Raw genomic sequence first — 72,089 nt, forward strand, 5'->3', positions numbered from 1 at the left:
ATTATATAACATCGAATTGAATTTATCAACCAAAATATTACATACATTAATAATACTAAAAGAAATTATTACTAATTTACGCTATCATACATAAATAATTTAAAAGTTCAATAATACAATTTATCAATAAGAATAAAACAACTTTGAAGCCAATGTTATTACATTCAAATTACCATAAAAAGTAATAATGAAGAGCTACAAAACAAGAGGACTAATCTCATGTAAAATTTATATTTTTTATCCATTAAAAGATTCTAAAACTTTTAATATAACTAGATAAAATGAGTACAGTCTGATAACATAGGTCAACTTAATTGAATTGAATTGTTCATTAACTTGTAGTGATCTAAAATTGTGGCCTTATTTTTCAACATTAATTCTAATATATTAATTTAAAGAAAAATATTGAAAAACTTAGTTTTAATATTATGGATAACCAAATATTATACTAATTAAATTGTTCTAAATATCTACTAACTGTAACATCCCAAAAATACAGTATAAAACTATATAAGAGAATAATCACATATTAATAATATTACAGATCAGTCTTACAAAAGATAGGAAGTACAGTTATGGCCGAACGACCTTACAAAATAGCAGGGAGTTAAAACTGTACAATGGCTACAACTAGAACGAACGGTTTACAAAATAAACTTATACCGAACGTTCCTACAAAAGAATAGGCCAACAACTGACCAAACGGTCCTAAGGTTCAATCTTCACTTCCACCTCTTCTAGTGCTTCTTCCAGCAACTCTTCTCCTTCTGGTCACATCCACACTGATGATCATTGCAACAGGACAAACAACCGAACAGACAACACAGTCAAGACAATAAATAGGGTAAGCTTATGTAATTTAATTAATTCAATAAAACATACAATTTTCATGATTAAATCAAACAACAACCAAATCATAATTCATACATCATGGCATGCAAAGAACAACCACTTGACTCTGACTGTCTGGACTGTATGAATTCTGTGTAGCTACGACGTTTGTGCTTCCAGGTGATGTAGTAACTGGGATACCCTCAACAGCTGCCACCCGAGGTTAATCCGTTCCGTCCAAGTTAACCTTATGGACTAGGACCTCCTACCATTCTCATCATAGCACAAGTCTGAATGGAATAACACTCCTTAGAAACTAACATGACCGAGCGTTATTTACAAATTGATCTGATTCAATGAACTGACCCTTAAGAGTTCAAACCGAACGCCATGAAGCCTAGGCCGAGTACTAAGACTCTAGGCCGAACACCATTTAGAGACCGATATTGTTTGACACCAAATACTATTAACAAACCGAAGTACTATGAAGAAAACAAACGCTATTGAGTTTGACCGAACGCTCTTATTTTAAAAACGGTAATAATATCTTACTGAGACGAGATCAAGCGCTTGGTTTAAGACCGAGCACTGTAGAAACCGAACACTATTGAACGAGCGCTGGTCCAAGACCAAGCACTTATCAAGAACGAGCGCTACTAAGACCAAATGCTTGGTCCAAGACCGGGCACTACTAAACTTAAATAAAAATGAAGGAATATATATATATATATATATATATATATATATATATATATATATATATATATATACACACACACAATTACGCCACACTTATTTTTAATGAAAAATAACGATAACATCTATGACTTTACGTATTATAGAATACATTAACTAAACTGTTTAGGAAACATAAAGAAGAACTATACTTAGACCGAACGCTCATTTACACATATCTAATAATATAAAATGATCGTCATTAACTAAATTCTCTACAGAATAAGAACTTAGTTTTAGACGAACACTCAAAGGAAAACCGAACGGTCAATACTGACTCTCGGTTACAATTTACATAATTCTGCAGAGTATTACAGAATGACTCTCAGAAAATATCCCTACCCATTTCATGGCTTTCATTAATCATCAATACTTTTAAACAACATACAATATTTCATCATCAACCAAATCATCAAACACAATATCATTCCAGTTTCTCATCTTTTACATTCATATACTCATACAACCAATAATGCAGTAACAACCATACTTCATATTCATTCAACAATCAATCAACATGCAACCATTTAAAACAAGAATCTTAATCAAATTATATAAGCTTCCCTTACCTCTAATGTAGCCGAATGCTCAATGATGTAAGATATAGCTCACCACTATCAGAAATCTTAGAGTTCTACGGTCACGCTTTATGAAACTAAACCAAACAGAATACCAGAAATACTCAGAAGAAGATGATCCACTCATGCAACTAGAAATATGGGTTTGCATGTGAAAGAAAACGAACGTTCTAAGGATAAAGTAACTCACCGGCTTAGAACCACAACTTGATCGGTTTAAATGAAAGCCCTTGATGCTAGGAGAGTTCAAACGGTGCCTGAGGAATGATCGAAAGAAGAAAAGATGATAATTTCTTAGAGAGAAGGTGGAGGAGATCTAGAGAGAAGGAGGAGAAAAGTCAGGTTCAAAAGGTTGAAAAAGATGAGTGCATGCAGAAAAGTGGCACGAAATTTGAAAGTTTGATTTTTACTTCTATCGTCAAAACCGATCGTCCAATCTGCATCACACACCTGTCTTCTACTTTCTGAATTTCAGACACCCTTTAGCTTACACATATACTCCACTAAGTTGGGGTTTTTATGGGTCTGACATTAATTATTAGTATTTGTATAATCTATATAAGTATAAAATAATTAAATAAAATAAATACTTAACTATTATAATTATTTAGGAGGAGTCAGAAGAGGACACTAAAACTAACAACTATTTCTTACATGTGCACAGCAATGCAATAAGACTTGAAAGTGATAGGAGGATCACAATTCTTTGCAAGTCTATACTATGACATTAACTCTGAAAACCATTTGTCCCACAAATTCCTAAATCAACATATCATAGACTACACTATTTTTAATCTCTCATTTGGGAGACCATATTCAATTTTGAGTGATTAAAAAAAAAATTAAATCTGGGGATTAAAAAATAATGTCTCAAATTTCAAAGATTAAAAAGTATGTGTTAGGTTTATGTTTTGTCTTTTCACACCATACCAATTAAACAATCTAATAATGTGATATTAATTATTAATACGTAATTATGTAAATAAATATTAGCGATAAGCGATAGAGGACAAAGAATATTCGTTCATATTAGCTTTTGACTTAGGTTTCGTGTCCTAAATATTCTTAATTTGTCGTGTTAGCTTATTCAAATTTTGAAATTAATTGTAACTTTTCACGTAACACTTTTTTATATTTTCACATTATATTGCTAAAATTCTTTTAAAATTACCCTTCTGATAAACCTTAACATGTGGCATATCTTTATAGAATCTTCACACATGCAAATTTTGATATAATATTAGGGTGTTTATATAAGCTAAGAAAAGAAAACAAAAATACATCTTCCTCCAATATGAGCACATTTTTACATGCTAAAAGTTTGACCATGGAAAACATTTTTTTTATAATTTCTTTAGTGTGAATTATGCTAACATCAACACCATGATTAAACTATATTGTTCATATAATTTTCTAATGGCAACACACTATCCTTTCATTAAAGAAGGGCAATAGGTTAAAGTCAATATTTATGGAGTCAAGGAAAGCTTATTTGGTAACAATTAATTGAAGAGAAAAAACTTCTTTTGTTAGTTTTTTACACTATGTAAGTACATTATATTTATCAAAATGGTGCTATGCTATGTTTGCTGCAACAATACCAACAAAGGATCAATTTTTTTAATCATATTATAATGTTGAAAGAAGTTTTAATAGCATTCTTTTTAACACATATTTAACCATCAATTGGAATTTATAAAAAAATATACAGTCAGAAAGAAAATCATTAAATAAAATTGAGATCTAACATTAACAACAAATAGTTTGTAAATTTGGATCGGCGAAAATTTAAAATGATTAACTGAAATGTATACACTTTGTTAATTTCAATAATAGAAAAAATATATGCTAAAAAGAATGTTGTTAACCGTTTTTTTTTATAAATATAAAACATCCATCGATTTGTGAAAAAAGCCTTACCAACTATCCTTAGAAAAATCTCTAATTTCTTGGACTACATATGGGCCTTAGACAGTTTTTTTTCTTCTTTTTTTTATAGAATAATATTTCAACATCATGCAAGTGCAACACTTCATTTCCTATTGGTGCTTTGTTATAACAATTGGGCTGGATTTCTATCTACCTATATTCCAAGGAAAGAACTTTATATGATTTTTTTTTTCAAAAAAAAAAATACTGGCAAATATGCAAATGAAATCAGTGGAAGCTATTTTAACTTAAACAGTGACACTAAGTTTGCATTTAATAGTACATTTTTGCATGGAATTCAACTATAGAGTAGATAAATAAGCAAAATCAAATAATGAGACACAAACATTTTGAGGAACAAGCATTCTAGTTTCATAGACCAAAAAAAAAAACAGTCAATGTTGAAAGTTAAGTAAATGTAAAGCAAGCTTAACGAATTTAAAGAAAACACTGTTTACTTTGACATGGGTTGTCTAGTGTTGAAAAAATGAAATTTCCTTTTTGTAACCAACAGTGTGTTTTGTATGGAGAAGACTTTGAGCCTACTGATACTGTGGAACCAACAGCATTATATATCCTATCTCTAGTTTTCTATTATACTGCTTGCTTTTCAACCAACAAATAGTCTTAAAAAACGTTAGTTAGGTAAAGCAGACAGATGAACCTTTTTCACCATACTGTGATCTCTATTATTTATTAAAAAGGAAGGTTTGGCTTGTGTTCTTCTACATATAAACTTTAACTATTGCTGGCAGTAATTTTAGGAGTTAGATTTGTGGGAATGTATCCCAAATTTAACTTATATTGATAGATTCATTTGTTTCATCACAGCATTGATTTATGCCTTTCTTTTTAAGTAAGGAATACGACTAATGATAATATTCTAGCACTACTTTGACTCTTTAGTATGATAAGTATCATTGTTTACAAGTGAAGTTACCACAATGCAAATAACTTACACAATGATGGCATTGCAGTACTTGAGAGAAACACAGGACTTTCTAATACCCACACAAAACTATAATTCTTACTTTTATTTACTATTTGGTCAAGAGCACAATTTAGTTAAGCCTATTACATAGTTAGGTTTTGGATTTCATTTAAAGCAACTTGCTGATAAACTTATTTTCTATTCTTTACATGGATACAATTTTTTTATATAAAGTGAGAAAAATTATTCCAGATGTCGAATTCATAAGTACTCTCAAAATAAAATGATTCTACAACTTTGACCAAGGATTTGGATATTAGGTATATAAGATAAGAAAAAGAGAGAACAGATCATCAACAAATAATCATTTGGCTTCTCAACTTGGAGAAGAAAACCCATTTTTTTTTATAGAAAAAACCATGGATGTCCCTAAATTTAGCAAAATGTTCAGCACCTACTAAATGAGCTAACAAAACAAGTCACTAAAGATTTTTTGGTTTGGCTAAAAAAGGTGCTAAAACAGTGACCAAGGAAAACCAGCAAAATTTAACAATTTTAATAAAAAAAGCTGCAGTGTTGCCAAAAGTTGGCTCCCATTAATATTTAATTTTGACCACTCAATCAACTTCTTATTCATTTTTCCTTCTTTCGAAATTAAAAATTTGTCTACTTTCTGCACTGTACTCATGTGTGATGTCCGTTTACAGAGACAACACTTAAAGGGAAAGTTCTGTATATGGAATGCCAAGCTTGAAATAACAACGTTCAACAAAATGAGAAGCTAAGTTACACTAGTTCTTATACAAGTGCACTTTTATAAGCAAAAGTTCCCTTATTTGACTAGTTTTCTGTACATGCTATAATGATGCATAGCTCTGTTGCCAATCACTAGTTTGTTAATATATATATAAAAATATATATATATAGATGTATATGATTCCATTGTTGTGAAGGGTTTGATTAAAGTAGAAGGTTGTTTGAATGTTGAAATTGAGAAAGCATAAAATCTGAATAGGATTTGTGTATTTGGGGTTCTTGTTGTGTGGATGTTTGTCGTGTATGTTTTAGTTGTTTGGAAATATCTGTCTTTGTTCTCTGCTTCCAATGAGAAGATAATGAATACAAAATGAGGCATAATAACTCTTGTTCCCCAATTAATGGACCCAATAATATAATATGGTTTGGTCAGAAAAAAAGGTTTGGATGAGTAATAATTTGGTGCCCTTTGTTCAGGGTGTGATCCAAGGCTTTGTGGAGCTTCTTAAACAAGCACCCCAACATTGCAAGCAACTTCAGAAATACAATGAGAAAAACTGGTTGGTAGAGATGCCCAACCAGACCCACTCCCTTTCTCTTTCCCACTAACAAACACAGAAACAAGACAGACAACAAGGTCCCTTTGGTTTCATGTGTTTGTAAATTAAAGAGACACCACATGCCATCTTCTATTCTTATTTTTTCCAATCTTTTTTTTCCTCCATTTCTCTTCTTCAACTTTTCTGTAATATCATTTTTCTGTAGTTTCTTAAGAAGTAAACTTGATTTTACGAGACTTTTAACACATTCGAGATATCTATATTTCGAATCTAAAATTAGATATTAATAAATAATTCAATAATGATTCGATAACAAATGAAACAATAATATTATTAGAATAAATTTTAATATTTTTTATATTATAGTAAATAATAAATATTAAACCTAACTCAACCTATAAAAATGATTTATAAAATAAAATTTATATATTATAAATTGATACGAAACTTTCAAGCATCATTATTTTCTTATATATGTTGCACATATTGGATATTCATGAAAGCATAAATACTTATTTGGTTTTGTTATTTAAGAAAGTACAAATGATATACATATTGAGAGGGACAATTTTTATGTTCTCATTAAGTAATTATATCTCGAAGTTAACTTGTTCCTTTTAAATTGTTGTATTTAAGGAGTTAATATTTTCTTAAGCCATGTTAATGAGAAAGTTCATTTTTTTTTTTGTAAATAGCTGCATGTAGCTAGTGTGAATTGGACCCAGGTGAGATTTCCAATGTTCATTTTTATGTCTTAAATAGAGACAAGTGTGTGACACTTTGTAGTCATTTTTAAGAGATGCTTCCAGTGCTTGGGACAGTAAACCATCTTTATTTTAGGGAAGTGTGCACATGTTCATTAAAGTATTTTTTTTTAAAATGGTAGAATGTTGTTTGCATATTCACATTCTCAATACTCATCAATGAACATGTCTGCTGGTAATTTGAAGCAATGCAGCTTTTTTTAATTGAGTGCATGAAACATTTTTTATTTGATTAAACTATCATCTCAATTATTGAATTTTGTCGTATAACAAGATTTCTTCTTCACCACTAGAAAACTACATAGTACATATGTTTGCCAAATATAACAGCAAGTAGCAACATTTACCAAGAAATAAATACCTCAACAGATCTTTCCGCTATTTTGCAAGATGTGGTCGCAAACAAATTGCAAGAAACCTAAAAAGAAAACAACCCTTTTTAACATTTTTATAGATTTAATTTTTTGCAATAATATATCTAAGTGTTACAAAAGATTTTGTTTTATATGAAAATTAAAGAAAATGCCATGGCATGAGTTTGTGAACTAAGAAAGTGGATTGTATATTATAATGTATACCATTTGTTTCTTTACTTTGGAAATCCTTTGTCTCCATCACTTATTTTTTTTCTGTAAGAGTATGTAAACTACTTGGGTAATTCCAATAGGATTATTTAATTTATTGAAAAATGTTAAGAATCTAAATTAATTTCTTTCATTGGAAATATTTTTTATTTATGTTGAATATGATTATTCTAGGTGACAAGTGACAAACTTCTCTTTCTTAACATAACTACATATTTAAGACAAATTCAAAACTATCAATTAAATAAAAAGTACTTCTATCAATTACTTCACACATTTAATAACAATTAGTTTTCATCTAGGTAAATATAACCCATCAAAAGAAATGATTATATTGAATGCACTATAATTCTTACTAACCGTATATTTATTTCAACTTCATATTTTATTTAATAGTATTTAATATCTTTTGCATTAATATTGTACGACACAACCGTTCAATGTTTTAAAGTATTAAAATATTTAACTCTTTGATAAAATTCTATAAATATTCCCACATGCTTCGAGACAAATAACTATAAATGTAATTTTAAAGATCAGATCTAAAACTTAAATCTTGTTTATATATAAAAAGAATATCTAGCAGAATTTGATACATAAATTTCGCTATTTCAGACTATTAGAGAAATAATGTTGATTGGTTTTGGAAGGTAGTGCTTAAAAAAACAAAAGCTATCACTTTTGCAGTTGTATTTATTAATTCTTTTTGTTTACAGTTGTATTTATTATCATTACTAGTTAACTTTCGCAGTCACAAAAGAGGAAAATGTTTGTTTATTACTCTAAGCTTAATATATTTTAATTTTAATAGTAAGTAAAAGTTCATTGAAAACGAAAAAAGAGGAATAAATAAATTTATATATGAAATGGCGAAAACCCGAGCTTCCTGGCTCCTAAAAAACCGCATCCCCAGCCGTTACCGTACACCCTCACACACCCACCTTCACCTCACTCGCTACTCACTCGCTATTCACTCACACTCTCTTACTCTTCTTCTTCATCTCGTCTTCGTCACCTTCGTTTCAATCACACCTTCTTTTTCAAAATCACATTCTAGGGTTAGGGTTTCCGCATTATGATGTGAAACGCTAGCACGCCTCGTCCACCATCTCCTCCCAAACCCTCCCCTCCGCCGCGATCTCCGCTCCTCCTACCATGGGAAACTGCTGCAGATCCCCGGCCGCCGTGGCCCGCGAGGACGTCAAATCGAGCTTCTCCAACGCAGACCACCATGGCAAGCGCGGTTCCGGGGCTGAGGCTGTCAAACAGAAGGCGCCGATCACGGTCCTCGCTGGCGTGCCCAAGGAGAACATCGAGGACCGCTACCTCGTGGACCGCGAGCTCGGCCGCGGCGAGTTCGGCGTGACTTACCTCTGCATCGACCGTGACACGCGCGAGCTGCTCGCTTGCAAAAGCATCTCCAAGCGGAAGCTCAGGACGGCCGTCGACGTCGAGGACGTCCGCCGCGAGGTCGCCATCATGCGCCACCTTCCCGAGAGTCCCAGCATCGTGTCACTCCGCGAAGCCTGTGAGGACGACAATGCCGTTCACCTCGTCATGGAGCTCTGCGAGGGGGGTGAGCTCTTCGACCGGATTGTCGCCCGCGGCCACTACACCGAGCGAGCTGCTGCCGCTGTCACTAGGACGATTGTGGAGGTTGTGCAGCTCTGCCACAAGCACGGGGTCATCCATCGCGACCTGAAACCGGAGAATTTCTTGTTTGCAAACAAGAAGGAGAATTCGCCGCTCAAGGCTATTGACTTCGGGCTTTCCATATTCTTCAAGCCAGGTACGGCCGTGAGTGAATTTGGATTTCATTGACTGCATTGGGGAAGTTTGGTTTGGAATGGGAAGGTATGGTTGAGTTTGTACTTGATTGGTGGGGTTATTGTTTGGAAGACTATGTTGGTCTTTCAGCTGCCTGGGATGGTGTCTAGGCTTAATTTGGATTATTTACACTATAAACACTCATACGGGAAGAAAATAAAAGAAATTGAATTAAATTTGTCTCGTTAGGAAAACTTAAGCTCTTGGAGATGTTAAACCAGAGAGCTTCTATTTAAAGTAGTTAAGTATTATAAATTGTTTACAGCCTACTGGATAAAATCAATTTATTTGTTTTTCTATTACAATTTTTAAGTATATATAGAGAAGTTTATCCAACCAAGGACCTTGTTTAGTGTACTTGAAGTTGGTACGGTTAGGTTTTGTACTGTCTACACTACATTCTGCGCCTGCAGCACAAAAGGAAGTAAGGTGGTTGTTTAGTTGGTACGTTCGTTGACACCTAAATTTCCATGCTGTTTTTAACTCAAGCTCTGAACGGCTTCTATGTAATAAGGGTGCCTTGTTATTTATGTTTACTCTTACGGTGATTGGATTTAACAATGTGATTTTGATTGAAAGATGAGAGGGCGCATACTAAGTGGTCAATCTGTTGTATGATGTTGAAATTGTGGAGTCGGTTGCGGTAATGATAGATCAGCTAACGCTAAGCTTGGCAGTTGCTTTGCTTGTGTTGGATTAGACCATCACTTTTTCATTGTTAGTCCCATTTGTCAATCCTTTTATTTTCCCTTTCTTCTAAACTCTATTGCAACATGTGGGATGAAGTGTAAACTTTATTTCAACTATGCTGGGGGTTGCTACCCTTCATTTGGATAAGAAATAAGTACTCTAACACTAAGGTGGTATTTTTCTGTGGCTGTTGTATGGTTGTGTTCAAACAAAGTGCTTTTGGTTCTGTTTTGATGGTTTTGTTGAAATATATTAAGGTTACTGGTAGTAGGCTTGGGCTAGTACTTAGGACTACTAATTAGAGTAGGAGCTCTAGGTTATGTATCAGAGTACCACATTACTTACTTCCCATTCAGCGTTATTAGTTAGTTCTCTCTCTCTCTCTCTCTCTCTCTCTCTCGTTTCCTATCTCTTAACACGGTATTAGAGCAGTATCATTCTTTATGAATGAGGAGGTATTTTTTTGTTGTGTTGAGTTCACCGAACTAGGTTGTACTTGTACATTATCACATCTGTTTCTATGTTGGAATGTATTCTTGAGGAGTTGGCTATTGGTTGAATCTCTTTAGAAATCAGAGTAGAGTTACTTCTGTCAACTCACTGCTGCTGGAAAACTGGAGCATGGGTGATTGTTCTCTGCTTGTGGTGTTTATAGATTCATTAATAATTGATGGTTCTCTCGATGACCTCTGGGTGATATCTTAACATATCCTGAGCAGAAGTTTTGGTTTTCTGTTGACCGGAACCCATCCTGTAGGGTATTATTGTGATGTGACTGTGGCAATATCCCAAAACCTGAGCGCATGTGGACACTGGAGAATGTGTACTTTCGGACATACTTAATTTTGTCGTGTTTGTGTGTGGTGTGGTGGATGTGTGTAGATGGAGCTGCCTGACTAAGGTTGGAGACTGGCCTGGTGTACTGGCTGGTTATGAAAATGGTGATTGGCTGGAGCTCTGGCGAGTTCAATTAGTATTAATTTCAGATTCAATTTTACTTGTTGTTTTCTGTCTCGGATTTGGCTTTTCTTCTAGCTCTTTGGATATGCGTTGTGTCAATCAGTGTTTGAGGAGGAAAATTGTCATTGCTGACTGCATTTGGGTGGTCACTGGTGTCAATTTTGGCAAGGAAGAGTGGCAAGACCTTGGGACTTTCTATGCAATTATGTCTGACAGTGTGTGGTCAGTGTGTTGTTCTGCCTAGATTTGGCCTGTATTTGCTATATATGGTTGGTGAACTGCTGCTCTGGCCCCTTCTTGGCATGTTTGGTCTTTCTTTCTTTATTTGGTTATTTTGTCTATTCGGTATTTCTGTGATTTTCTTAAGCTGTTTGTCGTTGAACTATACTGGTTGAAGGATTGGAGTAATTTTATGTAGTCTAGCTTGTTAGGTGTATAGATTTTGAACTTTGAAGACTTTGCACCCTAAGAACCCTTTTTCCCTGGTTCTTTTATGCTACTGAAGACACTGGTTTGGAGATCAATTGGGAGGTTGCGATGCTGCTGATGAAAAGGCCTGAGGCTCTAGAAACCATCTCATTTTCTTGTTAGGTGTAGCATGGAGACGTTAGGAGCTTTTCTGCCAATTACACTGCCATGTTTTTGTGCTTTGATGGTGTTGTAGGGTTAGGAAGGGTAAAACAATGTTTGGCTTCAATTCTTTAAAACAATGTTATAAATAAATGAGTCTATCTCTTCTGATTGTCTTTTTATCTGCAACAAGAAATTTCTCTTCCCGTTGAAAGAGGTCCTCATCATCCCATTCTTCCTCCATTTCCTTTTTTTTTTTTTCAAAACAGAGGACTCTTTGCCTAATGTTTACCCTCATGGTTTTGTGCAAACACTATGGTGCCACATTGTAGCAGAGTATGGGTTTGTGTAGTGGTACACTGCTGCTTCCTTTACTCGTCTTTTTAGGTCCACCAACAAAGTTTAGGAGAGGGTCTTGTCCTATATTTTCACATTTCCAAAAAGAAGTGTAATTGACTTTTGAGTTCACTGTTTTGAATTTGTGATTATCTTCTGTATTTTGTTTAATTGTCTGTGAAAATGTTGCACGATTTCTCTCCATTCTATGGCTGTCTCATTTGACTTGTTAAAATAATGCTAATTTCTAAGATAATGTTTTTATGGCTAGTTTCTGAATAATTATTTTAAAGGATTTCTCTCCTTTAAATTGTAGACTTCAGAGGGTCAGGTGCGGTTTAATAATTGCTGTGTTGAAAGTCATGAATTTGTGCTTAAAAATACATTGGTATTATTTATAATATCAATTGTTGATATTTCTATAAATTATAAACATCACCAAAACCCCAACACATTTTTACAGCTTTTTTGCTTTAAATTTTTTTTCTAAGTAATGTTGTAAACAATTTTTGAAAGCAGGGGAATGAATTGAATCTAACTGCACTATTGTTTTAAGATTTTGACTGTTTCTTTCAGAAAAGATTGAAAACAGGGTACAAGAAGAAACTAACTTATCTTTCTTATTGTAATGGGGACATGTTGTAAATGAAATCGAAAAACAAACTTAACGCCCTTTAATGTTGGCTTACTTCCTTAGGAAACACGCTGCCTGTTTGTGAACAGCAGTATTATTGAGTATAGACATTAATGTTAGGGTTGACCATACACCATCTCTTGTTGGCAGTTTACCATCAGATGGCACATTTTATTGCTGTCTACTCATGTTTCAATGTTATATATATATATATATATATATATATATATATATATATATATATATATTTATCTATTTCTTTCTTTATGTGTGTGTATATATTATTTCATTCTTGCAGTATCTGACTTATTTTCCATAATGAATTGTGTGTAATATAAAAATTTCCAGGTGAGAGGTTCTCAGAAATTGTTGGAAGTCCATATTATATGGCTCCAGAAGTTCTCAAGCGGAATTATGGACCAGAAATAGATATATGGAGTGCAGGAGTAATTCTCTACATCTTACTGTGTGGTGTTCCCCCGTTTTGGGCTGGTATAAATCGTTATATTCTTACAATGCTCTTTATGCATGCCTTTTTTTATACATGCATTGGCATCTATAAACATTCATGTGTGTCCCATTTTCTGTGCTAATACTTGCATGCTTAGACTTTTTGTTCTTTTTCTTTTGGTTTGTGACACATACTATTTTTTTTTTCTGGCTTGGTTTTAATCTGCTAGTTGCCTTTTTCTTTTGGTTCAAGCATATTATTAGTTTTGGGCTTTTGAGCTTGGTTCTTTTTATTATTTCATTTGCTCGGAAAATGTCTTCTTATTTTCTTTCCTTGATGTTGATTCTATGCAGAATCTGAGCAAGGAGTTGCACAGGCCATTCTTCGGGGGCTTATAGATTTCAAAAGGGAACCTTGGCCAAGTATTTCTGAAAGTGCTAAAAGTCTTGTTAGGCAAATGTTAGAACCAGACCCTAAGCTTCGATTAACTGCTAAACAAGTGCTTGGTATGTTTATCTTCTTCCATGTTCATTTCATAGTACCACTAAGAGCCTTTTTAAGATCTCAATTAAATACCAAAAGTTTCAGCAAGTATGATTAATGAAATCAAGTGAATAAAATAAATGGGTAAAAACTATCTCCTTCTGGGTTTTAAATTTTTAATAACTGCTACATCTGTTCCTGTATATAAGAAAAACAAAATGAAGATATCTTTGTGGTCTTTCACAAGAAACATAGGACCATTTTTAAATGTATTAATGGCTAACTTTCATTTGTACCCTTAATTTACTGTAGAGTCAGTCTATTAATGAGATTTGCACTCATTTCTCATGAGAATGGATGTATTTATTGAGTTATTTAACAAAACAAGTCACACCCCTTGGTTGAAATTTTCTTTGGTAGATTATGAGTAGTATTATTAAATATATGGGTGTTTGAATTTATGACATTATTAATTAAAATAACTAACTTGACTATTTTATTGGCCTTGATGAATTACTATTTGTTTCTCATGTATGGACTAGTGGTAATATATAAGAAACAAATATCTAATCCATCAATATCAATAAAAGTGGTTAAGTTAGTCAATTTTCATTAATAATATCCTGGCTAAATTGTATTCCAAAAATACTTACAGGATAAACGGTTCAAGTTTATTTAATGACACTATTTATAGAGAGATGTTTTGTTTTTTTTTACAACCAATGGGTGTTGCTTGTCTTGCCAATAACCAAATAAATGCATTCACTCTCATGGGAAATGAATGCATATCTCATTAATTGATTCTACAATAAATCAAGGCTATAGAATGAAAATAGATATATTTGGAAGTGATATGTAGGACATATCAACTAATAGTCTAATTATGGGGTAGTGTTCTAAGTTCTGTGGATATATCAACTATCAAGAATATGGCAATGACATACATCTAAGTTAATATCGATTCAGTGCTATATTCTCTTTTGTCTCTTCTCCTCCCTTTATACCTCCCATAATTTAAACATGGTATTAGGATGGTATCATCCTTAGTGAACTGTCCTGTCACCGCCTGTTAGGTTCCTTTACTCAGGAACCGTAACAGGTGAACATCTTCTCACACACACTCAACAAAAAGAAACAATTGTATCAATATGAACTTTATTAATTCTGTAAAGTAAGAAAGAACAGAATAACAAGCAAGTATTTCCCCAAGGAAGCCTCCCTTCCTCCACTGGAAACGATCCAGTCTCTACCCAAAGGTAAGAAAATTATCTGATACCCCTCTCCACTTATTCGGTTTATTATTTATACCTTCTCTCTCTTCTAACAAACTATAACATACTACCCTCCTTACACGTGTAAGACACGTGTCTAACTTACTCTCTTTTTATCTTCCTTACGTAAACTTTAATGGTCTAACACCGCCACTGTCGAGGTCCCTAAAGTTTGGAGTTCTAATTTCATTTCATGATTCTTTCTTCAAGTGAATTGTCAATCCCCTTGCATTTCCACTCCCTTTTACTGTGTTTCTTCTAGCAAGTTCATCTAGCTTTGTGTTAGGATCCAATTGCAAGGTACAGACCCTGGAATTCCTTGTTTGAAGTATGAGATTCTGGAGTTCATCTTACAATAGCTATTTTTCTTTTCGTTGTGGTTCTCCCAAGGTTCCCATTCGTTGGTAGTTGGTTGTCAGATGTTTCAGCATATAGCTACTTGTAGAGAGTTTTGACTAGTGAAAGGTTTTGACCAATGAGAAAGTTGAGTGAGTGAAATGTTGTAGAGTCTGAGCCATCAAGATGTTGTCTCTTGAGGGCAGTGTTGTGATGTGTTATATTAGGTCCCTCATCAAGTTTTGAGATGCATTGTGGAATACTTTTTAACCACATGATTCTCTCCCCTTAACGACTAGTTTTAAGGCTGGTTTCCCAAACTGTTTGGTGCTACTTAATTGGTATCACTCCTGCTGCTTTCTTCAGCTTAGCCTCGCAATTTGCTTACGTGTTTCTGAGAGTTTATTTATTTTGGTCATCTGCTTCATTGATTTGTTCTACCATCAGGACATGTTTGGCATTGTAGGGAGGGACAACACACTCATACACATAGATCTCCACATTGGTAAGATATTGTCCGCTTTAGGCTAAGCCCTCACGGATTTGCTTTTGATACCACTCCAAAAGGTCTCTTACCAATGGAGGTATCTAACGTGTATATAAATCCATGTCCATCTCTTATTTTATCCGATGTGAGACTTTGTTTGTATCCAACATCCTTCCCTCAAACAAAGGATCCATGGTTGCCACTTCTCTTTGCTCTCTTTCACGATCCATGGTCAAACACTGAGCATCTCTTGCTCTCCACCTCTCATGATTCATCTGGCTATCTGCCACTGGCCACTTGCCATGGCTTCACCTGATCATGGAGGGACGTACTCGACTGAGTCTGATCACCAGACCTGAAGTATGGGCTTTGATACTTTTGGAGAATTAAGAGAAAGAAACTCTCTTTTTTCATATTATTATCTTCACACTAAACACATACTTATACAATAATGAAAAACAGTAATCAACAATAAACAGTAAACAGTAGGCTCCTACAGAGCCTATATCTAAAAACATATTACATTTCAACACTCCCCCTCAAGCTGGAGCATATAAGTCATATGCCCCAAGCTTGGAACATATGAATTGAATTCTAGGCCCCCTTAGAGATTTGGTCAACATGTCTCCGAGTTGTTCATTAGAATTGACAAATTCAGTAACAAGTTCCTTTGACAACAACTTCTCTCTAATAAAATGACAGTCAATTTCTATGTGTTTCGTCCTCTCATGAAACACAGGATTGGAGGAAATGTGTAGAGCTGCTTGATTGTCACAGTACAGTTTCATTTGCTCATTTTCACAAAACTTCAATTCTTGAAGAAGTTGTTTAATCCACACAAGTTCACATGTAGTCAGAGCCATAGATCGGTATTCAGCTTCAGCACTAGATCGAGCAACAACGTTTTGTTTCTTACTTTTCCAAGATACAAGGTTCCCACCAAGTAAAACACAATATCCTGTAGTAGATCTTCGATCAATTGGACTACCAGCCCAATCTGCATCGCAATATCCTTCGATCCGAGTGTTTCCCTTGTTCTCATACAATAGTCCCTGTCCTGGACTTCCTTTTATGTATCTGAGAATGCGAAGTACTGCATTCCAATGATCAACATGTGGATTTTGCATAAATTGACTCACAACTCCAACTGGATAAGAAAGATCAGGTCTTGTTATGGTAAGATAAATGAGTTTTCCAACTAGTCTTCTATATCTCTCTAGGTCTGAGAAAGGTTCACCCTGATCTGTCATTAACTTTTGATTTGGGTCCATGGGATTGTCAATGGGCTTGCAATTTGTCAGACCTGTTTCCTCTAAAATGTCAAGAGCATATTTCCTTTGTGAAATGATGACACCTTCTTTTGACTGTGCCACTTCAATACCAAGAAAATATTTTAGACGACCCAGATCTTTAGTTTGAAAGTGATTGAACAGATGATTCTTTAACTGATTAATTCTAGTGATGTCATTCCCTGTAATAACAATATCATCAACATACACCATGAGATAAACACATTTGTCAGGAGAATAGTGACCATAAAACACTGAATGATCCGCCTCACAACGTTTCAGTCCAAATTTTTGCACCACCTGACTAAATTTACCAAACCAAGCTCGAGGTGATTGCTTTAAGCCATAAAGGGAACGACGCAACTTACAAACTAATCCAGACTCCCCCTGAGCAACAAATCCAGGAGGTTGCTCCATGTATATCTCCTCTTCCAGATCACCATGAAGGAAGGCATTTTTAATGTCTAACTGATAAAGAGGCCAATGACGAATGGCAGCCATAGCAAGAAAAATACGAACGGTACTGGTTTTAGCCACAGGAGAAAAAGTATCACAATAGTCTTGGCCATAAACTTGAGTATAGCCCTTAGCTACCAGTCGAGCTTTAAGGCGATCAATTTTACCAGTAGGACCAACTTTAACAGTATAAATCCATCTACAACCAACAGGCTTCTTATCAGGAGGAAGAGGGACAAGATCCCAAGTGCCATTGTGTTCAAGTGCCTTCATCTCATCAACCATGGCTTGTCGCCATCCAGAATGAACAAGTGCCTCATGAATATTATTAGGAACCTTAGTCGATGATAATGAGGAAACAAAGGAGAAATATGTAGGAGACAAGTTATGATAACTCACAAAATTATAAATAGGATATGGATTGCGAGTAGAACGAATACCTTTACGAAGGGCAATGGGCCAGTTATCATCTGAATCAGTAGAAGGTGAGGATGATGAAGGATCCATGGTCTGAGGATCTGATGCAGAAGGATCTGAGTCTCGAGGATCGTTAGTGTTAGGAGTTCGAGATTGGGTTCGACGTTGATATGTGATAAGAGGTGGAGGAACAATGTTATTTGGATTTTGATTTTGAGGTACAGAATCAGGAATAATTAGAGGATCACATGTTGGTAAAGGAAACATTTGTTGAACAGAGGAACGATCCTCCATGGAGGAAGAAAAAAAAGGTGTATCCTCAAAGAATGTGACATCAGCTGACATATAATATCTCTTTGTGGAGGGAGAATAACATCTATACCCTTTCTGAAGACGAGAGTATCCTAAGAAAACACACTTGATAGCTTTTGCTGAGAGCTTATCAAGACCTGGAGAAACATTATGAACAAAACACATACACCCAAATACACGTGGGGAAACATGGTATAAAGTGTCGTTGGGAAAAATGACAGAGTGAGGAATTTTATTATTAAGAGAGGAAGAAGGCATCCTATTAATAAGAAAACAGGCAGTGAGGACTGCATCGCCCCAATGATGTACAGGAACATTAGTATTCAACATTAAGGAACGTGCAGTTTCAATGAGATGTCTATTCTTTCTTTCTGCAATGCCATTTTGTTGTGGAGTGTGAGGACAGGTTGACTGGTGTAAAATTCCTTGGGAAGATAAGAATGAAGAAAATGCTAGAGAGAAGTATTCCTTAGCATTATCACTTCGAAGAATTTTAATTGTCTTCCCAAATTGGTTCTTAATTTCAATAAAAAAGGACTTGAATATGGACAAAAGTTCAGATCTCTCTTTCATTAAATAAACCCAAGTACATCGAGAGAATTCATCAATAAAGGTTACAAAATAATTAAAACCAAATGAAGTAACACGACTTGGTCCCCAAATATCTGAATGAATTATTGAAAAAGGAAAATCACACTGTGTCTCAGATCTTTTAGGATAGGAAGATCTAACATGTTTTCCTAATTGACAAGATTCACAATCTAAGACTTGGATGTTTTTGAGACTTGGAACCATCATCTTCAACTTGAACAAACTTGGATGGCCTAGACGATCATGCAGAAGTTTGGGGGATGAAGTGGTAAAGCAGGAAACTGAGGAATGAGGTTTTAAAAAATAAAGTCCTTGAGACTCATGTCCTTCTCCAATCAGACGACCTGTCCCATGTTCCTGTATAACAAAAGAATTGGCTGTAAAGGTTATGGAACAATTTAAGGTACGAGTCAACTGACTCAAAGAGATTAAATTGTATGGACAATTGGGAACATATAACACAGAATTTAAACTTAGTGAAGGAGATAAGGAAACTGTTCCAATTCCCTGAGATTTCACTTTTGATCCATTGGCAACGGTAATGAGATGAGGAATTCTTGGAGAAGACAATGAAGAAAATGAAGGAATGTTACCAGAGATATGGTCTGAGGCACCTGAGTCCAGAATCCATGGATTATGACCTTCCACAGATTGAGATAAGTTGGCTGTAGGCACACTAGTCATGACAGAGGATTGGCCAGGATTAGACGGTTTTCCAGACTTGTAACGTAAAAATTCTTCATATTCTTCATTTGAAATTCTGGATTCTAGATCACTAGATTTAGACACATGAGCAACTTTGTCTGGATATCCATGTAGAACATAACATTTGTCTCGAGTATGGCCTAGTTTCTTACAGTATGTGCATTGAGGAGGAGGACGTATGCTACGACCACCACGTCCTCGGTTGCTTCTGCCTCCTCCTCTTCCTTGTGGCACTCCTCTTCCTTGTGGCATTATCATAGCTGATGTTCCAATAACATCGATTGAATTCTCATCTTTCACCAATGGAGGTACTCGAAGAAGTCGAGTAACCAAACCATCCATTGAAGGGATTTGATCACCAGCTAAAACTTGATCACGTACATGATCATAATCGGAGTGTAAGCTTCTCAGAATTAGGACCATGTAAAACTTGTCAAGCTTTTTATTGATCTCTTCTAATGAATCAGCTATAAAGAAGTTCTTTAATTCTTCTACAGTAGCCCGAGCCTTTGCTATATGAGAAACCATGTCATGGTTGACTTGTTTTAGAGAAGCTACTCTTTGGGTTGCATCAAAAAGACGTTGTACATCATTAGCAAAAATATCTTCTGCCCTTTTCCAGAATGATGAACATGTTTTATAGGGTCTCAAGATATCTAAAACCTCTTGCTCCACTGACTGCCATAAAATTGCGCATAACTGAAAATCCAATTTTTGCCATTGAGATTTTTCTTCATCTGGAACCATAGAGATATCTTGTTCTAGATGATCATGGTGTCCTTGACCAAGAAACCATAATTCCACAGCAGAAGACCAAGATAAATAATTTTTCCAGTTGAGTATTGGCGTGTGAGAGAGAAGGGTTTCAGAAAGAGAGAGAGAGGGTTTGGGATTGGGAAGCCGAGGGATTGACGCTCAGGAGAGTGAGGCGAGCGGAACCCTCGATGCGCGGTGAAATTCCGACCAGCGTAGGGCGGCGCGTGAACAGTACGCGCGCGAGATCTGGCGGGCTGCGGCGGCGCGTGACGGCGCGTGAGGGCGATGCAGGGACGGCGACCACCAGGGTTGGGTCGCGCTCACGGAGGCGCACAAAACCCCTAAATTTTCCTGAGAAAATGGGGTACCGGCGGCGGCGGCGGCGGCGGCGACGGCGGCGACTGGTGGTTGATGGCGTCTACAGAAGAGAGCCCCGGTGCTTGGCTCTTGATACCATTTTGGAGAATTAAGAGAAAGAAACTCTCTTTTTTCATATTATTATCTTCACACTAAACACATACTTATACAATAATGAAAAACAGTAATCAACAATAAACAGTAAACAGTAGGCTCCTACAGAGCCTATATCTAAAAACATATTACATTTCAACAGATACCATTTGTAGGGAGGGACAACACACACACACACACATAGATCTCCACACATTGGTAAGATATTGTCCGCTTTGGACCAAGCCCTCACGGATTTGCTTTTTGGTACCACTCCAAAAGGCCTCCAAGGTATCTTATGTGTAGGGAGGGACTTTGTTTGTACCCAACAGGCATCTTAGATAATATCAACTCAATCTTTGTTAATATCTTAACCCCATAATTTCAACATAAACATTACTTATGTTGATGACTTTTCAGGACAGATAATAAATTTCATCTATTTTTTCTTGCCTTGCACAGAGCATCCCTGGCTCCAAAATGCCAAGAAGGCTCCTAATGTTCCACTTGGAGATGTTGTCAAGTCAAGGCTTAAGCAATTTTCAATGATGAACAGATTCAAAAGAAAAGCCCTTAGGGTTAGTTCGCTGCATCTTTGGTGGTAACTTAAGCTATTGCTTGTATAGCATGTCGGATCTAAGATTGTACATTTGAAAACAGGTCATTGCTGATTTCTTATCCAATGAAGAAGTTGAAGACATCAAAGATATGTTCAAGAAGATGGATAATGATAATGATGGCATTGTTTCCATAGAAGAACTGAAAGCTGGATTTCGAAACTTTGGGTCTCAACTTGCTGAGTCTGAAATTCAGTTGCTTATTGAAGCTGTAAGTATGGCTAATTTCCCCTTGTTCCTCTAAACTATTGTGACTGAACACTAATGTTGTTACTTGTTACTTGCTACAATCATAAATTGGCCGACAAAAGTTGATATTGTCGATTTGCAAATATAAATTGAAATGCATGGGGCACAATTGTGATATATTTTCCATTATAATTTTGTTTGGGTTTGTTCAGTTACATTTTGAAGGTACTAAGTAAAAAATTTAGGTTTACATTGCTCTTTGTTTTGTGTTTTAATCATTGTATGTTGACAAACAGGTAGGTAGTAAGGGAACACTAGACTACGGAGAATTTGTTGCTGTTTCCCTTCATTTAAAAAGGATGGCTAATGACGATCATCTTCGTAAGGCCTTCTCCTATTTTGACAAAGATGGGAATGGATATATTGAACCGGATGAGCTACGGAATGCTTTGATGGAAGATGGAGCAGATGATTGTACAGATGTCGCAAATGACATTTTCCAAGAAGTAGACACGGATAAGGTGATATTCGGGAGTTATTTCTTTAGATATAGTCTTGATTAGGGAATTGTCGCCTCAAATTCTTGAACAATTGCAGGATGGACGTATCAGCTACGATGAATTTTTTGCTATGATGAAAACTGGAACGGATTGGAGAAAAGCATCAAGGCATTATTCACGTGGGAGATTCAATAGCTTGAGCTTAAAGTTGATGAAAGACGGTTCTTTAAACTTAGGAAATGAGTAGTTGTCTGAGTGTTTGCCTATATTCGATCTGGCTTTCCAAATAGTGTAATATTCCTCCTACAATATGGACTTGGCTTCTTTGTGATGATTATTTGGTTCCACTTTTAGAAGGGTTCCTTTCAACTTGGTGCTGTGAGAGTTACGAAGGATTGGGTACGCCAATCATACACGCACTTTGTTACTTGTGTAAAACATGGTGCCTTGGAGCCACTGGTGTGACATGTATGATTCCACTCGTTTTAACCACTCCTGCCTTCTCTTCTGGGTGTGACAATGTTGAATCAAAAACTGTTTAGTGCAGTCAGAATATGTTTATCAAAGTGCGAATATCTTGTACTTCCAATTCTGGACTCTGTTTTGGTCATTCTATCCCTCCTACCACTGCCCGATAATGGCCAATGGCCAAAAAACATTTGTTTTCTCCAATCTGATTACTCCGGAATGCTGACAACATTTATTTTTTCTTGTCTCGTAGCATGACCTGTAAGATATTCTCATCCTGGAACTGTGCAGACATGGAACCGTTGCTGTTGATTTGTGGGTAGACTTCTTACGTGACTGAGTGCTAGAAAGTACAAGTGGCAGGTTTTGTTGTATCGTTAGACCTGCTCTGTGAATGCATTAAAACAATTAGAGCAAAAATGGTGGGAAGCATGTTTTACCATTGCATTTCCAACACTACTCTGTCTTGAAGATCTTTCCAGAGTTTAGGGCTTTTAGGCTATCCTTCATTAGGAGAGGCTTATCTAAAGATTTCAGTCTTTTCAACCTATGGATCTTCAGCTATTTGATCCATACCAACGATAACCTCTGTAATGGGCCTAAAAGATATTTAACTTTAATATCACAATATTGTATTTCATATCCACATTTTTGTTTTTTCTTCCCCTTTGCACTTCGCTTTAAACCCCGTCTTTCCAATTTTTAATTTATTTTGAATTAAATGAGTTAACTAACAAATTCTAATAAATTAATTAACTTACGACATTTTAGAAGCATCATTCATTTACCTTCTCCATAAACAATAATATTTTATTTTCTTGATTTTCTTACATTTGAATTTCAATTTTCTATTTGCTTAAATACAGTTTTATCTAAACTCTAATCACATGTTACTGTTAATGTATTTATAATGTATATATATCATAATTAATAATGCGAATTTTGTATCCGTTTTTTTATACTCATCATTCTTTTACTTTGAGAAAATTACAAGTGCTTTTATTGTATAATTATAATATTAAAAATCTAATAAAAGATTTATAATTGATTGTTATGTAATATAAGTTTTAATACTTATTATAATAATTACAACTATTTTATTATAGCAAACACATGCCAATAATACAGCTGTGCTTTATTATATTTTTCTTCAAGTAATTTATTCCTATCATATAATATGGTAAGAGCTGGAAACAGGCTCGGTGTTTTTCCTTTTTTTATTCTCACCTTTTGGCATTACAAGGAAAACAGAAAGAACATTAGCACAAGAACTATCTAGCAAAAAAATTGGCATGTTTCGTTAAACATGACTAAATAACCATATTTATACTAAACTATGGACAGTTTGCTTTTGCTTATTCTTTTAAAGGTGTTTTTTTATTCTATAAACAGATTTTTTTATTCTATAAACAGATTTTTAATTTCTTAATACGCGTATTTGTCTTACTTGTTTATTTAAAAAATAGAAGGTTTTAAACTTACTTCAATAAGCAAATTTTATCTACTTTTAAATAAATTATCTTTTTAAAAATTATTTATTTTAAATTTAGAGAAACTAATTTTATATCAGCATCTCCCTTGTTTTTGCAAGAACAGAAACATATTTAAGAAACGACGTTGTTACACTGACATTCACAAATGTTTAGAATAGTACAGATACATACATAAAAACATTGTCGTATTTCTTTAATGGACCTTTATCTATGAGAATTGATTGTGCATTTCTAGTATCTTATAATATTAGTAATTAAATGGTTTGTAATATTATTGTGATTGGGTCAATATACTTAATAGTTGTCACACTGTTGAGATCATCTCAAGGGGTACACTTACCCTTAGGCTTGAGAGGATGTAGTCCTTTAAGACCATTAAGTTATGGGATGTTTCACCCTGGTTATACCCTTAAGTTCCATATTTGCTCTCGTGATTAATGAGCTTGGTGAAAACTAAATGCTTTCAATGAAATGGTTCACCAAATTATTTAATGAGTTGAGCGCGTAGAAGTTTATATATTTTCTTGTCTTGCACCCCATTCATTTATCTGATATCTCTTTCATTTTCTCCTTTCTCGTGTGTGGTTCTTTAGAGATATTTAAGAGAGATTGTTCGTTGGAAAAGTGTGGTGGAGGTTTTGCTGTATATTGGTGGTTGGCATTCGAGTCGGGTAGTGATTTTTTTTATGTTTCTCGCATCAAACACGTACATGAATCCATTACAAAGTTCTCAGGTTTTAATCGAATTTTAAAATTTGATGAAAACTCACTTGGAAATTAAACTTTGATCCAATATTAAAATTCAATTTGCTCTTTATTGGATGTTAAATTTTGATTTGTCCTTCATTGAATTTAGATATTTGATGGAGGAAAAATCGAATTTCAACATTTGATGAAGAGGAAATCAGATTTTAATATTCGAAGATAAAAAATCATGTATCAGATATAAAATTCCAAAAACCTGTATATAAGAAATCTAAATTTTTCTTAATCGAATTTTAAAATTCAATAAAGAGATAATTGGATTTCATTTCAAATTTCCATTTGCGATATGAATTTAACTTGATATCCGACAATTTAGCCTTGTTTTCATTTTGGCTTTCTGCTTTACTTCAGTTTTCATTGTTTTAATTTTTTTTAAAGTATTAATATACTATAATTCCAATGTAATTAATTATAATTCTTATTACTACCAATATTATCATAATAACTATTATCATTTATTATAATTGTAATCAGCATTTGTCTTCATATTAGTCATTTATATTGATATATTGAAATTGTATTTTTGGAGGTGGTTGCGATTTTGATTTATGCTGGAAAATTGAAAAAGTTAATGACAATTTAAACTAATAAAACGTATGCTGGAATTAATGTTGATAAAATAAAAATATATACGTGACTATTTCAAAGACATATTTAATAAAAGAGTTTGATTTATAACAAATTAAATAAAACAGCATTTATGTCAACTTAATATTTATAATATGAAAAATGCATTTTAAAATTATAACATTCTTTTAGTCATGCTTTTAATTCAAAATACCCTTGTGTTACTTGAAGAACTTTTTAAATTAATTATTATCGTTTAATACTTTAAAAAAATTAAAAAGAAATTAAATTTGTGTCAAAGTGTTTTCATATTGTTATTTTTCGTTTGTGTGAATCGTTTTTGATATTGAGGGATAAATTTTATGTTATAGGTTATTATAGTCTAAATGGAAAAATATCCTTATGGAAAGGATTATCAAATAAATTTTAGCATGCTATCAGATTTTTCGTCTTTTATAAATGAGGTTGTCGAGGGAGATTTGACTATAGTGGATATCATATACTCAACACATTGTTATCCAGAGATGCAAATATGGTCATATTCGTATACAAGTAGGATGTAAACATTTTCAAAGTTGATGGACATTACTACCTCCTATGTTGACTTAGTTGATTCATAATTTTTGTTTATAAATATGTAAAAAAAAATCACTATCATGCATATATAAAATGAAAGGTTGTTTTAGCAGAAAAAATACATCAAAAGTCAGTCCAAAATAATTACATAATAAGGGATACTACTATGATAAAAATTATCCGGATGAAGAGGAGCGTTTGCCAAGAACATTGCTGCCACGAACACTCCTGGCACTTCTCCTAGTCGGTGAATGTTCTTTAGTGGATGTTTGAGCTAATTCAAGGAGTTCATTTGTATGAGTGTATGCTACAGTCCCCTTGGTGGCTCCCTGACAAGAGATCATCTCCTATAAGATTATGGCCATCCGCTTCACTGTACCCTGCATTATAACGGTCACACACAAATAAATTGTTGAGATTGTTGATAGGGGGCACTGGTTTAGCTAAACCCACAATCCTAGTAATATCTGAGTTTTTGATGATGACAACACATGATTAATAACACATGTGTATTTTGTGTTACATGTTCTATACTTACATGTTATATGAGTATATGAGAACATGATTGTGTTGATTGCTGTGTTGTTCATTGCATTTCACAGAGTTATATATGTGATTTTATACATGAATGCATGACACATGTTTTTGGATGAAAAACCACAAGCACTAATATTGAACTTTAAAATGTGTGGCAAAACAACAATTTGAAATCGATTACATTATGGGGTGAATCGATTAAAACTCGTGTATTTGCACAAACTCTTTCAAGTGTGCTGTGAGAGTTTTTCAAAGAGAAAAGTTTTCAAAACTTTGCATAACACTATTGCATAATCGATTGCATGCGATATGTATTCGATTAAGTTTGTTACTGTTTTGAAATCTGTTAATGCTTGATATACCTGTTACAACGACTATATTTTTAAATATGTTGACCAAGCATTAAATGTTATTCGACTGCATTAATTGTGAATTCAATTAAGTGCTTTGACTACTACTATCTGTTATAACTGAATTGGTGTATTCGACTCCATTAGTAGCAAAGTCGATTATGTTGCGTCTGATACGAGTTCATCTATATATCGACGCGAATTTGATTTCTGTAAGAGACTTTTGGTGATTCTAACATTTTCATATTCTTTTGTAGAAAAGTGCAAAACTTACAAAAAGAGAAAGAGCTCCAAGAAACTAGTTTGACCGTGGTGATAAACTAGGTGTGATTTCTTGAAGAGCAAGATTGCTGAGTTTTCAAAGTCTGATCTATTTGCACATTTGGGTGTCTACTGCAAGACCAGGTTCTACAATCTGTTGAAGATTGGGTTGAGTTCCCTGTTGTGATTACAGGAAGAAGGACATGTTGCGTTCTCTACTTTGAACTTTCTTTAGTTTTGAAAATTTAAATTGGGCCTGATCGAATCATTGTTGTTCGCGCCCGTACATATATGTTTGTATGCTCTGTACTTGTTTCATAGTTGTGACGCACAAACCCATATCTGTATCAAAGTGTCTTTGCACATTCCACTATTTCTGCATATGGTCGCCTCATCTTCGCGTACCAGGAAAGTTACTCCATCCGAAAGAAAGACAAGTCCTTCAGGGTGGATTAGTGATAGCACTGCTAGAGAAAGGTTCATGGGTTGGAAAAGTGTAAAAGATGTTGCTCCACACAAATCAATTGAGTTATCTCTGTTCAAAGATGAAGGATTCATTTTTTCCAGAAAAACTGGAGCATCAAGGTCTATCTACCTTCGTTCATATGAAGGGTGACTGCTATCCAGAACTTGTTGGAGTATTTTACAACAACATCAAAGTAGTTGATGGCAACATCCACTCACGCGTAAAAGGGGTAGACATTGTTATCAACAATGATACTTGGCTACAGGTTACTGGACTCAAGGATGAAGGACGCATGTCACACCTACCCGACTGTCTGCAAAATAGGTGGACTAAGAAGACAAAAATGTTTAAAGACTGTATAAGATATCCAGGGAGGTACAAGAAAGAAAAAGGATTTCTACATAGGTGGCTGGATAAAGAAGAGAAAACCATCGTATACATCATTGATTGGATTTCGCTACCCGAAAGGTTTCATTATGATAAATTGACATTAGAGGATCTATATCTGCTAAATGCAATAATGTTCAGGATACCAAAAAACTGGGTAGCTGTGCCTAAGAAACATATAATTGATGTTGGTAACAACAACATGTGTAATCTTCCCTATGGTGTGTTCATAAGAAAATTGTTTTCTCTTAGTAAAATTGCTCTTACCAGTGAAACCAATATCACATGCTCCAGAAATAATCAAATTGGAAAAGTAACTCTAACATGCATTGGGCTAAAGAAAACTGCTCTAGGATGGATATTCAGTGATGTATAGAATGCAACCCATGATCAAGATGCATTATCGGATTATGATAGTGAACAAATCTTACTATCTCCCAAGTCTGAATTTGAAAAATTTATGGTAAATAAGTTTGAGAAACTCTCCAAAAGAGCTAGCATGATGAAGGAATCACTTGTGAGAATGAATGAAAAAATGGACGAAATTATCAAGAATTATGTGGAAAGCTCCACATCAATGGAAGAATCAACTGATGAGGTTGAAGAGTCATCTGAAATAGATTAAGGGTCCTATGATTACAACTTTTAGTTTGTTTTGATTACTTTCTATGTTAAGTGTATTGTCTTGTTTTCTTCTGTAATAGATGACTCTATAAGTGATAACGGTTGAAAATACCGTTATCTGTGATATAATTTTGATACTAAACGCACCCTTTTTTACTTAGAAGCTTGCTTGAACTCGTGTTTTTGCTTTAGTTTTGTGAATAAGTGAGTAGAGGTTATACTTTATGATTCTATCACTAAATTCCCTTTATTTTGTAGCTAATAATGTGCTTGGAAGAATCTCCAACAATATATAGAGCTGTATAGAGCTGAATCAGCCAAAAAAACAAGCAAAACAACAAAAAAAGTGAGTTTTGGAATGCTACCACCAGGGCTGAGCGCCCCTGAGCGTCAGTTTTCTTCTCGCACCACGCCTTTGCGCCTGAGCGCCAGTTTGTGTAGTGCAGGGCGCTTGAGCGCCAGCTTTGTGCTCCATGGTGCCTGAGCGCCAACTTTGACCCGTACCTCACCTGGACGCCCTAAGTGGGGCGCTGAGTGCAATTTTGTGGGCTTAGACCAATTTTCTATTATTTTTATGTTCTATTTAAGGACTTGGACGTCTTAGGGACTGTATCTTTTGATGGCTTGAGTACAGAAACACACTTTTCACCCCTTGGGGGTAGATTTGGGGATGTGACAATTCTCCTCTTCTCTTTCTAGGGTTTTTCTACCTCTTTCATTCTTTCATTGTTCATCTAGTTTCTCCATGACAACGGAGAACTAAACTCTATTTGTTGTTGAGGAATGATGTAACCTTTGTAAAGTCTCATGTATTGAATTAATTCTTGATTACATATGCTTCCTTCATTAATTGTTAGGGTAATTCTTCTTCGCGTATTGCTTGCTTTGTTTAACTCATTCATTAGCATGATGTATGATTTGCATGAGTACCGAAAGGTATCTTACAATTCATGTTCTGGAGAACTATTCCCAGAAGCAATATTGCTCAAGAATGAGGGTATGAGTTCTGGTTGTCTTAAGCTTCTGATCTTCAGAATTAATTATTAGGAATGCTAGGAATCGTATGAACTAATAATTAAGGATATGCTTTCTTCGCCGAAGAATCGAGTTTTAAGTATTTTAGATAGTGACATTGACATTAATGAAGAAGTAGAATTCATATATACATGAGAGTAAACTTGGTGAAATCTAAACTCCAACAACATATTCATCTCATATTATCAACTTCATTCATCCATCTATTCTAGTGTTTAGCCTCAATTGATCAAATTGCATTCATGTTTATTTTTGTTGCATTTGCATTCAAAACCCAAAAAATTGTTCTTCTTAAGTCTTAATTAGTTGAGTAATCACATAACTGTTTAGTGCCGTGAGTCCTTTAGGAAACGATACTTGGTCTTACCATTTTATATTACTTGATACGATTCGGTACACTTGTCGGAGTCTTAACAATAAGTCATCTTTGTTTTGTTTTTATCTGATTGTACTTTTGATTTAATATCAATGAAATCATAATTTATGGTTAAGTAAATCTGTGATTGAATAAATTTGATAACCTGAAATCGGTTACTATGTGCTTGTATGCGAATAAATTATTGATTATTGTTACTTTCATAGATTTGCATACTCACACATTAATTCCTATATAACATTGATTCTAAAATGCTTGATCTAGAAAGACTTTGAAAGGTTTTGCAGGAATATCACTTGCTGAATTGATGGAACTGGATAATCTGAAATATGCTACAGCAAGAAATCGAATTTGACTGAGATAAAATCGATTAAACATCAACAGGGTTTAAAGATTCTAAAACTGGAATATCTAATATCTTTAGATCTTGTTTTATTTGATGATTAATTGTTTATTCTTATATCTCTATGCTTATCTGCTGCATAAAATATTTGAGATGATAAGAGATTAAAGTGTGTTGTTTGATTGAATAAGTATCAGTATGTTCTTACTGTGATATATCTGATTTGATACAATGTTATTACATGCTGATAAATGCTCTGACATATTCTAATTACTGCATTATGCATCTGTATTTTGAGATTGAAATATGCATAATGACAGGGGAGCATTGCATATCATTGATATATTTCACATGTCTTCATTTAAGGGGGGAAAATATCTCAATTTCATGTGAATATCTTTGACAGGGGGAGCATCATTACTTGTTTTATGATTATTTGATGCATCTCTATATGCTTGATTATCTGTATATTAATACCATTGTGCTTACCTTTTTTGCTAATGCCCAAAGGGGGAGAATTATTGGCTGGTAATTGATTGATAATCTGTATTGAGTTGTGCAACATGGTTGATTATTAATCATGGTTGTCTATCATAAAAAAGGGAGAGATTGTTGATAGGGGGAACACAGGTTTAGTTGAACCCACAATCTCAGTAATATCTGAGTTTTTGATGATGACAACACATAATTAATAACACATGTGTATTTTTTGTTACATGTTCTATGCTTACATGTTATATGAGTATATGGAAACATGATTGTGTTGATTGCTATGTTGTTCATTGCATTTCACTAAGTTATATATGTGATTTTATACATGAATGCATGACACATGGTTTTGGATGAAAAACCACAAGCACTAATGTTGAACTTTAAAATGTGTGGCAAAACAACAATTTGAAATCGATTACATTATGAGGTGAATCGATTAAAACTCGTGTATTTGCACAAACTTTTTCAAGTGTGCTGTGAGAGTGTTTCAAAGAGAAAAGTTTTCAAAACTTTGCATAACACTGTTGCATAATCGATTGCATGCGATATGTATTCGATTAAGTTTGTTACTGTTTTGAAATATGTTAATGCTTGATATAACTGTTACAACGACTATATTTTTAAATATGTTGACCAAACATTAAATTCTATTCGACTGCATTAATTGTGAATTCAATTAAATGCTTGGACTGCTACTATATGTTATAACTGAATTGATGTATTCGACTGCATTAATAGCAAAGTCGATTATGTTGCATCTGATATGAGTTCATCTATATATTGACGCGAATTTGATTTCTGTAAGAGACTTTTAGTGATTCTAACATTTTCATATTGTTTTGTAGAAAAGTGCAAAGCTTACAGAAAGAGAAAGAGCTCCAAGAAACTAGTTTGACCGGGGTGATCAACTAGGTGTGATTTCTTGAAGAGCAAGATTGTTGAGTTTTCAAAATCTGATCTATATGCACATTTGGGTCTCTACTACAAGATCAAGTTCTACAATCTGTTGAAGATTGGGTTGAGTTTCCTATTTTGATTACAAGAAGAAGGACGTGCTTCGTTCTTGACTTTAAGGGTGCCTTAAAGGGGTTGGACTGCAGGAGAGGGGATTCTTGCTGCCAGTCTGTTTGTATACTGCCTATATGTTGATTAGAGGGTTAGAGAGGTGTTTTATAGTTTTGACATGAGGTCTCTATAAAAACCTTGTTGTAAAAACCTTGATGATTATAGTGCATTGGCTTCCTGTGGTTGGAAGGACATTGGATGGAGGCTTGGCCGAACCAGTATAAAAACTCATCGTTTGATCTTCAAAGTCTAGTTCCTCTAGGTCATAGAACTACCCTAGAATCAGGAGGTGCAGCAAGGATGACACATAATTGATAATCATTGACATCTCACCCACAGGGAGATGAAAACCATTGGTCTCAAAATGAAATCTTTCCACGAATGCCAACAGTAGACCCTTATTCGCGTAGTCATATGAGATTTCGGCTAGAGGCATCAAATCAGAACCATACACAATTTATCTAATGCCCTCGACATATAACCCTAATTTGTTTAACTTCTTTCCGTGGAGATCAACTTGATCTCCCTCGATCCTTCACAATAATGTTTAATATAAAATTTATTTCAACTAAACAATAACCATTAAAATTAAAGTTTTCCATGTACCCGACCCTGCCATATCGCATAAGCAACATGGTTTACGTAATGTGTTAGTACTGAAGGATCTACTCGACCTCCTACAAATCCACCTTCAGGAACATCCTGATGTTCCTCGTCCTGAACATCATACTCCTCAAGTGCATGCTCCTGAATTGCATTCTCCTCAAACCGAACATCTCCATGCTCCTCAAGTAAACATCAGGCTGACATTCTCCTTGCCTTCTACGAGTAGAAGCAGTTGGTATCCTCCTCCCACCTTCTAAGGATCTCTCTCCATGATACGAAAAATGCACCTCAAGTACGAACCATATTTATTCTAATTTCTTTTATTAAAAACGTTACACAAAAAATAATCAATTCAAATAATTATACAATCATAACATCTGATTATATTATTAAAAAATCATAATTACTTAAAATAGAAAATAAATTCACTATTAAAAAATATTAGATAATTGAAAACAATTTTTTTTTAATTCAAATCAAATTAACTAATTCATTAATATAATTATGTCATTATAAAAATAAATAATATATTATTACAAACAAAAAACTTAAAATTCTAAAAAGTTATAAACTTTTTAAATAAATATTAATTAATTACAAAAAAAATATTTATTTTTTAAAAAATAGTTAATTAAAATATTTATATAATTATAAATTCCTAAAATTTCATTAAAAAAATTAACAAAATGTCTTAAAATTATAAAAAAGTTAAAAACTATAAATAAATAAAAAATTAAAGTCTATAAATTATAAAAATTTTAAATAAATATTAAATTATTACAAAAAATTAATATTAATTGAAAATAAATTTAATTAATTAAATATTTATATAATATAAAATTCTAATATTTCATTAAAAAAAATAAAAAAATATCTTCAAATTATAAAAAATTAAAAAACTATAAAACAAATAAAACATTAAATATTTCAAAACAAAAACATTTAATCAATTTAATTAATTTATTGATAAATTATTACAAATAAAAAACTTTAAATTCTATAAAATTAAAATAAAAATTAAATATTTAAAAAAAAATTATTTATTTCAAATAAAATTTAATTAATTCAAATATTTATATATTTATAAATTCCTAATATTTCATTAAGAAAATAACTAAATATTTTAAAATTATAAAAAATTTAAAAACTATAAAAAAAGTAAAACATTAAATAATTCAAAACAAAAAAATTATTTAAAATATAATTAATAATTAATTAAAATAAATATATATGCATCAAATAATAAAATTTAATTAACCATAAAACAAATTATAATCACATAAAATTTAAAAAATTATAAATCCTATTTAAAATAAAATTAAATCATTAAAAATAAATAAATTAAAATTCAAATAACTGAATCCGATTTGATAACGCGAAGAGAGCTTTATGGAATGTCGAAAACCGGATTGGCTATGATGAAAATTGAATTGATTTTCGACATCCGATGAAAGCCTTCTCGCGTTCTAATTCCTTGCGTTTCTTTAGTTCAAAATAATTTATATATACAAGTCCTAATACACATGCACCTTATTTCTACATCTACAAACATGTTATAATGAAAAAAAATTAAACAAAGGAACAAATGAAAATGAAGAAACCTTCAACAACAACGAAAATGTAGGAAGAATAAGTTGAAGAAATGAAGGAAGAAATGCACTGAATGCACCAAATACAAGAAGAAGTTGGATATGTGTGGAGAAAGCTGGAGAAAGTAAAGAAGAAGAAATGCGAGAAATGACCTTCAAAAACAAAGAAAAAACTTGAGATCCGAAAGAGAAAGAGAAATGCGTAAACAAGAAATAAATTTTAGAGAAAAGAAAAACTATTAAAGAATCGTTTTATTAAAAATTAATGATGTTTTGATGAGGAGAGTTACATTCGAAGATACATAATAAAACCAGTGGAGGTGTGGGTGAAACGTCCTAAGTTCTAATGTCTCCAAGTTTTTTTTTTAAATTACAAACCAAATTTCACTTAATTCCTCGTTTCTAATATTGTTCTTTTTTTAGGAAGATTTATTGGAAGTAAATTTTTTCCTTAGATTATAAACTTATTTTTATTTAATATAAATCTAGACTCCCATTATTTATGACATGGGAATAGATATACATAACCAAATAAATAATAAATAAATCAAATAGGACATAATACTTTATATATATATATATATATATATATATATATATATATATATATATATAAACTGTGTGATGATATTGTGAATATTTTAATAGCTTGTATGGTTAAATGTAAGTAATTTTTTAACGAATCTACTCTGATTTAGAGCTGGTTCTCAACTAAAGAAAAAGAATAAATGAATAGTATGATTAAAGTTAACCGTTCTCGAGGTAGAAAATTGAAGTGCTTAGACTTTTGTGACAAACTTTCTATTTATAGCCACAAGAATTTTCTCAGCCTCTTAAAAGGTAAGAAGATGATAAATGATACATCCCTTCTCTTTTTTTTTAAAATATCTCAAAGATTATGTAACATCCCAAAAATACAGCAATGAACCATATAATCGAATAATTACATTTAATAATATAGCAGATCAGTCTTACATATACAAGAACGTACGGTCTCGGCCGAACGGCCTTACAGAAAGAGTTACAATTTAAACTACAAGATCAGCACAAGTCTGACCGAACGGTTTACAAAAGAAAATTACCGAACGGTCAAATTTAACAAAAGAGAGGGTGATCGAACGACCACCATATACTAACTAAACTATAATATTAACCGAACGTCCTACGATTCGGCTTTAACTTCAACTTCTACGAGATTCGCTTCCTCCAAATTTTCTTCTTCCAGCGCATTTATCAATAGCGTGTCCGCTTCTGCTCACATCCACACGGATGATCATTGCAACGACAAGATGAACGTACAAAACAAGACACGGCAAAAAAACGAAGGGTAAGCTTATGTAATTTAATTTTATGCATCAACATACATTTCAAACCATTCAACAAACAAAGTTCATTTCATCAAACATATCATACGAATCCTATTACTAGACTGACTGTCCAGACGGTATGAAATCTGTGTAGCTACAGGCGTTCGTGCACCCGGGTGATGTAGTAACTGGGATGCCCTCAACAGCTGCTACCCGAGGTTAGCCCTATCTGTCCAAAGTACCCCTAAGGACTAGGACCTCCTGCCGTTCCCACACATGACCTACCATCCTCTACGTGAAGACGAGTACTCACGGAACATCAAGATGAACAGCCAGCTTAGCATGCCCACAGTCATACTTTACCAATTCAAATATCCATACATGAGTCGTTCCTCTCCGGAACACTCGTCCATAAATCACAACCTTTAAATATCACATTTTCTTCATCTTTCACTATTACATATCTCATTTAATCGCCTCGTACAAAGATTTATGAGGATTTCAAATAACGAACGTTCAACCGAACTTAAACTGGGCCGAACGCTTAGAGCGAGATCGAGAGACCTTCAACTTTGAGAATGGATTTAGACCAAGGGTTGACAACGAATTTTAAGAAAGATGACGAGCGTAATAATATATTCCAAGAGACGAATGGGACGAACGTCGATTTCAACGTTGAGCCAGTTAGAGGAACCGACTCTTGAGGACTCTATCTGAACATTAAAAGACCAGACAAAGAACGATGACTCTAGAGAGAAATCACTGAATAATAATATTTCAAGGCATGAAGAATAATACTTAGAATTATCTCGTCTGAAGAAAACGAACGTTTGTGAATACTTAGTTTAGTTGAGTTTAGTATCAAAAATCTAAGTGACAGTCAAAGACTAGACACTATAACGAGCTAACCCTATAGGCTTGAACGAACGCTCATTTAAAGAATTTAGCTTAAAGATATAGAACGAGTGCCGGGTGTGAGACCAAACACTTGCTTATGACGAACACTTGTTATAAAACCAGATGCCACTAACGGATATAAAAGAAGATAGATAATTATGCTAAGACACTATTGAAGTATTATTTAAGAATGCTAAAATATTTCATAGCGGGGTATCAAGGCAGAACTATGCTTGGCCGAACGCTCAAGCACAGAAGTTCGAAGTGTTGACGCTCGTCCTCTACTAGGATTCTTCCCAATTGAAAGAATCCACTACTAACCAAATTTACTATAAAACCGAACGGTTAAAGACCGTTCAGTAACGAACGTTACTTTCTTAGGGGAAATTTCTTATCAGAATTAATATTATTCAAATTCAGTTCTCAACATATAGTTTTCACACTTTTATACTTTCATACCAAAATCAATGTTCCATATCTCATGCCACCAAATCATAGAATTTCCATACATTTCATGCATCATAACATAGTACAATCATTTTTCATATCAAATCAAGTTAACGAATGTTTATGAAATACATAAGCATATGAATTAAATTAATAAGCTTCCCTTACCTCTAATGTGGGCGAACGTACTAAATGTAGGATGCGGTTTGTCTGACTAAAAATTCCTTCTACCCCCCAACGCTTAATTAACTCTTCAAACTAAAATAAATAACAGACAACTAGAATTTGCTTAGGCAAGAAGACAACATGCAACTAAAACTTGAGTGACATGTATCAGAGAACGAACGGCTAAGAGGCGAGAAAACTTACCAGTTCAGAACTTGAAATGGTTCGGTTTAAAATGAAGCTCAGGACGCCGGTGATGCTTCTACGGTGCCTGAATGTTGATCGGAGGAGAGAAATGGTGAGATTTCTTAGAGAGAAGGGAGAGTTTTCTAGAGAGAAGATGGAGAAAATGAAAGATCAGATTTTAGAGAGAAAGGGTGCATGCAGAGTGAGTGAAACGGGGTTTTCAAAATTATCAGTTTTGCTTCCCACGTTAAAACGAACGTCCGCTCACTCGCTGACACCTGCCTTCCACTATCTGATTTTCGAATCTTTGCTGCTTGACACTTGACGTCCGCACAAGGGTTTTGGGTGCGTTTTAAATGACTGAGGGGAGTTTTGGGTGCATTTTCCGAGGTCTGACAGGCTATAAGAAACTTATCAAATTATTAATTTCTTATACATTTATATCATTTAAAAATTGATATTAATATTAAAAACAGTATAATTTTTTTTAAATTTAAAATGTTTTCTTAAAAATAAAATTGTAATAGGTGTTTCAGATTTCAAAACAATCCATATTTTAAATATAATGATTCATCTAATAATATTATTTTTAATTTTTTGAAATTCATTAACCATAGATAATTTTTGTGGCACGAACCTTATTGAAAGTTCAATATATGTTGAAAATTATAAAACTTTTATCAGTTTGATTTATGATAGTCCAGAAAATTAACTTGCCCTTATTAAATTGAATTTTTATGAGATACTGTGACACTTTCACTTTTAAACAAAATTTGTGGCGAACAATTAGATTTGAAGTTCATGGCCATATAATTATTCCTTGTATTATATTTTCATAAAATCAAAGCTAATCGTTTTTATTACGGTTCAATTATTATATAATAATAGTAAGTAAACATTCTCACTTTTAATCAAACTACCAGAAGTTCGGTCATACTCCAATAACCCAAATATTAAATTAATTAAGCATCAACCTAATCAAACTAATGTTTTAATTAATTATTAATTACAGTAGCAGCACATGCTAGGAAATATTGTGATAAACCAAATCGTTCACATTTCCATATTTATTCCATTTTGAAAAACAAAATGTGACTGATATGATTGTTTTCTGCTGATACACTTTTTATCAGAGAATATATATATTTTTATACAGTCTAAATTTCATTCTCTTTATATTAATGGGATCTAAACTACCACACATTCTTTGAAGCTTATAAAGTAAACCCTTTTATTCTTCATTAAACCATGTTGTGCCTAAAAGCATTATAAACATATTATATTAACATATTGCATCAATCAGTGCTAATCTGACTTTGACTACCGAAAGGAACCAAACAATTTCAGCAGGTGATTAACGTAGGACTAATCATTCTTGTGCTTTCGAAAAAGTCACTTCTTATGTTTTCCTTCGTTTTCAAAGCTTGTGAGACTTTAATATACTTTTTATAAACTTTATGCATAACTGATTTTTAGTATTCAAATGTAATCTGTTGACTATAGTTCTTTTTTTTCTGATAAAATATAGTCACTGTAAACACACGAAAATCACCTTTGTAAACTGCATGACCCATGCATATAATAAAATCAAGTCTTTCACACCACATCTTTTCTCACATAGTTCAAGCTTTTAACATTATGAGAATGGAAAGTCAACAAATTGTATATGAATTTCTAACCTTACTTTTATAACATTAATGGTCTCTTACAAAACACTATTTCTTTCACAAGTTTCAGTAAAATCAGTTTAGGGGATTAGTTAAGAATAAATTTCATAACTAAAAGAATCATTCAATAATTTTTTTTTTCTCATTTTTTTGGTAATTTGTAAAACCAGCGTAACAGTAACAACTTGCATACAATTACCATTCTATGTACATAGTATTTAATATCTAATTTTCATTTTTTTTAAAGGTAGACTTCAATCATAACTCAATTTTACTAGGGTTATAAATTGATGTATTATAAACTCATATTATATATCAACATAGAAGAAAGTGACTACACTTATGTCGAGATTTCTTGAAATTTTTAGTTTTAGAATTAACAAAAATCCTCTAAGAAGGACCGAAAAAAAAAGGAATCACTAGAAGACTAAGAGGAAGAATGATCAATAATTTCACGTTGCGCCTCTTCTTTAAGGATAAGGAAAACACTTTACCAATAGATGAAAGAAAGTCGAAAAGAAGAATACATTAGTGCAGTCAAGGAAAATGATAGCGGTTATTTTCGCCCATACACAGCGGTTCCTGAACCGAGACATATACAGGCGAGACAAAAATGGGTAGGCTTTTTTCTTCGGTTATGAACCGAGGCAAAAAGGTGTAGGATTTTTCCTCGGTTCACAAGTAACCGAGGCAGTACAATTTTTCCTTTTTTTATTTTTCTGAAGGACTTTTTTCCTCGGTTCCTGCTGAACCGTGGCAATATCTCGGACTCTATTGCCTCAGTTGGGACCTGAACTGAGGCAACAAAAGTGGTTTTTACTTTTTTTTTGCGCCAAGCTTTCTGCCTCCGTTGTGACTTGAACCGATGCCATAGAGGGCTTTCTGCCTCGGTTATGGTTACAACCGAGGCGTATTCCCTTGTTTTTTTAAGAATATGTTTGTTTCTGCAATATTCCCAACTACAGAAACAGACCTGCATATATTTAACAACTCAAAACAGTTCAGAACAATCCAGAAACATATATTTTCTATAAAAATTATATTAAAACATAAATCCATTCAATGTAATCATAAATCAACTTCTTAGAAGTATAAATCAATTCAATGTATTCATAAATTAACTTAGAAGCATAAATCAATCCAATGTACAAAGTTAAACTAATAATAAATATTCTAAGGTAGAACTTACTATATTCTAATATCTATATACTATTATACAGTTGAATTATATATTTAGCCAGTACTTTCCTTATGAGTTTAAGTGACTTCTCTAGAATTAAAGTAGTAAAATTGAATCTATGCATAAAATACAATAATTTCAATTAGTGTATATGAAATCTAAACTATAGAGAAAATAAAATTCAAACCAAAATATTACCATTTCCCATCCACTGGTAACATGTGCACAAATAGTGGTCATCATCCAATACATGATGTAGTAACCACACTCATGTGACCTAGTTTGTCTATTACACTACAATATATCACCATAATTATAAAATGTTAAGTAACATCATTGGAATGGTACAAAATGTAACAATGTATGAACTAACATACCAAACCTTAAGGGCCAACCATGCAAGCTTTTTAGCTTTAGCAGTTGATCTCCCAAATAACATCGTATGTGTTGGAAGGGAACTATTTAAAAAACAATGCTTTAGCATACATTTATATAACAAAGAAAATTCAAACATTGAGTTTCTTACCAATCTACTACTTGTCTAAGAGGGTTGGGAGGAGACTTTTGCAATGAACAAAACCATACAATAGTGTTCTCCGATACGAAGATCACAAGTAGTTGCCAATGACGCTTGAAATTGGTAATAACTTAATTGTCATATACTAAAATCATAAATGAAACTTTAAAGTTAACAAACTTCCCTTACCCCAGTATATAAGGGAGAAAATATATCTCCTTCCTTGTTACAAAGCAGTTGGTGATGTATGCTTAGATGTCATCAAATCTATTTCCTTCATGAGTCATTTGGGGTTCAATGAACCCATATACATCATTGAACCCCATCTTTTTACTTACACCAAACATATACCTAAAATCAAGAAATGATCGGATATAAGTAACTTGATAAATCAATTTTATATAAAAAAGTTCTCATAAACATCATCCACAACTGAACGAGTGAAATATTAATCTCTTCTCTCCCTGACGCAAGCTCCTTAACATCTTGCTGATGCAAGTACAATGGAATCTCAGTCTGTCTTCCAAATTTAGTAGAATCCCATGGTACAATCATCGGCACATATGCAATGATGTTACAAAGCTCGTCTAACGCACCACGAGGATCGTCCTCAGATAAATTAGTGTTCTTCGGTGTAGGACTTCCCTATTTTTCTAGTTGTTGTTACATAAAAAAATGCTTATGTTTTGACGTTAATAAGAAGTAAAATTTAAAATTGAGAAGTATATAGTAGAGTCTTTACTGGGGGGTTAAATACAACACCAACCAAATGTCTAGGCCAGGCCGCAAAGCACTTAATTGCATGTTCCACAATGACAAACTGATGGACGAGCCTCCAAGGAGATGACGAATGTGCGTGTCGCGAGCTCCTTCGAAGCTTCCTCCAAAGATGAACGCAGCGGAAAATGATTGGAACACAAGATCGAGAAATGACTCGAATGAAATCTAAGGAAAACTGAGAGCGAACACAACAAAACCCTAGACCGAGGTTTAATCGGTGGAAAACCTTAGAAACACGAAGGAAACCCTAGAACGGTGAGGAATCACTAAATTGACCGATTAATCGGTGGAAATGATGTTTTAAACGGTGGAAAGGAAAGAACGAAGGTTGGAGAGGTGTTTAATCGGTCAAAACTCAAATAAAATGAAGAAAGATGAAGGAAAACCTAGGGAAGGGCATAAAATGAAGCACTGTTCGATGAAGATGATGTACTGTGGACGAAATGGCTGAAACGAGGCAGAAGTGGAAGGAGAAAATGCAAATCTGAGAAGAAAATGTGAGTGCCAGAAGCTTACTGTGATGAAAGCAGAAGGCTCGCGAGGATGAGCTCTCGAGAGAGAAATGGACGCGAGACGTGGTTCTGCGAGAGAGAATTTGTGAGAAATGAAATGTTCGTCGTGGCAGTGAAATGAAGAGGTGGTGATGTTGTGCGCGAGACAAAGGAGGACGCGTGGCTAAGAGGTGTTGAAGCCACTATGCTGAAGCGGATTGGAATAATGGGGACGGTGTGTGATGAGAGAGAAGCACAGTGGAATGGAAAATGAAAGTGAGAGAGGTGCTTGGAAGGTGGCTAGAGGGAGTCTTTGGACTCTCTAACCTATGACTTTCAAGAGAGAATAGTTTCTGATTTAGAAAACTCAATTCTCATTATTCTCAAAAGTCCCATTACAATAGAGAAGCTGGATATTTATAGTAACCCATGCTCCTTACAAGCTAACCTATGAAAGGTAAAAATACAAAATAAGGACTACGTCGGGCAGGATTACATCATACCCTCCCTCTTAAAAAAAGATTTGTCCTCAAATCTGGCATCGCCTTATGAAGAAGCTCCACACAATCTTGGGAGCAGAGCCATGAAATGGCCTTATTCCTTTAGATATACTTTTCTTCCTCCTGGATCAAACACAAATCTGTAATACACATCAAATATATCTTCAGTTAATATCAATCCAAGAAAGAATTTTTCTTTAAAAACAAGAGAATAAGAACTTCTAATACTTTGATTTGTAATCTTTGAAACTTTTAGAAGTCCAAATTCAATTTTGTCTTGAGTTAATTGTTTTCTTAAAGATAACAATAACTCAAGATTTGAATTGTCATATTTTGAGAATGTTTTCATAGAATATATAATGACAATTGGTTTGAAAGAAAAGTCCATATTTGAAGAATAAACCATGATTGGAAAAGAAGTAAAGATTTGGAAACCTTCCCTTTTAGGTTCCATAGTCTTGGAAAGAATAGAATTTGTCATCAGCAACAATTTCTCCTTTTCTTTCTTCTCTCTTTCTTGCCTTTCTCTCTTTTCTTCTTTTCTCTCTTTTTCTTTTCTTTCTTCTTCTTTTCTTAATTCCTCTCTTCTTCTCTCTTCTCTTTTCGCGTTTTCTTCTCTCTTTCTCTCTTCTCTTCTTCTTTCCTTTCTTCCTCTTCTTTTCTCTCAATCTCTCTTTCTCTTTTCTTATCCTTGATCTCTTTAAGTCTTGCCCCAAATTCTAATTCTCTACGAAGAAACCCATGATCATTTAAACTCTCAAGAAATAATTTTCCATCATCAATGCAATTCCTAATTAGTTCTAGGTTTCTTTTAATGCTTGAAGGCACAAACTTTCTTCTCATGCAAGCTTTTAAATCATGCCAATCACGTATGGAGGACTTTCTACCTTTCCTAACATGATATAGTCTTTCATCCCACCACTCACTTGCATGCTCTTCTAACTTAGAGAGATATATGCTAAGGACATAATATTCACTCTCTCCATAAAACCAAGGATTTATTTTATCAATTTCTTTTTCCCAAGTTAGGTATGTTAATGCACCTATGTCTTTACCAAAGGATGGAAGATTCCTAGCTTGTTTAAACATTTCATCAACATTATCTAACCTAGAAGACCTATATGAACTATAACAAGACATCTTTGTTTTTAAAAGTTTTCTTTGTGTGAAAGGTATACAAGATTCACACTTAGACAAGTCCCAGGTAAGAGCGGTGAGTCATGAAGACTGCTTAAGTACCAAGTCTTACCTTGCCAGAAATGTCTTAGGTTACTACTAGTTAACCTTTAAACAAAAATCACCTTTAAAATCAAAGAACACAACTCAAACAATCACAAACAATTAAGCACAATTAAAAGACTAGACTCTCGGACTCTAATGTGATAAGGCTTAGAGTTTAATCCTTTTAGCCTAAATCACCCCTTAAATGTGAAACACAAAGCAAATCAATATTAAAGTCTACTCCTATGGTGAGGCTTGTTGCTTTGGCTAACAAGACACACTCACCTGTCTAGCTATGCTAAAATTAAAGCAAGTAAAGTTGCCAAGAGTTTGAAAGAGCACCAAGGACTCTTCCAAAGAACTTGGACTTTATAAAAGGCCTTTTTACAAAACAAGCTAAAGCTAACAGTAGGCTAACACAAGCCTATTACAAACAAATTGAAGAAAACAATTACAAAAGAAAACAATTATGCTAGGCTACTACGGTCCTGGTCCACTTCATTCAGCTTTGTTGCTCAACTTTGTTGCTTTTGGAATCAATTCTCTTGAATCTCCTTGCCAGTCTCATCCTACAATCACATATCACAATTTGGATTAGTGCACCTTTTCCACACAAACATCAAGAGGATTAAATTTAACCAATATAAAAGATTCTTCCCTTTTCTCCTAGTCTCGTGCACTTGATGCAGCTATATAAATTTCTTTTGCTCTTAGATGACAAACTGCAATCAAATATTCACACTCAATTCAGTAGAGCAACCATCAATGCTATCAATTTCCAACTAAGATAGAAACAATTAAGTAATTCAGAGGTAAGAAAGTTAAGCAACTTCCTTAATTAAATGGTTGGTCTAGCTTGCTCTAAACTCTACTGAGATTCTGCTGCTGCTAAAAATTCTTGACTCGAAATATTTATCAACTCTGCACACAACAACAAACCTATTCTACACTTTCTCCCTACACTGATTCAGTTCAGATCACAAACTCCCTGTAGGCACATGAATAAAGGCATCTGGTATGACAACTTCATCGACCGTGACCTTGACCTCATCTTCTCCTATCTCCATACCATGCAGTACAGTGGCTGTCTCATAGACTCTGCCATGAGCCACTAGCATGGTCTCGGTAGGAGATAGAATATATAGTTGACATGAACGAGTGTCGTCTATGTTGTCCCTTAGGACACGGGCAGCTGAGCAACTTCCTTTGCCACTTCTACCTGTCAAATTTGTTGAGATTGTTACAGGAAGAAGAATGTGGTTCTTGACTTTGAGGGTGTCTCAAAGGGGTTCTTGTCTGTTTGTTGTATTGCCTATAGTTAGATTAGTGAGTTAGAGAGGTGATTTACATTTTGATGTGAGGTCGCTGTAAAGCCCTTGGTGTAAAAACTCAGATCTATATAGTGCATTGGCTTCCAACTCAGGTTGATTGGAATGACACTATATGTAGGCTTGGCCGAACTAGTATAAAAAACTCAGTGTTTGAATTTTCTTATCCATTCTCTTTGCATTAAATCGATTATACTGTCATTACATTCGATTATGTGAACTGTTGCATTGCACATATTCTTACTTACGATTCAAGAAAAGTATAAAGACTTTTTGTTTTGTGAAAAAGATTTAAAAAAGCCATCATTTTTATAGAACACCAATTCACCCCCTCTCTTAGTGTGAGAAACAAAGCACTTCTTTTTTAACAATTGGCACCAGAGCTAGTTTTCAAAATATATTTGAAAAACAAATCGATTAAATTTTCTGTCTAATCGATTCGATCCTTAAAATGGCTTTCGTTTCTCAAAATTTTGGTGAAGGTGCTTTAACAAATAGACCTCCTTTATTTGCGGGGGAAAACTATGCTTTCTGGAAAATTAGAATGCAAATTTTTCTTGAATCTGTAGATAAGGGTGTTTGGGATGCTACACTCAATGGTCCATTTGAACGCACTCATGTTGTAAATGGAAAAATTGTTTTAAATGTTTTTTTTTGAGTGGACTCAAGATGAGAACCGAAGAGCACAATATGATGTTAAGGCTAGAAATGTAATTGCCTTTGCATTAACAAAGGATGAGTTTTTCAAGATTTCCCAATGCAAGATAGCAAAATAAATGTGGGAAGTTCTTCAAGTAACACATGAAGGAACTGATGACGTAAAACGTGCCAAAAAGAAATATCTTGTGCAGGAATACGAGCTGTTTAGGATGGAGGCTGGAGAGATTATGTATGTGTGCATAAGAGATTCACACATATAGTAAACCACTTGCTGGCTCTCGGCAAGGTATTTGACAAGGAAGAAATCAACATCAAAATCTTGAAGAGCCTGAACAGAAGCTGGTAGCCAAAGGTAACTACTATATCAGAATCTAAAGATTTGACTAACATGAATATGGCAACCCTGTTTGGCAAGCTTAGGGAACATGAACTAGAGCTTGGTAGATTGAGAGATGAAGAAGAAATTGAGCAAAAACAATCGATTGCTCTCAAAGCTACAAGCAAGAGAACCTCCAAGAAAGCTGAATTTGAAGCTGAGTCAGATACAAAAATGTCAGAAAAGGAAATCATAAACATGATGGTAAGAAAGTTTAATAAATTCATGAAAAATTGAAATACTGCAATTGATATTGCAGGTTATTCAAGAGGAGGAAAGAAGAACTCAAGGAACAACACGATCACATGCTATGGATGTGGAAAGGAGGGTCACATAAAGTCGGATTGTCCTGAAGTGAAAATCAGGATGAAAGCTGACACCAAGTATCCTCAAGAGATGAGAAGAAGCAAGCATAAGAAAGCTTATATTGCTTGGGAAAATAGTGACGATGACTCTTCTAGTGATGATGGTTGCAGTGTTGAAAAAGAGACTAATTTGTGTCTCATGGCAGGTTCTACACAATCTGAAGACAATGATGATGATTTTGAAAATGAGCCTATCGAAGTGAAGTATCACATGCTACTGGATGCTTTTTAGGAAATACATGCAGAAGCTATGAAACTACAGTGTAAGGTAAATCGATTAAGCTCTGAAAGAAGGGATTATGAATATCAAATTGATAACCTTGTTAAAGATATGAGAAGCTTAATCAGAAGTTAAAAAATGCTTTATAATCTGCAAAAACTGTTAAAACTGAAATACAGATTGTAGAAAAGAATTGTAAAAATTGTCGTGTTCATTTAGAGAAAATTGACTACTTAACTAGCACTCTAGAAAAATTCACTCAAGGAAAAGATAATCTAGATGTTGTGTTAAGATCTTCAAGAAGAGCAATAAATAGGCAAGGCATTGGTTATAAAGCAAAGAGTAATAGGATTAATTCTAAGAAGTTTATTGATTTGAGTAAACCTGTTACAAATGCCTATTTCTATTGCAATACTATTGGTCATACTGTTAGAATTTGTTACTACAGAAAGGTTGGGGTTCCCAAAAGAAAATACAAGTTGATACCCAAGGAAAATCCTCCTGCAACTAACCAAAAAGGACCTAAGTTTGTCTGGGTACCTGCATCAAAATCGGTTAATTGTTTTGCAGGAAAGTAAGTTGTTGACTGAAGCAGTACAATGCTCAATGATGAACTACAATGGAATAAATCACAAGTTCTTGAGTATCTAAATGTGGTAACAAGAACAATTATATTCACGCACTCATGCATCATAAATACCTGTATGAATGATTGTTATATGCATGTTTGATGAGTGTTTATTTGATTGATCTGATTGTATGAAAGTCTGTTTGCACGACTTTTAATCGATTGGATTATGTATAGAATCGATTCTGAAAATAATAACATCGATTAAAATTCTCTGTTATGGGCTTTCTATTTCTTAAAATTTCAATGGGCCTGATTTCATAAAGTGTCGTTTCGCGCCCTTATATATGTTATGCTTGAAATTCAGTTTATTTTGAGTATGTTCTGTATGTGAAAAAGTCGGAACCCTAGTACTATGAAAGCTTGTCTAGAATCTATATTCAAAAGGGCTTCTTCTTCACATCCTTCAAGAGACAGAGGAAAGGCTGTTGAAGCTGCAAGAAATGCTGATCCCTCTGGGTGGATCAGTGATGAGGAGACTCGTGAAAGGTTTCTAAGAGGAAAGAGGATCAAGAATGTTGTTCCTCATAAGTACCTAAACCTCAGATTATTTGAAAAAGAGGGCTTCCACTTTTCTGAATGGATCGAAACACAGAGTCTCTCTACCTTTGGTATCCAAACTTGGTGAGAGTCTTCTACAACAACCTGAAAAATGTAAATGGAGATATTCAATCTCGAGTGAAAGGGGTAAATGTTCACATTGACAACAATGTCTGGCTGCAGGTAGCAGGATTAAAAGCTGAAGGACTATTCTCACACTTACCTATCTCTGAAACAAATCGATGGCTGAAGAAGAGAGATGTTTACCGAAATTGGTTAAGGCTTCCGGGCAGGTATACAATTGAAAGACTGTATGTACATGAAGGGCTGAACAAAGAAGAAAAGATGGTAGCACATATTCTTGCATGGGTAATACTGTCGAGAAGAATCTTGCAAGACAGAATGTCAACTGAGGATGTCTATCTGCTGTATGCCATCAAAAATGATATTCCCACCAACTAGGTGGAAGTGATAAAAGACCACATGATTGAAGCTGGACTTAATCAAGCACAATATCTTCCATATGCTGTATTCGTAAGTAAAATCTTGACCTTCAAGGCGTGGATGTAAATGAGGAAGATAAGTGCTCTTGTAATTGTTCTGATGTAATTAACCAAAATACCCTAACTTCCATCGGCTTGGTGAAGACCATGAAGGGATGGTGCTTCAATGATGAAGAAGATTTGGTTCAAAGTTCTGGAAGCACACCTACTTTCAATGAAGATCACACCAACTTCATTCCTGAGACAAATTTTGAAAGATTTGTTGTAGAACAGTTCAAAAATATATCTAAAAGACTTATGAAGCTTGAAAAGAAGGACAAGAAGGATTCTTCAACTGAAAATACTGATGAGGATTCCATGAATATATCAGACACAAAATAGGATATTAAAATGCCAATATGGAATCTGCTTTTATGTTTTTAGTGTGTTATCTTGTTTTGGTTATGCATATGGCATTATATGTCACAACTTTTTGCTTTCATGTGATTGTAATCGTTGTGATTAATGAATGAAATCAAATTTCGGTGTTAATTAATTTGAGTATGGATAACCTAATCTAATTGAAACTTGATTAACCTGTGTGTATGTATGCAATCTGACCATGTCATTATCATATCATACCATTGCATATTCGTACCTTAACTGTGATAATTACTGCACTGCATTGTTACTAAAATGCTTGATCTAGTTAAGCCTGAAAAGTTATGGAGGGACAATGCTTACTGATAACGGTTTAAAATACCATTATATGTGATGTAATTTTGATACTAAATACACCCTTTTTGACTTAGAAACTTGCTTGGAGTCATGCTTTTTCATTAAGTTGTGTGAATAAGAGAGTTGAGGTTGAATTTGATGATTTTATGATTAATTCCCTTTATTTCGATAGAAAATGAGTTAATACAGGAAGCAGAGATGAAGCGCTAAGGATATAGAGCTCAAAAAGGCCTAGAAAAGCACCAAAAGAGGGTACCGCACGAAGCTTGGGCGACCTGCAAGAGGCTTGAGTGTGGAAAAATTGACGTCCGCCGCCCGGGCGTCGAACCTCGAAGCCCGGGCGAAATTGAAGGCTCAAGCCCTACAGAAATCGACGTCCATCGCCCGGGCGCCCTAAATGGGGCGCCCGAGCGTCGCACGTTGCAGATATGGCCCAATTTTTGCTCTGTTTCGACTCTTTTGGACCGGGCATTGTTTCTACTCTATTCCAACTCTATTTAAAGGACCCACGCGCTCTAGGTTTTGTATCTCTGGCTGGAGCAACACAACAACACACTCTTCTACTCTCTAAAGGTGGATCTAGAGGCGGGAGCTTCCTCTTCTACTCTTAGGGTTTCACTATCTCATGCTTTTTCATTATTCATATAGTTTTTCCATGTCTGTGGGGAACTAAATTGTATTTTTTGTTGGGGGATGATGTAACCCCTTGAACTCTCATGTATTTGAACTGATTCTTAATTTATATGCTTTTTCATTAATTATTAAGGAATTCATCTGTTTCAATGCTTGCTCTATTTAACTAATTTAGTAGCATGATTTATGAATTGCATGATTTATGAATTGCATGAGTGCCGGGAGGTTCCTTACAATTCAGGTTCTTGTTGAATTTCCCCAAGGGTAATATTTCTCAGGGATGAGGGTACGAGTACTTGGTCGTCTTAAGCTCTTGATCTTCAAACTTAATTTTCTAGGAACGCTAGGAATTGCACGAACTAGGAATTAAGGCAGGCTTATCGCACCGAGGGATCGGGTTCTAAGTAATTTAGTGAGTGACGTTAATATTAATGTAAAAAGAAGAATTCTTATATAGATGAGAGTAAACTTGGTGAAATCAAACCCTAACGACATACCCATCTCTTTTTATAAACAACCTTCGTTCATCTCTATGTTACTCTACTATTGATCAATTGCATTCATATTTAATTTTCTGTCTTTGCATTTGAAACCAATGATCTCTTTTTATTTAATTCTTAATTAATTGAGTTATCACACAACTGTTTAGTGCTGAGAGTCTTCAGGGATACGATACTTGGTCTTACCAATTTATATTACTTGTGCGATTTGGTACACTTGCCGATCCATCAACAAGTTTTTGGTTTCGTTTCTGGAGATAAAAAATATTGTTAACAAGAAAAACAATTTGAGCGTTTCATGGAAATCTTCAAGAAATTGGAGATTAATATACCCTTCTCTGAAGCTCTGCCACAAATTCCTTCATATGCTAAATTTTTGAAGGAGTTCCTCACAAAGAAAAGGAAGTACATTGAAGAAGAAACTATTGAAGTTCAAGGAAACTGTAGTGCTATCATACAAAAGCTCCTACCCCCCAAGTATAAAGATCCAGGAAGCTTCACTATTCCCTGCACTATAGGGAATATCTCTGTTGGAAAAGCACTTATTGATCTGGGAGCCAGTATTAATCTCATGCCGCTCTCCATGTTTGAAAAGATTGAGGGGTTGGAACTCAAGCCTACTCGGATGACTCTTCAACTTGCAGACAGATCTCTGAAATATCCTTATGGGGTAGCTGAAGATGTGCTTGTGAAAGTAGATAAATATCTTTTTCCAGTGGACTTTGTCATCATGGAGATGGAGGAGGATGTGAATGTACCTCTTATTCTTGGGAGACCTTTTATGGAGACAAGAAGAGTTTTGATTGATGTGGAAAATTGTAAACTAAAGGTGAGAGTGCAAGATGAAGAAGTAAATTTTGATGTCTTTAAAGCCTTGCCTCACCCAAAAGATGATAAGGAATGTTTTCATCTTGATGCTCTTGATGAAATTTGCATGATCCAAGAAAACAACGCAAGTGATACTCTTTCTTTGGAGGAAATACTAGTTGACACTTGTGAAGAACTGAATGAAAAAGAAGAGGAACTAATTGATGAGTGCTTGACTGATCTGGAAGAATTAAAAAAGGATCCTTTGCAAAATACAGAAGAAAAAGCCAAGGAAAGCTAAAGGGAGATGAAGATGTTACCGCTACACTTGAAATATGTGTTTCTAGAAGAAGGTGGAAACAAACCAGTTATCATCAGCAACTCTCTCTCTCCCAAAGAAGAAGAAAAGTTGGTAGAAATACTCAAAGCCAACAAAGGAGCGATTGGATGGTCAATCTCAGATCTCAAAGGTATAAGTCCAACATATTGCATGCATAAGATATTCATGGAAGATGAGTACAAACCAATTGCTTAACCACAGAGGAGGCTCAATCCAGTGATAAAGGAGGATTTGAGGAAAGAAGTGCTAAAGTTACTTGAAGCTGGCATTATTTATCCTATCTCTGACAGTGCATGGGTAAGCCGAGTATAGGTTGTACCAAAAAAAGGGGGGATGACAGTTATTTTTAATGAAAAAAATGAGCTCATACCCACAAGGACTGTTACAGGATGGAGGATGTGTATTGACTACATGAAGTTGAACAATGCTACTAGAAAGGATCACTTTCCCCTTCCTTTTATGGATCAGATGCTGGAAAGACTGTCAGGTCAGGCTTTTTATTGCTTTCTAGATGGATATTCAGGTTACAATCAAATTGTGGTGGATCCAAAAGACCAGGAGAAGACGAATCTCACATGCCCATTTGGAGTTTTTGCCTACAGAAAAATGCCGTTTGGGTTATGTAATGCTCCAACAACTTTTTTGAGATGCATGCAAGCCATCTTCGCAGATTTAATAGAAAAATGCATTGAGGTCTTCATGGATGATTTTTCAGTATTTGACAGTTCCTTTCATGAGTGTTTGTGTAACCTGGATGTTGTACTTAAAAGATGCACCCAATCCAACCTTGTTCTAAATTGGGAAAAATGTCACTTTATGGTCACAAAAGGTATTGTTTTGGGGCATAAAATTTCTTCCAAGGGAATTGAGGTTCACAGAGCCAAAGTGGAAGTTATTGAAAAACTTCCACCACCAACCAATGTGAAGGGAATCAAAAGCTTTCTAGGTCATGCTGGTTTCTACAGAAGATTCATCAAAGATTTTTCAAAGATTGCCAAACCACTAAGTAACCTCCTTGTCAAGGACGCACCCGTTTGTGATGAATGATGAATGCCTTCAGGCATTTGATAATTTGAAAAAAAAATTGATTTTTGCCCCAGTAATTGTAGCTCCTGATTGGAACCAAGATTTTGAGGTGATGTGTGATGCCAGTAATTATGCTATAGGAGTTGTCCTTGGCCAGAGAAGAGAAAAGGTATTTCACACTACTTAGTATGCAAGCAAAGTTCTGAATGAAACCCAGTTGAATTATGTTACCACAGAAAAAGAATTTCTTGCTATTGTATGTCTTGGAGAAATTTAGACCATATCTCATTGGGTTTAAGCTGATTATCTACACAAATCATGCAGCTATAAAGTATTTTCTAACCAAGCCAGATTCCAAGCCGTGATTAATTAGATGGGTGCTTCTGCTACAAGAGTTTGATGTGGAAATCCGTGACAAGAAAGAAAGTGAAAATTTAATTGCTGATCACTTATCTCGGTTGGTTAATAGTGAAGTTACAAGCAAGGAAGCAGAAATCTGGGAATCCTTTTTGGATGAAACACTCATGTATATTCAACAAAGGCCGTGGTTTGTAGATATGGCTAATTTCAAAGCTGCAGGAGTAATCCCAGATGATCTCAATTGGCAACAAAGGAAAAAATTTGTACATGATGCCAAACAGTTTATTTGGGATGATCCTTACTTGTTCAAAATTGGGGCAGATAACCTTCTAAGGCGCTGTGTGACTAAGAAAGAGGTGGAAGGAATTTTATGGCACTGTCATGACTCACCTTATGGGGGCATCTTAGTGGACAGAAAACAGCTGCAAAAGTGCTGAAGTTAGGATTTTATTGGCCTACTCTGTTTAAAGATGCTCACAATCATACTAGAAACTGTGATAAGTGTCAAAGGACAGGTAATATCTTCAAACGGCATGAGATGCCATTGCAAAGCATATTAGAAGTAGAAGTTTCTGAATGTTGGGGCATAGATTTTGTTGGACCTTTTCCTCCCTCTTTCAATAATGAGTATATCCTGGTGGCTATGGATTATGTGAGCAAATGGGTGGAGGCCTGATAGCAGTTGAAAAACTGTTATTTTTATACTTAAGTTTGAGCTTAAAGACAACCTTTATGACTTAGAAATTAGCTTCAAATCATGTTTTTGCTTATGTTGTGGAAATAAGAGAGTTGGATAGGTTTTATGGTTGGTTTTCCTTGTTTTGGCAAGTTTTAAGATGAATTGAATGAAAGAAGTGAAGTAGCAAGGAGTTGGACTCAGAAAAGAAAGGAAAAGTGCACAAAAGAAGAGCCGTAGTTACCGCTCAGTGCCACTTTTACCGCTGAGCGGTACTCTGAAGTCTCGCAGTCACTACTGAGGGGCAAAACTGCAGCTGAGCGTCAAAATAGAAGAACCGCACTTACCGCTGAGCGCCATTTAGTTTGGGCTTGGGCCTATTTTCTGTAATTTTTAGGAATCTATATAAGGTTTTCGTCGAATTAGGGTTAGTATCTTTGGACAGAAAGAGGCGAAATCACACTTTCTTCACCCCTTGGAGGAGGATTTTGGATGCTCAAGCTCTATTCTTCAACTTCTAGGGTTCTATCTTTCATTCTTTCATTTTTTATCATCTAGTTTCACCATGCCTATGGTGAACTAAACCTTCATTGTTGTTGGGGAACCGATGTAATCCTTTGAAACTCTCATGTATTGAATTGGTTCTTTAATCTATATGCATTCTTTCATTAATTGTTAGGGTTTTTCTTCTATACTCTATGCATGCTTTGTTTAACTCATTCAATTGCATGATCGTTGATGTTATTTGTATGGACACATATAAGTAAATCTAGAACTCAAGAAATTCTCCCAAGAGCAATATTGCCTAGACATAGGGATAGGAGGATTGGTTGCCTTTAAGCTTTTGTGCGAATGTAATGCATGAATAATTGCTAGGGAGACAAGAAATTGTAAACTAGTGATTAGGAGTAGGCTTTCTTCACCGAGACATTGGGTTTAAGGTAAATTAGAAAGTGGCATTAACATTAATGAAGAAAGATGAATTCTTGAATACATGAGAGTGGATAGGATGAATCGGAAACCCCAACAACATAATCATTCACATTATACATCAACCGTTTTTGAATCTTTCAAGTCCATTGATTAAAACTTTGCATTCATGTTTATTTTTCATAGTTCAACAATAATATTTTGGGTTATAAGTTTAAGATAATCAACAAATCACATAACTGTTTAGGTCGTGAGTCCTTTGGGAAACGATACTTGGTCTTACCATTTTATTATTACTTGATACGATTCGGTACACTTGCCGAGGGTTCAACAAGTTTTTGGCACCGTTGTCGGGGACTCGTGGTTTAACTATTCTATTTGTGTGATTATTCATTAACTTTGACTTGATTTTTATCTTTTTATCTTTTTGTTCTTTTTGTCTTTTTGTTAATTTTTTTTTATCTTTCTGGCGGATTACACCAATGTTGTTGGCCCTCGTCACTTTAATAGCATTGCTAGGCCGAGGGTTAATGCTGCAAACATGGAGGTGAAACCGATATTGATACAATTGGTAAAAAGCAAAGAATTTAATGGGCTATCACAGGAAAGTCCATATGATCATCTCACCACATTCAACGAGATTTGCAACACTGTAAAGATCAATGATGTGCTGGATGAAGCGATAAAACTTAGGTTGTTTCCTTTCTCATTGGGAGGCAATGCTAAGTTATGGTTGAATTCTTTTTCGGAAGGTAGTTTTGTTGAATGGGAAGCTGTGGTTTCAAAGTTCCTAAACAAGTACTTCCCATAATCCAAAATCAACAAAGGGAAGCAAGAGATTTCTTCTTTTAGACAAGGCATGGAGGAGACGCTAGGTCAAGCATGGGATAATACAAGAGCTTGTTGAGAAAAATGCCTACTCATGGCTTTGATGAAGCAACAGTAGTCCTTTTCCCTGGAGGTCTTGGTTCACAAAAAAAATTAATGCTAGATGCCTAAGCTAGAGGTAATATTAAATGCAAGACTCTAGAGGAAGCCACATAATTGATTGATAACATGGCTACTAATGACAATGAGATGCATAATGAGAGAGGAGCTCCAATTCAATAGAAAGGAGTTCTACAATTGCAATCAAATGATGCCCTTCTTGCACAAAATAAAATCATAACTCAATAGTTGGAGAATTTGACAAAGACACTCGCTTAGTTGCCAAAGGAGCTGAAGAATGTTTCACAAGTGCATCAACAACTCTGTGAATTATGTGGTGGTGACCATATCAATGGTCAATGCGCTTTTCTAGTGGAGGCTTTAGAAGACGTAAATTTCATGGCCAATTAATTTCCATACCGCTGATGGACAAATTTGTAAGCACCAAAATATGATGTCACAAACTTGTTTCACAATCGGCAAGTATGACCGAATCGTTCAAGTAATAAACTTGGTAAGACCAAGTATCGTTCTTCCCAAAGGACTCACGGCCTAGTTTAGTTATGTGATTTGTTGATTAGCTAAGACTTACAAACGAAATATTTGGAGTTTATATGCAAGACGAAAAACTAAACATGTATGCATGAAGTTTGATCAATGGCAAAGACAAAAGATAAACACTTTCAAAGGAATATATGAATGAATATGTTGTTGGGGGTCAATTTCATCTCATCCACTCTCATACATTTTAGGAATTCAACATTCAAATCATCATTGTTAATGCCACTCTCTAAAGTACCATTCTAGATGGCTTCTCCCTAATCAAATAGTTCATACAATTCCTAGCATTCCTAATGATTAGTTCATAAGTGCAGGATCTTAACGACAACCAATATAACATTGGGAGAAATTCCCCGGATCTAGACTTCCCCGTACGTGTCCGTATCGACAAAACCAATAATCATGCAATAGAATGAGTTAAACAATGCAAGCATTGAGCAAAGAGGAAAAACCCTAACTAATGATGAATGAAAGCATAAGTCTTAGATTAAGATGCAAGCATAAATTCCATATATGAGAGCTTCAAGAGATTACATTGATTCCCCAACAAACATACAAGGTTTAGTTCACCATATTCATGGTGAACCTAGATGAACAATAATGAAAGGATGAAAGAATAAACCCAATAAAGGTGAAGAGGTAGCCTGAGCATCCAAGATCCTCCTTCAAAGGGGTGGAAGAGAGAGTGTTTGCCTACGTTCTGCCAAAGATACCTAACCCTAGGACGTGCAAGTCCTTATATACTATTCTAGAGTTACAAAAGATTACAAAAGCCCAAGCCCAAAAAGTGCCGCTCAGCGGTGAGTGCGCGTCACGTTTCTTCCCCTCAGCGGCCATTTTGCCCCTCAGCGTGACTCCCGCAACCTCCTGAGTGCCGCTCAACGGTAAAATGCCGCTGAGCGGTGCCTTTGACTTCTCTTTTTGCACTCTTTGCTTCCTTTTATAATTCCACTTCTCTCCTTCTTTACTTCTTTCACTAAATTCACCTCAAAACCTGCACAAAAGCACTCAAATCAAGCATAAACCTGTCCAGCTCTCTTATTTCTGAAAATATAGATAAAAGCATTGATTTCAAGCTAGTTTCTAAGTCTAAAGGTTGCTTTTAATATCAATTTTAAGCATGAAAATAACAGTTTTTCAACTGTTATCACAACCCCAAACTTAGAACTTTGCTTGTCCTCAAGCAAACAAAATGTAACTCCATCTCCAACCAATTCATATGATGATTCACTCATTCAAAATCCTCTTTTCAAGATAAGTAATAACTTCACTCAAACTTAAGACCAATAGTTCAATCAAGATGTGCACATGCTTTAGTGTTCACAAAGTCATTTAAATTCCAACAAATGCTATTTTTCATGAATGATCAATCAATTAAGCATGGATGTTCATGTGCTTGATGGACAAATTTGTAAGCACCAAAATATGATGTCACAAACTTGTTTCACAATCGGCAAGTATGACCGAATCGTTCAAGTAATAAACTTGGTAAGACCAAGTATCGTTCTTCCCAAAGGACTCACGGCCTAGTTTAGTTGTGTGGTTTGTTGATTAGCTAAGACTTACAAACGAAATAATTAGATTATACTATGCAAAACGAAAACTAAACATGTATGCATGAATTGATCAATGGCAAAGACAAAAGATAAACACTTTCAATGGATTATATGAATGAATATGTTGTTGGGGGTCAATTTCATCTCATCCACTCTCATACATTTTAGGAATTCAACATTCAAATCATCATTGTTAATGCCACTCTCTAAAGTACCATTCTAGATGGCTTCTCCCTAATCAAATAGTTCATACAATTCCTAGCATTCCTAATGATTAGTTCATGAGTGCAGGAGCTTAACGACAACCAATATAATATTGTCAGTATAATATTGGGAGAAATTCCCCGGATCTAGACTTCCCCGTACGTGTCCGTATCGACAAAACCAATAATCATGCAATAGAATGAGTTAAACAATGCAAGCATTAAGCAAAGAGGAAAAACCCTAACTAATGATGAAAGAAAGCATAAGTCTTAGATTAAGATGCAAGCATAAATTCCATATATGAGAGCTTCAAGAGATTACATTGATTCCCCAACAAACATACAAGGTTTAGTTCACCATATTCATGGTGAACCTAGATGAACAATAATGAAAGAATGAAAGAATAAACCCAATAAAGGTGAAGAGGTAGCCTGAGCATCCAAGATCCTCCTTCAAAGGGGTGGAAGAGAGAGTGTTTGCCTCGTTTCTGCCAAAGATGTCTAACCCTAGGACGTGCAAGTCCTTATATACTATTCTAGAGTTACAAAAGATTACAAAAGCCCAAGCCCAAAAAGTGCCGCTCAGCGCTATTTACCGCTCACCGGTGGTTGCGTGACTCGTTTCTTCCCCTCAGCGGCCATTTTGCCCCTCAGCGTGACTCCCGCAACCTCCTGAGTGCCGCTCAGCGGTAAAATGCCGCTGAGCGGTGCCTTCGACTTCTCTTTTTGCACTCTTTCTTGTCTTTTCTAATGTCATCTCTCTCCTTCTTCACTCTTTTCACTAAATTCACCTCAAAACCTGCACAAAAACACTTAAATCAAGCATAAACCTGTCCAGCTCTCTTATTTATGAAAATATAGATAAACTGCATGATTTCAAGCTAGTTTTTAAGTCTAAAGGTTGCTTTTAGTATCAATATTAAGCATGAAAATAACAGTTTTTCAACTGTTATCACAACCCCAAACTTAGAACTTTGCTTGTCCTCAAGCAAACAAAATGTAACTCCATCTCCAACCAATTCATATGATGGTTTACTCATTCACAATCCTTTTCTCAAGATAAGTAACAACTTCACTCAAACTTATGACCAAGAGTTCAATCAAGATGTGCTCATGCTTTAGTGTTCACAAAGTCATTTAAATTCCAACAAATGCTATTTTTCATGAATGATCAATCAATTAAGCATGGATGTTCATGTGTCTATGGAATATTTCCTCACTAGGTAAAGTGTTTCACTCAACACACAAGTGTATAAGAGGTAAAGTGTTTCACTCATTCACTCCACTATCACAATGTCACATGAATCAACTTTGCCTTTCATTTTACCATAATCCAAAAACATTCACAAGCATGCATCATCACAAGGACTTTTCAATGGCTTATAATGTGGCTGGGCTAACAAGAAAATTGGTTTTTCTGGATCACAAAATCCTTGAGTTAAGAGAATCATAACAACACAATCATCTTATTCATTCCCAACTTTCTTTTACCTTTGCATTTGCATTGAGCTTTACTTCTTTTTCTTTTCTTTTCTTTTTCTTTGCATATTCTTACTTTTTAGCTCTTAGCTCAATGCTTTTCTTTTCATGTTTTCCTAACAACCCCAAACTTGAACATTTAACAATACCATACAAGATCTTCTACTTAACTCAAGGTAAAGATTTTCAATCAAAGGTTTCAAGTGTATGTTCAAGGCTAAGGGTTCAAAGGATATAACACAAAGTTTTCTCTTTTAGTGGGCTAACTTTATGAATTTGGCCAATAAAAAGGGTTCCAACAAATGGCCTTGATCACATGATGCAAAACAAGCAATTGATTCAATCATAGAAAACCTGGGCAAAATCATTCATGCTTTCAAAGTAATAGCATTTAATCATATCAAAAACTCTGGAGCTCAAAACCTCACATATAAGCTCATTCACATTTGACATACATCCTGCTTAATTTCACAATCACAATCATGATATCATGCATTTGTTCACAAAGCTTGTGAATCACCTATATAAGCATTTTAATGTGCACATCATCTCAACATCAATCAATCAATAAGCATCATCAAGCATTACTTATCAAACAATCACAGTTAATAGCAAACCATCACACAAACCAGGTTTCCAACAGAGTACATCAAACCCTAATCTAAAAACAAAAACAAATAAGTTCAGAAAACTTAAACCACAAAAGCATAATCATTTGATAGCATTCATCAGTAAATGCTATCTCAGCTCCTCATCAGTCTGAGCTGTCCTCTATATCTTCCTCTTCCTCCTCATCTTCATCTTCATCAAATGCATCTTCCTCCTCAGCTTCATCTTCTTCCATATCTCTTGCTGAAGCTTCAGCTGCTCCAGCTCCTCCTCCATGTACTGGTTCTTCTGGCCAAGCTACGACATTATGGAATTCATCCATAGTCCACCTGTGGGCTGGAGGATTATCATACATCCCCACTATCATCTCAGCAGTGGCCACCTGCCCTCTGTGAATGGACTGCAACTGAGCACCTATAAGAGACATATACATGTCCCTCATCTGGAATGGTTCTGCTTCATGTGTATAAGCAGATGTCTGGCTTTGTGCTGGCCCTCTCTCTCTACGAGCACGGTGTGGTGGAACTGGCTGAGCTACATCCTCACCTCCACAGTACTGTCTATAATAAGCCTCATCAATAGCTTTTCTTGGCCTCTCAAATGGTGGAACAGAAGTGTCCACCCCTGCTAGCTTGCAAAGGTGAGTGATCAAAGAAGGATGTCCTAGTGGTGCTTTGTTGTTTGAGGTGTTAGCACATACACTGATTTCATCAGCTATTACCTGCCCAATATTAACATTCAAGTTTCTAATAGCACAGTAGATGAATAGTGCCCTGCTGAGAGTAATATCTGACACATGTGAACATGGCTGAATGTTGGCATGAGAAAATGCCATCCAATACTTTGCAAGAGGAGTCAAATCTGTCCTCCTAATGTTAACCACTGCGCCAGATCTATTCCTTTGGAAGTGTCCTCCAGGTATACACATTACTCTCTCAACATCCTCAAAGTCAGCACCTTCCTCCATGCTAAGAGCAAACTGACATTGCTCACCAGCCCACACAGTATCCAGGAAGTTGTTGATAGAATCAGGATCAAACCTGATAGCATGGCCTCTGACATAGCCCAAATAATTCTCAGCTGGATGATCACCAATCTTCTTTGCATTGGTGTAGAATTCCTTGACCACAGCTATGTTGGCAGGTGCTGGATAAGTGGCTAGCTTTCCCCAATCATTCCCTAACACTTGCTCTCCAAATTGAGGAGCAAAGTTAGGTATCATTCCAACCTTTCTCTCCATTAGAAGTCTCCTGTCCTGAACCACCCTAAAGTGCTTCTCATGTTTCCTAGAGAGGAACCTACTAGAGTGGGGTTGCTCTGGTTCCTTTTCTTTCCTCTTAGTTGCCATGGTTTTCAATCTCTTTCCTGAAGAGGATGCCATTCCTGCATTCAAAACACAAACCAAAACCACAGAACATGATGTTAATCATTAGTAAAACACAGAACATAACTCCTTTTGAAGCTACAACCACCGCTGAGGGCCAGAATTTCCCCTCAGCGCCACCAGCACCACGCAACAAACCAGAAAGATCAAATCTGGCAGAGTGCCGCTCAGCGGTAAATGCCGCTCAGCGGTGACTCTGCAGATTTTTGAAAATCTTGTTTTGAAGCTTTCCTAACTCCACCCAAATGCAATTTTCATATTTCCAGTTCATAATCATGCAGTTTAATCGGTTCAAACATCAAATATATCATCAAATCATGCATAGAAATCAAAACCCCTAAATATTCATGCTTTGACAATCACATTCAAATTCAAGAACCTAGAATGAACCAAATGCATTTTACTTACTTGGGTGGAGATGCTAGATGATATGAGAATGCTTCCAAACTAGAATGCTCTCTTCCAACCCCAAACTTTGATGGCACACTAGTGAAAAAGTGAGTGAAAGAGAGATTTTCTAAAGATGGAAGAGTGTAAAGATGTGGAAAACCTAAGAGAATGTGTGTGGAAGTGTTTGTGCAAAGAGAAGCCAGAAAATAAACCCTAAAACGCAGCTTGGGGTATTAAAAATACCCTAATGGGCTCGGGTCCCGCTAAGGGGAACTTAAGCCCCTCTGCGATAGTACCGCTCAGCGGTAATTGCCGCTCAGCGGCACTTTCGTGAAGTGCTCCCCTCCTTCTTTTCTTGACCTACGTGCCTTCCCTACATGTCCCTCATAGGTTCCCTGCAATTCAATGTTAAAAATGCTTATGCAAAAACTAAAAATAAACAAACAAACAATCAACTGGGTTGCCTCCCAGGTAGCGCTTGTTTAACGTCACGAGCCTGACCCAAAATCCACCAACACCCATCAGTAGGTGTTTCAAACTTACCAGCACCCATCAGTAGGTGCAAAATTTCTTACCAACACCCATCAGTAGGTGTTACAACATAGTATCCTTCAGTAGATACTTAACCACCTAGCATCCTTCAGTAGATGCTATCTCCAACAAAATAGTTACAAAATAAAGTCCACAACTTAAAAATTACAAAACCAAAATAAAATCAAAAGTTCTTAAATCACTGGGTTGCCTCCCAGCAAGCGCTCTTTTAACGTCATTAGCTTGACCCAAACTCGAGTTCCTTCTTCTTTTTCTTCTTTCTACTGAACTTCTTCAGAAATTTGATCAAACCAGGAACCTGTTGCAGTGTCTCAATCATAGGAACTTTAATCTCCAATTTCTTGAAGATTTCCATAAAGCACTTGAACTTCTTTTCCTTCCTATGATTCTTCTTTAGATGAGGATGTGATTTTTCATATGATTTCTTCTTCTTTCCTCTCATCTTCTTTTTCTTCCTTTTTCTCTCCCTCAATTTTCTCTTTTTCTTTTCTTTTATTTTTTTCTTCCCTTTTCTTTTTCTTTTCAACTTCTTTATTTTCACACAAATCTTCTTTCTCTCTTCTCTCTCAACCACTTCTTTCTCTTTTTCTTCATCTTTATTTTTCTCACTCAACTCTTCTTTCTCTTTTCTCTCTATCTTTTCCGCATCTCCCTCTATTCTTTTCTCATCAAGAATCTTGTCACTTTCAGTGACATTGGTTTGCCCTTCCTCCTTAAGGTTAACTTCAGTATTAACCTCATCATCCAATCTCTGATTAATGTAATGAAAGTGCATCTCCATCCTTTTACATGATTCTTCAATGCTTTTCTGAGTAGAGTCGGAACTTTTCAAAAATCGTTGAAGGGTGTCCTCTAAACTTTCTGATAGAGAGGATTTTTGCTGCCATTGTTGTTGTGGTTGATTCTCAAATTGTCCGGCAGCTTGCCAAAATTGGCTTTGATCCATGCTTGAGTGAGGTTCCCACCATTGGTTGAGATTACTTTGGTAGAATTGAGTGCCCATATAGTTAAATTCTTGACCAAATTGCATTCTGCAGACATTAGGCACAAAACTCTAGGAAATATTTGTTAGCACAAAAAGATATAGAAGAAGATATATATTCAGAAGATAAAAAGATTTAGAAGATAGAATCAAATAAAACCTAATCTAAAAAAATAAAAAAAAATAAAAAAATAAAATCTAACCTAATCTAAAAGATAGAATAAAATAAAATCTAATCTAAAAAAAAATAAAATCTAACCTAATCTAAAAGATAAAATAAAATTAAATAAAATCTAATCTAACCTAATCAAATAAAATAAAATAAAATAAAATAAAACAGAAAAAATAAAAGCAGAAATTCAAAAAGTCAAAGATAATCAATAATCACACAAATTAACCAGTTAAACCACGAGTCCCCGGCAGCGGCGCCAAAAACTTGATGGACAAATTTGTAAGCACCAAAATATGATGTCACAAACTTGTTTCACAATCGGCAAGTATGACCGAATCGTTCAAGTAATAAACTTGGTAAGACCAAGTATCGTTCTTCCCAAAGGACTCACGGCCTAGTTTAGTTGTGTGGTTTGTTGATTAGCTAAGACTTACAAACGAAATAATTAGATTATACTATGCAAAACGAAAACTAAACATGTATGCATGAATTGATCAATGGCAAAGACAAAAGATAAACACTTTCAATGGATTATATGAATGAATATGTTGTTGGGGGTCAATTTCATCTCATCCACTCTCATACATTTTAGGAATTCAACATTCAAATCATCATTGTTAATGCCACTCTCTAAAGTACCATTCTAGATGGCTTCTCCCTAATCAAATAGTTCATACAATTCCTAGCATTCCTAATGATTAGTTCATGAGTGCAGGAGCTTAACGACAACCAATATAATATTGTCAGTATAATATTGGGAGAAATTCCCCGGATCTAGACTTCCCCGTACGTGTCCGTATCGACAAAACCAATAATCATGCAATAGAATGAGTTAAACAATGCAAGCATTAAGCAAAGAGGAAAAACCCTAACTAATGATGAAAGAAAGCATAAGTCTTAGATTAAGATGCAAGCATAAATTCCATATATGAGAGCTTCAAGAGATTACATTGATTCCCCAACAAACATACAAGGTTTAGTTCACCATATTCATGGTGAACCTAGATGAACAATAATGAAAGAATGAAAGAATAAACCCAATAAAGGTGAAGAGGTAGCCTGAGCATCCAAGATCCTCCTTCAAAGGGGTGGAAGAGAGAGTGTTTGCCTCGTTTCTGCCAAAGATGTCTAACCCTAGGACGTGCAAGTCCTTATATACTATTCTAGAGTTACAAAAGATTACAAAAGCCCAAGCCCAAAAAGTGCCGCTCAGCGCTATTTACCGCTCACCGGTGGTTGCGTGACTCGTTTCTTCCCCTCAGCGGCCATTTTGCCCCTCAGCGTGACTCCCGCAACCTCCTGAGTGCCGCTCAGCGGTAAAATGCCGCTGAGCGGTGCCTTCGACTTCTCTTTTTGCACTCTTTCTTGTCTTTTCTAATGTCATCTCTCTCCTTCTTCACTCTTTTCACTAAATTCACCTCAAAACCTGCACAAAAACACTTAAATCAAGCATAAACCTGTCCAGCTCTCTTATTTATGAAAATATAGATAAACTGCATGATTTCAAGCTAGTTTTTAAGTCTAAAGGTTGCTTTTAGTATCAATATTAAGCATGAAAATAACAGTTTTTCAACTGTTATCAGTGCTCATGGAATATTTCCTCACCAGGTAAAGTGTTTCACTCACACACAAGTGTATAAGAGGTAATCACTCATTCACTCTACTATCACAATGTCACATGAATCAACTTTGCCTTTCATTTTACCACAATCAAAAACATTCACAAGCATGCATCATCACAAGGACTTTTCAATGGCTTATAATGTGGCTGGGCTAACAAGAAAGTTGGTTTTTCTGGATCGCAAAATCCTTGAGTTAAGAGAATCATAACAACACAATCATCTTATTCATTCCCAACTTTCTTTTACCTTTGCATTTGCATTGAGCTTTACTTCTTTTTCTTTTCTCTTTGCATATTCTTACTTTTTAGCTTCTTAGCTCAATGCTTTTCTTTTCATGTTTTCCCAACAACCCCAAACTTGAACATTTAACAATACCATACAAGATCTTCTACTTAACTCAAGGTAAAGATTTTCAATCAAAGGTTTTCAGTGTATGTTCAAGGCTAAGGGTTCAAAGGATAGAACACAAATTGTTCTCTTTTAGTGGGCTAATTTTATGTATTTGGCCAATAAAAAGGGTTTCAACAACACGGCCTTGATCATATGATGCAAAACAAGCAATTGATTCAATCATAGAAAACCTGGGCAAAATCATTCATGCTTTCAAAGTAATAGCATTCAACAATAACAACTCTGGAGCTCAAAACCTCACATATAAGCTTATTCACATTTGACATACACATCCTGCTTAATCTCACAATCACAATCATGATATCATGCAATTGTTCACAAAGCTTGTGAATCACCTGTATAAGCATTTAATGTGCACATCATCTCAACATCAATCAATCAATAAGCATCATCAAGCATTACTTATCAAACAATCACAGTTAATAGCAAACCATCACACAAACCAGGTTTTCAATAGAGTGCATCAAACCTAATCTAAAAAAAAAAAAAAAAAGTTCAGAAAACTTAAACCACAAAAGCATAATCATTTGATAGCATTCATCAGTAAATGCTATCTCAGCTCCTCATCAATCTGAGCTGTCCTCTGTATCTTCCTCTTCCTCCTCATCTTCATCTTCATCAAATGCATCTTCCTCCTCAGCTTCATCTTCTTCCATATCTCTTGCTGAAGCTTCAGCTGCTCCAGCTCCTCCTCCATGTACTGGTTCTTCTGGCCAAGCTACGACATTATGGAATTCATCCATAGTCCACCTGTGGGCTGGAGGATTATCATACATCCTCACTATCATCTCAGCAGTGGCCACCTGCCCTCTGTGAATGGACTGCAACTGAGCACCTATAAGAGACATATACATGTCCCTCATCTGAAATGGTTCTGCTTCATGTGCATCAGCAGATGTCCGGCTCTGTGCTGGCCCTCTCTCTCTACGAGCATGGCGTGGTGGAACTGGCTGAGCTGCATCCTCACCTCCACAGTACTGTCTATAATAAGCCTCATCAATAGCTTTTCTTGGCCTCTCAATTGGTGGAACAGAAGTGTCCACCCCAGCTTGCTTGCAAAGGTGAGTGATCAAAGAAGGATGTCCTAGTGGTGCTTTGTTGTTCGAGGTGTTAGCACATACACTGATTTCATCAGCTATTACCTGCCCAATATTAACATTCAAGTTTCTGATAGCACAGTAGATGAATAGTGCCCTGCTGAGAGTAATATCTGACACATGTGAACATGGCTGAATGTTGGCATGAGAAAATGCCATCCAATACTTTGCAAGAGGAGTCAAATCCGTCCTCCTAATGTTAACCACTGCGCCAGATCTATTCCTTTGGAAGTGTCCTCTAGTTATACACATTACTCTCTCAACATCCTCAAAGTCAGCACCTTCCTCCATGCTAAGAGCAAACTGACATTGCTCACCAGCCCACATAGTATCCAGGAAGTTGTTGATAGAATCAGGATCAAACCTGATAGCATGGCCTCTGACATAGCCCAAATAATTCTCAGCTGGATGATTACCAATCTTCTTTGCATTGGTGTAGAATTCCTTGACCACAGCTATGTTGGTAGGTGCTGGATAAGTGGCTAGCTTTCCCCAATCATTCCCTAACACTTGCTCTCCAAATTGAGGAGCAAAGTTAGGTATCATTCCAACCTTTCTCTCCATTAGAAGTCTCCTGTCCTGAACCACCCTAAAGTGCTTCTCATGTTTCCTAGAGAGGAACCTACTAGAGTGGGGTTGCTCTGGTTCCTTTTCTTTCCTCTTAGTTGCCATGGTTTTCAATCTCTTTCCTGAAGAGGATGCCATTCCTACATTCAAAACACACACAAAACCACAGAACATGATGTTAATCATTAGTAAAACACAAAACACAACTCCTTTCGAAGCTAAACCACCGCTGAGGGCCAGAATTTCCCCTCAGCGCCACCAGCGCCACGCAACAAACCAGAAAAATCAAATCTGGCAGAGTGCCGCTCAGCGGTAAATGCCGCTCAGCGGTGACTCTGCAGATTTTTGAAAATCTTGTTTTAAAGCTTTCCTAACTCCACCCAAATGCAATTTTCATATTTCCAGTTCATAATCATGCAGTTTAATCGGTTCAATCATCAAATATATCATCAAATCATGCATAGAAATCAACACCCCTAAATATTCATGCTTTGACAATCACATTCAAATTCAAGAACCCTAGAATGAACCAAATGCATTTTACTTACTTGGGTGGAGATGCTAGATGATATGAGAATGCTTCCAAACTAGACTTCTCTCTTCCAACCCCAAACTTTGATGGCACACTAGTGAAAAAGTGAGTGAAAGAGAGATTTTCTAAAGAGGGAAGAGTGAAAAGATGTGGAAAACCTAAGAGAATGTGTGGAAGTGTTTGTGCAAAGAGAAGCCAGAAAATAAACCCTAAAACGCAGCTTGGGGTATAAAAATACCCTAATGGGCTCGGGTCCCGCTAAGGGGAACTTAAGCCCATCTGCGATAGTACCGCTCAGCGGTAATTGCCGCTCAGCGGCACTTTCGTGAAGTGCTCCCCTCCTTCTTTTCTTGACCTACGTGCCTTCCCTACATGTCCCTCATAGGTTCCCTGCAATTCAATGTTAAAAATGCTTATGCAAATCCTAACTAAAAATAAACAAACCAAAACAATCAATCAACTGGGTTGCCTCCCAGGTAGCGCTTGTTTAACGTCACGAGCCTGACCCAAAATCCACCAACACCCATCAGTAGGTGTTTCAAACTTACCAGCACCCATCAGTAGGTGCAAAATTTCTTACCAACACCCATCAGTAGGTGTTACAAACCTAGTATCCTTCAGTAGATACTCTTCCGCCTAACATCCATCAGTAGATGTAAACCCTGCAACAAACTTATAACAAAAACAAAAATACCCAAAAGTTCAAAATTACATCACCAAAACAAAAATTAAAAAGTTCTTAAATCACTGGGTTGCCTCCCAGCAAGCGCTCTTTTAACGTCACTAGCTTGACCCAAGCTCATGTTCTTTCTTCTTTTTCTCTTCTTTCTACTGAACTTCTTCAGAAATTTGATCAAACCAGGAACCTGTTGCAGTGTTTCAATCATAGGAACTTTAATCTCCAATTTCTTGAAGATTTCCATTAAGCACTTAAATTTATTTTCCTTCCTATGATTCTTCTTTAGATGAGGATGGGATTTTTCATATGATTTCTTCTTCTTTCCTCTCATCTTCTTTTTCTTCCTTTTTCTCTCCCTAAAATTTCTCTTTTTCTTTTCTTTTATTTTTTTCTTCCCTTCTCTTTTTCTCCTCAACTTCTTTATTTTCACACAAATTTTCTTTCTCTCTTCTCTCTCAACCACTTCTTTTTCTTTTTCTTCATCTTTATTTTTCTCACTCAACTCTTCTTTCTCTTTTCTCTCTACCCTTTCCTCATCTCCCTCTAATTTTTCCTCATCAAGAATCTTGTCACTTTCAGTGACATTGGTTTGCCCTTCCTCCTTAAGGTTAACTTCAGTATTAACCTCATCATCCAATCTCTGATTAATGTAACGAAAGTGCATCTCCATCCTTTTACATGATTCTTCAATACTTTTCTGAGTAGAGTCGGAATTTTTCAAAAATCGTTGAAGGGTGTCCTCCAACCTATCCAAACTTCCTGATAGAAAGGGTTGTTGCTGCCATTGTTGTTGTGGTTGGTTCTCAAATTGTCCAGCAGCTTGCCAAAATTGGCTTTGATCCATGCTTGAGTGAGGTTCCCACCAGTGGTTGAGATTACTGTGGTAGAATTGAGTGCCCATATAGTTAAATTCTTGACCAAATTGCATTCTGCAGACATTAGACACAAAACTCTAGGAAATATTTGTTAGCACAAAAAGATAGAGAAAAAAAAAATCAAAGGATATAATTGAAAAGATAAGAAGATAGGAAACAGAAAATAAAATAAAATAAAATAAAATAAAATAAAATAAAAACAGAAAAATAAAATAAAATAAAATAAAATAAAAAAGAAAAAATAAAAACAGAAATTCAAATTTAAAGTCAAAGATAATCAATAATCACACAAATTAACCAGTTAAACCACGAGTCCCCGACAACGGCGCCAAAAACTTGATGGACAAATTTGTAAGCACCAAAATATGATGTCACAAACTTGTTTCACAATCGGCAAGTATGACCGAATCGTTCAAGTAATAAACTTGGTAAGACCAAGTATCGTTCTTCCCAAAGGACTCACGGCCTAGTTTAGTTATGTGATTTGTTGATTAGCTAAGACTTACAAACGAAATATTTGGAGTTTATATGCAAGACGAAAAACTAAACATGTATGCATGAAGTTTGATCAATGGCAAAGACAAAAGATAAACACTTTCAAAGGAATATATGAATGAATATGTTGTTGGGGGTCAATTTCATCTCATCCACTCTCATACATTTTAGGAATTCAACATTCAAATCATCATTGTTAATGCCACTCTCTAAAGTACCATTCTAGATGGCTTCTCCCTAATCAAATAGTTCATACAATTCCTAGCATTCCTAATGATTAGTTCATAAGTGCAGGAGCTTAACGACAACCAATATAACATTGGGAGAAATTCCCCGGATCTAGACTTCCCCGTACGTGTCCGTATCGACAAAACCAATAATCATGCAATAGAATGAGTTAAACAATGCAAGCATTGAGCAAAGAGGAAAAACCCTAACTAATGATGAATGAAAGCATAAGTCTTAGATTAAGATGCAAGCATAAATTCCATATATGAGAGCTTCAAGAGATTACATTGATTCCCCAACAAACATACAAGGTTTAGTTCACCATATTCATGGTGAACCTAGATGAACAATAATGAAAGGATGAAAGAATAAACCCAATAAAGGTGAAGAGGTAGCCTGAGCATCTAAGATCCTCCTTCAAAGGGGTGGAAGAGAGAGTGTTTGCCTACGTTCTGCCAAAGATACCTAACCCTAGGACGTGTAAGTCCTTATATACTATTCTAGAGTTACAAAAGATTACAAAAGCCCAAGCCCAAAAAGTGCCGCTCAGCGGTAAATACCGCTCAGCGGTGAGTGCGCGTCACGTTTCTTCCCCTCAGCGGCCATTTTGCCCCTCAGCGTGACTCCCGCAACCTCCTGAGTGCCTTCGACTTCTCTTTTTGCACTCTTTGCTTCCTTTTATAATTCCACTTCTCTCCTTCTTTACTTCTTTCACTAAATTCACCTCAAAACCTGCACAAAAACACTCAAATCAGGCATAAACCTGTCCAGCTCTCTTATTTTTGAAAATATAGATAAAAGCATTGATTTCAAGCTAGTTTCTAAGTCTAAAGGTTGCTTTTAATATCAATTTTAAGCATGAAAATAACAGTTTTTCAACTGTTATCAACCGCCAATGTAACTTTAACCAAGGGTGGAAACCTCACCCAAGCATGGGTCAAGGTTAGAATGGACAAGATGGACAAGCATGACAATTTAATAGACAACAATAGCAACTGTCACTATGGCAACATTTCTATGCACTAAATGAGATATCAACAAAGTTAGAAGACACTCTTCAACAATTTATGCAGGTAACAATCTCCAACCACAAGAGCATTGAAGCCGCCATTAGAAACTTGGAGATGCAAGTTGGCTAATTAGCTAAGAAGTTGGAGGATATGCCTGATAAGAGTTTTGGGGCTAATACTGAGGTTAATCCTAGGGAAGAGTGTAAAGCTATTGTAAGTGCAGATGATAAGAGGGTGGATGAAAAAAAGAGAGTGTTGAGTTAGATAAAAAAAGAGGATATGCCTATGATTCTTCAAAGAATTACAAAGAAAAGGTGAAATTTTATCATGACAAGAAGCTAGTAAAAAAAGTCTTTAATCCAGGACAGCAGGTACTGATGTTCAATTCACGACTGAAACGTTTCCCTGAAAAGTTGAAGTCCAAGTGGTCTGGTCCATTTATGATCAAGAATGTTCTTCCACATGAAGCAGTTGAGTTAACAGATCCAGCATCTGAAGATCCACAAAGAAGTTGGGTTGTCAATGGACAACGTCTCAAGCATTATTTGGGTGGTGAGGTGGAACGCCTTTCCACAATCATGGAGTTGGTTGATCCAGATTGAATCTATTGGGTCAAGCTAGTGACGTTAAAGAAGCACTTACTGGGAGGCAACCCAACTTTCTAAACTTTCCCTTTTTTTTTAGTTTATTGTTTTTATTTTGTTTATTGTTGAACTCTTTTAATACTCCTGTTTTTATTGTTTTCTTTTCTGTAGTATAGGAATGATGTACTTTGCTCTATCTTATTGTAGTGGTTTATTTCTTCTAATGTTGTGTTTTGATGAGTGTTACTTTTTGATGCTCATTGTTTGGATTGAGGTTGAGATGATGCATGATGTGAAAATACACAGGTGGTTGCTTCTAACATGTGAAACAGGTGCTTGAGGTAAAACTTGATTGAGATACTGAGCAGGATGTTTTCATGAATTCTGGAACTTGAGAGTTTACCTGTGTGAGTTTTGGGCTTCAGAGTTGTTGTAAATAATTGCTATTACTTTGGAAGCATAAAACATTTTGCCCAAATTTTATGCGATTACTTGCTTGCAGGTTTCATATGATCAGGGCCATCTTTTGTTTTCCCTTATTCTTTTAGCCTTCATAAATTTTTCCACTGAAAAGAAAACCAATTGCTCTACCTTTTGAACCTTGAGCCTTAAGCATGTTTTGAAAACCCTGTTTTAAATTCTTTACCTTGAGTTGAGTTGAGAATATTTGTGAGGTATCAACAACCCCACTTTTCTAAGTGAGCAATTGAAAAGAAACAGAAAAAGATAAAGAAAAATCAAAAGGAAAGAAAATGAAAGGAAAAAGGAAAAATAAAAATAAAAGAATGTAGAGCTCATTACAAGGGAAAAAGGTTGGGAAAGATCTTCTTGAAAAGGGAACCTGTGAGTAATTGATAAATTCATAAATATCTCTCTTAACTCAAGGAATTTTGCTGACCAGAAAAACCAATTTCCTTCTTAGCCCAGCCAAGTTACAAGCCATGAAAAACCCTTGTGATGACAACTTGCTTGTAAGTCTGTTTGATTGCGGTTAAATGAAAAGCAAAATTAATTTGTGTGACATTGTGATAGCAGAGTGAAAAAGGCACCAACACTATACACCTGTAAGGGAGTGAGAGTGATACACTTTTGAGTACTTGAATGAAACACTTTCCTTGGTGAGGAATAGTTCTTTGAATTTCTGATTACATCTCTGCTTGGTTGATTGATTACTCTTAAGGACAACATCTGTTGAACTGTTTGAGCATCACT

The 72,089-nt window shown here is 35.2% G+C and overlaps 1 protein-coding gene and 1 long non-coding RNA gene across 2 annotated transcripts; one reads left to right on the forward strand and one right to left on the reverse strand.

Moving 5' to 3' along the window:
• Positions 1 to 8,542: 8,542 nt before the first annotated feature.
• LOC108329079 (calcium-dependent protein kinase 13) lies at positions 8,543 to 23,136 on the forward strand. The gene is made up of 7 exons (XM_017563080.2): positions 8,543 to 9,457; positions 13,034 to 13,177; positions 13,490 to 13,642; positions 21,152 to 21,267; positions 21,350 to 21,517; positions 21,792 to 22,016; positions 22,093 to 23,136. Exons 1-7 carry the CDS (start codon positions 8,824 to 8,826, stop codon positions 22,240 to 22,242), a joined length of 1,590 nt encoding a protein of 529 aa, XP_017418569.1. The 5' UTR covers positions 8,543 to 8,823; the 3' UTR covers positions 22,243 to 23,136.
• Positions 18,733 to 19,460, reverse strand: LOC108329080 (uncharacterized). The gene is made up of 2 exons (XR_008246954.1): positions 19,372 to 19,460; positions 18,733 to 19,135 (listed from the first exon to the last, which is right to left on the reverse strand). It is a non-coding gene; the product is annotated as an uncharacterized LOC108329080 (long non-coding RNA).
• Positions 23,137 to 72,089: the final 48,953 nt, after the last annotated feature.

Source organism: Vigna angularis, chromosome 2 (genome assembly GCF_016808095.1).
Source record: "Vigna angularis cultivar LongXiaoDou No.4 chromosome 2, ASM1680809v1, whole genome shotgun sequence".
Lineage (NCBI taxonomy): Eukaryota > Viridiplantae > Streptophyta > Magnoliopsida > Fabales > Fabaceae > Vigna > Vigna angularis.

Bases quoted from the DNA above. Each gene is read 5' to 3' on its own strand.
- LOC108329079 (XM_017563080.2), top strand. From the start codon at position 8,824: ATGGGAAACTGCTGCAGATCCCCGGCCGCCGTGGCCCGCGAGGACGTC. The intron at 13,178-13,489 runs GTATAAATCGTT...GATTCTATGCAG, and splicing joins TGTTCCCCCGTTTTGGGCTG to AATCTGAGCAAGGAGTTGCA. The intron at 22,017-22,092 runs GTGATATTCGGG...GAACAATTGCAG, and splicing joins AAGAAGTAGACACGGATAAG to GATGGACGTATCAGCTACGA.